The sequence below is a fragment of the Diceros bicornis genome, chromosome 7 (genome assembly GCF_020826845.1).
Source record: "Diceros bicornis minor isolate mBicDic1 chromosome 7, mDicBic1.mat.cur, whole genome shotgun sequence".
Taxonomy (NCBI): domain Eukaryota; kingdom Metazoa; phylum Chordata; class Mammalia; order Perissodactyla; family Rhinocerotidae; genus Diceros; species Diceros bicornis.
Window position 1 is genome coordinate 15827827 of NC_080746.1, and position 72089 is coordinate 15899915.

The 72089-nt window shown below is 40.1% G+C and overlaps 1 protein-coding gene and 1 long non-coding RNA gene across 4 annotated transcripts; one reads left to right on the forward strand and one right to left on the reverse strand.

Annotated features, from left to right (window-relative positions):
- Positions 1-24595: 24595 nt before the first annotated feature.
- On the forward strand, positions 24596-30655 carry LOC131408354 (uncharacterized). Of its 3 annotated transcripts, none has more exons than XR_009220759.1 (3): positions 24596-25205; positions 28135-28887; positions 29778-30655. It is a non-coding gene; the product is annotated as an uncharacterized LOC131408354 (long non-coding RNA). The 3 variants fall into 3 exon arrangements; XR_009220761.1 differs by having other exon boundaries at positions 29995-30655; XR_009220760.1 differs by having other exon boundaries at positions 28135-28252; positions 28772-30655.
- A 7745-nt stretch (positions 30656-38400) lies between these two features.
- SC5D (sterol-C5-desaturase) lies at positions 38401-44592 on the reverse strand. Its single transcript, XM_058544990.1, has 4 exons — positions 44375-44592; positions 43272-43404; positions 41358-41458; positions 38401-40999 (listed from the first exon to the last, which is right to left on the reverse strand). Exons 1-4 carry the CDS (start codon positions 44582-44584, stop codon positions 40544-40546), a joined length of 900 nt encoding a protein of 299 aa, XP_058400973.1. The 5' UTR covers positions 44585-44592; the 3' UTR covers positions 38401-40543.
- Between the last annotated feature and the right edge of the window lie 27497 nt (positions 44593-72089).

Consider the following 72089-nt stretch of genomic DNA (forward strand, 5'->3'; position numbering starts at 1 on the left):
ACCCGGGCTGCCAGCAGCGGAGCGCGCGCACTTAACCGCTAAGCCACGGGGCCGGCCCAATCAGCAGCTTTTTATTGAGCACCTATTATGTACCAGCTATGGTTCTAAATGTGGATATATATTTATAGTGAACAACACAGATTATGTCTTTATTTTTAAGCTTTTTTCTAGGACACTGCTGTCCAACAGAAATATAATGGTAGCCACATATGTAATTGCATTGTTTGAGTAGCCACATTATAAAAAGTAAAAGGAAATAGATGAAATTAATTTTAAGAATGTGTTGTATTTAACTCAATATATGCAAAATATTTTATTAATGAGGCATTTTATATCCTTGTTTTTATAGCAAGTCTTCAAGGTCCAGTGTGTATTTTTACACACAGTGTGTATTTTTACAGCACATCTCAGTTAGGACTAGCCACATTCAAGTGCTCAATAGCCACACATGGCTAGTGTCTACTGTGTTGACAGCACAAGTCTAGGGAGAGGAGAGAGATAATAAATAAGTAAACAAACAGATAAGATCATTTTAGATAGGGATCTGATCTAGGAAGAAAAGAAAATAAGATCAAGAGTGACTGGATGGGTTTTTTTTTTAATATTTATTTATTTATTTTTTCCCCCCAAAGCCCCAGTAGATAGTTGTATGTCATAGCTGCACATCCCTCTAGCTGCTGTATGTGGGACACGGCCTCAGCATGGCCGGAGAAGCGCTGCGTCGGTGCGCGCCCGGGATCTGAACCCTGGGCTCCAGCATCAGAGCGTGCACACTTAACCGCTAAGCCACGGGGCTGGCCCCTGGTTTTTTTTTAATAAAGTCTTTGAGAAGGTAATATTGAGATGAGATCTAATGGATGAGAAGGACCCTGCTATGCTAAAATGAGATGGAAGAGGGCTCCATTTCATGGGAATAGTGAAAGCCAAGTCCCTGCAGGTGGATGATTTTGGAGCATCCCAGGAACAGAGTGAAGGTTAGTGTGGCTGGATGTGTGCGGTGGACAGGGGGTGAAGGCGAGAGAGGTGGGATGGCAAGGGACCAGGAAGCAGAGAAAAGCAGGAGCCAGATCATGCAAATCCTTGTCGGCATTGGTTCTAGAAATGATGTTGGTTTTGTATGCCTTGTTTCTACGTGAAATCACACTTGTTTCTAGTAACCAATACATTCATTTTTTAAGTATTCACATCCATTTGTTTAATAATCAATTCTGGAAACTTGCTGGGGATTAATGTCTAGATTTTCAATGTGAAGTTTTCAAAAGCCACCCCTTTTCCCTTGTTGAAAGATGGGCATTGTCTTTTGGTGTATCTCCTATCTTCCATGATTTTTCGAAGATGACCTAGAGTGATGCTGAGTCCACGCCTGCAAGTTCCTGCAGTACTCAAGGGTGTAATCCTAACAGGCCTGGAGATGTGAACACATGTTCATTGAGTACATGATTTCTTTACTATGTCACACATCTTCTCTTTCATTTCTCTTTTTATAGTATTTGTACTATTCTTTTCAGTTTGAAGCTATCACTTGATGCAGAAGGCAGAAGTACAACAACAATTGAACTAATTTTGCTTTCTATTGGTTGTTAAAATTGTGCCATTTTACCTTCTTTTTTTGCTGTGAACATACCAATCATGGTTGGATTTTTTATATGAGTTTCAGCTCATATAGTGCATAGTTTTCTAAAATTGGTGTTCATATTACCGCTTTCTCTTTTGTGTTTACAACAATCAGTGGTGGTAATCACCTTCCTCCCAGATCCCCAAACATCAGGGCATTTTGACTCTTCAGTTTTCCTCATTTCCAACATTTGACCAGTTTTTATGTTAGTTAGGACCCTCAGTTGAAAGTTTTAGAAATACAGCTCGACTGATTTAAGCCAAAAGAAAATGAACTAGTTCATATGATTGGGAAGTTCACGATTTCAAGTTCAGTAAGATCTAAAGTCTCAAAGATGTTAACAGGACTCTGCCTCTGTCTTTTCACTTTGTTTTTCCTATTTGTTTTCATTCTCAGAAGGTTCTCTAGCTTGGCCACCCCAGCAGTGGGGGGGGGGGGGGCCAGGGAGTCTTTTTTCTAAAAGCACCAGCAAATTCAGTACTCAGGGGGACATGGTGTTCTCGTTGGCCAAGTTTGGGGTATGTGCCCCACTCAAGCGATATGGCCTGCAAATAATAAAGGTGGTTCCTCAAGGGAAGATGAATCAGAGTTCTGTCATGAGAAGAAGAGAGAATGGATATTAGGTAAGTGCGAAATTACAAATGATCCCTCCAGTCTCACGTCTTGCTGCTGCTCCCGTCATGGTGTTACTAGTGTTTGTTCTCTTTTCCTCCTTTCCTCTGCCTCTGCTTTAGCTGAGCTAAGCTAGACTTTTGCCTGGATTGTTGAAAAAGGCTCTTAACTAGTCTTACAGCTTCTGCTTTCTTCAGTACAGCTGTATCACACAATTCCATGGGCACAATTTGTATGAAAGTCTGTGTGAATACCCGGCGCAACTCCGTGGATCTGACTCTTCCCAACTCCGCTATCTCCTGTGTGATACCCCCAGAGTGACCAGGATGTGGCAGAGTCTGCAGAGGCCACCAGACCAGGGAGAAAGTCAGAAAGATCATCATTTAGAGGGGGCAGAGAGATACCATAGTTAAGAGGTGGGAACTGGATTTTGACAGGACAATGAGAAAAAATAGCTACATTGTATTGGACCATCCGATGTACGGAACACAAAGCAATACAAGAAATGTTCCCTAACCACAAAGAACTTGCAATATGGTAAAGGGAGACAACCTCACAAATATCTACGATATATACTAATATGTAGGAAGGGGTCCTGTCCATATTTCATAGGTTATTTGTGGTTGAAATGATGAAGGACAGCATCATAATAGAGGTGGCGTTTGAGCTAGCCCTTGAAAGATAACAAGGGTTCTGGCTAGGAGGAGGTGAGGAAGGGGTCACGCCTGGCAAAGTGAGTGGCTCAAGCAAAGACACGGTGAGTTTGATAGGAGGTCAGAGGAGGGTGAATTGCCCAGATTGGCTGTGTCCTGGGCAGCTGGAGACAGACTTGGAGACTGAGTTTAGGCTAGACTGTGGAGGGTGTTGAACGCACCGGGTTTGGGGGATTATGGAGATGTGTCATGTGCTAAAACAGAAGCACAACCTGGAGGACAAGCAGACATTTGCCTGGTTGTCTGTAGGGCCATTTGCCCTTTATATGCTTTTAAGAGAGTGAGAAGGAGAGTGGCCTGAGCTCTTGAGAGCCAGCATGGGGAGCCCATTTCCTGACTGCTGTGCAGCTGGCATTCTCCTGCCCTCTGCATGAGGGGGTGGCCTGCACCTTAGCAAACAGGACTCATGCCTCCAGAACACGGGTCCCAGAGCCGTCCTGATATTGAATCCTATTCCGGGTCCCATCTTTGCCCCCAGCCAGGCTGTGTTTATCCGGGATTTTGTGGTGTAACGGAGGCGGGTCTTGGAGCAGGCGGTGGAGACAGTGGCAGAGAGATAGCGTGGGCCCTATTGGCATGTTCCGCGTGTGGTGTAAAATCCCAGCTGGCCTGAAAGGTCGGCCAGGGGATCTCATTTGTGAGAATAGAAAGAAGCATGAGTTGCTAACTATTTTTCCTAATTCTTTCTCTCTCCCTTCTACCCCGGGACTGGGAGCTGGGTTACGCTTCTTGCCAGGAGCGTTCCTTCCTTGTCAACCGACTGCCTCTCTTTTTTCCCTTCTCGAAAGGGGAGATGAGTTTCTTGACTGTATTTCTGATAGCTTCTGAAAGGCCTTCAATTCTCTGCTGGCAGAGGCTGGCTTCAGTGTGACTTGTGCAATATGTGTGTCAGGACTCTGCCCCAAGGCGTCCTGGGAAACACACTTCAGCAAGGCAGGCCCTGCTGTCCCCTCCGGGTGCCTGGAACGGGGAAGCAAGGCTGGGTGAGTTAGACGACGTCTGTGCGAGGAGGACTGCATGGCCAATTTGGGTGGCTGCCCATTCCCGTGATTCCAGGCCGTCAGGATGAGGTCACAGGTGCCTCTTCTCTGATCTAGACCAGTTCAGAGAGTGCTGGGCACTGAACAGATGCCCAAATGTCCTGTGGCAAGGATTCATTTCTGTAAGGCTTTTTCCCACTCCCAGGCTGCATTCCAACAAGAGCCTACTTGTGCTTTTTCTCCTCATGTTCTATTGATGGTGGAAGGATTGGGAGTAGACCTTACTAAACCAAAATGCAGATGCCTCTCCCCCAGAGCATCAGAAGAACAGATACCAATCTGTTGCTTGGAAGTATTTCTGGACTTTGGTTGCAATATGCTAGAGAAACCCCCCTGATCTGTGTGAAGGAAGCCCACCATTGACCCTCTGTAAGAAGGAAGTACACACTGCAGGTTAAGAGAGCGTCTGTGAGAGTCAGACAGACCCAGGCAAAAATCCCAGCTCCCCCACCTGCCCATGAGACTGTGCAAGTCCCATTCAGAGCATCGGTTTGCACATCTGTTAGATAGGATACTGGCAGTGCTCACCTCACAGGGATGCTCACCTCACAGGGATGCTGGAAGGACTAACGAAGGTAATGCATGTGAAGGGTTTACACAGTGCTTGGTGCTTAGCAAGCACCTAATAGGTGGCAGGTACAGTTATTACTAAGGCAGTGGTTTTGCCTTTATTGTTTGGCACTGATTATCTAAAGGAGGGAGAATGGTCCCGAGGCAGGGCTCCGCATCCACCCAACTGCTGTTGCTCCCACAAACTGTCCGGGCAGCTGTTACAAAATAGCATTTACATGGGGCTAATTTAACACAATATTAATTGTAAGATGCAGCTGGGTCATCCCCAGGCTCCAGTGCCTTCCCGCTCACGTCTGGCACACTGCCCCAGAGAGACAGTCAGCTCTGTGACTTCCAGATCGACCTCAGGAGGGTGTTTGTGGCTCAGTGATCAAAGGGTTGTTAATTTTACACGCTTACCACATTAACACATGTTTTAAATAGTCTCATTAATTTTTCCGCTGATATCCAGCTTTGAAATTATTGCTCTGACTGCAGAGCCCCCACAGACATGAGCTCTCATTATTTTTAGGGATAATACCCCACACATCCATAAATCTAGGACAGCTACCATTTGGGATTTCTCTGCTGTTCATCTGGTCCATTAGATGGAGAAATGGTAAGTCAGAAACCACTACTTTGATGTTTGGTTGGGGTAAATGCAGGTAGGGCAAGTCAATTGCACAAATGCAGGAAGAAAGATGGGTGTGAAGGTGAAAAGAATTAGGTGCTACTGTGGACCACAAACTTGAGAGAAGTCAGCAGTGCAACTCAGTTCAAGTGACTGACGCTGATTATAGCAATTGTATGAGTGTCTGTCCCTTATGCTCAGTCTAGTTAACCTCTTAAAGAAGAAACATTAGACAAAATAGGGACTCAGCACATCTTACAAAATTTCAAAGGAGATTTTATTTAAGACCAGCCCCAGGGAATATCTTGACAACAACCCCTTTAGCAGTGAGTGCCAGAATGTTACATTTTTAATTTAATCTCTCTATCAGCCTCAGATCATTACTTCTCAGGGATTTCTTTTAAAATAAAAGTTAAAAATTACTTTATAAAACCTTGATTGTTGAAATACCTAGCTGTGTATGGTACTGTGCTGGGCCTCTTTCAAAGGAAAAAGGTGGTGGTCGGGGGCGCAAAGCACACACACAAGGAGATCGTCTGGTGCGCTCTCCTCTATCGGTGATCAGGTGGGCAGTGGCAGGGCTAGTGGTTAACGTTCTCCCTTGTGGCTTCCCCTTACCCCTGCTCTAGGGACATCCAGTCATCCGCGGGCACTCCCAGACCAGGTGTTTGTGATTCTTCCACCAGCCAAAGAGCAGCCCAGCTATGGCTGGGCAACCTGAAAAACGTTCATCTCCCTCTCTTTTGGGCTGGTGCCTGGAACAGTGACCAGCTCCTTCTGATGGAGCATGGGTGGGTGATGTGATGAGAGCTGAAGACACAGGACTGTTCATCAGAATCAGGAGATTGAAGGTCATGCCGCAACTTCACCACAGCTGTCCTCCATAGAAAGGAACCCTCGGCTAACCACGATCCATCCCGCAGGCAGATGGCTGTGCAAACTCGCTGTGTGTGTCTCAGCAGCAAACCCAGTAATAGTCAGCCTTAGTCGTGGGGCCCTCCAGCGAGCAGCCCCCGAGTTGCTGATGCAAAGCCAACACTAACCCCGTGTGTACAGACCCTCTGCAGAGGGGGTCTCCCACGCCAGGTATCACTTAACCCTCACAGCAATTCCATGAGGTAGATGGTATTATTCCTGCTTTACAGATGAGGAAACTGAGAGCTGGAGAGGTGAAGTGGGCTGTTGACTTGTGTCGACACACTAAGTTGCAGGATCAGGATTCAAGCCCAGATTCTCTCAGAAGCAACTCCAAATTTTCTAGGGAGACCCAGGCAGGATTTGACCAGTGGAGAAGAGGAGCTGGTGCCCACCCTGAAGACTCGCTGTTCGTTAGGAAGTAGGGCCACTGGCAGTTTTATTAACAACTGTCTGATATACTCTCGCCTTTGATATTTTTTTCTGACATCTTTAAGCATTTGGTCAAAGAGAGTCATTACTAACATTTGAATGTGGGATTTTTTTAGATAATATGTCTTAAAATATATCAATGTGTTTGATATATCCTTATCACGGAAAATTTAGAAATGTAAAAAAGTAAGAGAAGAAATTACCAGTCACTTGTAATGCTACCATCATTAGCATTCCTGTCTTTTTTCACTGTATGTGCATATAAACACATGACAAAATACAAATTAGACTATAAATAAAATTTTATTGACTCCCATTTTCCCTCTCAACCTTTTGTAATAAGCATTTCCCATATAATATTCTTTGAAAATAATATTTCAAAAGCTTTGAACAGGTTCTGGGAAATAGTAAATGCTCAACAAATAGCAGCTTTTACTATTTATTATACAATATTCCACTGGATGACTGGATTATAATTTATTTTACCTATCTGATTTGGATGAAAATTTAGGTTCTTACCTTTTCCCCTACTATTATAAACAATTATGCCAAGAACTTTTTGTATATAAAATTGTGTCTAAGTTTCTCATCAGTTTCTTAGGATAGGTTCCTGGTAAAGAATGACTGGATCAGAGCTTAGGCAATTTTTAACTTTTTATTTTAAATATATATTGCCAAATTGCTTTCCTGAAAGGAGTGTACCTGTTTAAATTCTAACAGTGGTGTGGGAGAGGGTCAGTTGCCTCTCACACTAAACTTGAGCGGTAGTTTGACTTTGGTGAACAGGGCTTTATTTAAAGAGCCTGAATGGACCCATGTGCTTCTCACCTGTGGGAAGACTCAGCAAGAAGGCAAGTTGGCCCTGAGTCAATGCCAGTGAGATCTGGGGATTTCCTCTTCAGGTAAATGGTTCCGAGCCATCACTTTTCTGCCCTAACCTGGCCCTTGTTATGTATCCCAGAGCACCCCTGTGCTTCTCTTTATGTGACGTTTGCCCCACTGGTAAGTCCTCATTTATCATCCATCCTCCCTGTTGGACTATAAGCTCCATGAGACCAGGTCTCTCATCACCATAAGGCCCAGCAGAGAGTCTGGTACCCGAAGGGCCCTCAGTGAGTATTTGTGATGGAAGAACTGCAGCTGTACACAAACATGCCCTCAATTCAGAGCTTTGAGCTGAATCATCCTCTCGTGGCTGTCTGTGTTTAAAAATGGAAGAGTATTTCTTATATATGATTAGACAAAGAGCAAGTTACAGAACATTGCATCCTTTATGATCCCAGTTTTGCAAGAGAGAGGGAGCAAGACAGAGAAAGAGGTAGGGAGAGACAGCGAGAGATGGAGAGCCCATCAGGTGGGGAGACCCAGAGCAAGACTAAACCTGGAAATGTTAATAGTGGTCATCACAGGGTGGTGATAAGTTTTTCTTTTTTGTGTTTGTCTGTATTTTCCAAAAATTTTATAATGTACATGAATAGGAAACATTTTTTAAAAAATTATCAGATCTCAAATACCTTGAAACCTGTGTAGTACTACAACAACTTGGCCAATGTCATCTTATTTACAGAGTCCCTTTCATCCACAAGAGCCCCCTTATTTATGTGCCCACTTTTCTTCCCAGGGCTGTAATTTTTATTTTAACTTAAAGGACCAGGGTGGAGAGGAGAAAGAAAAAGTCACAAAGCTCCCAGCAATCTAGAGGTTGATTTTCTCCAAGCCAGCACATCTCTTTGGGGAGGTGAGGAATGATCTTACTGAATGAAGAGGTGATCTAAGGTCGGCATTAAATAGATGTGTTGCTTTTCTCAGAGTCGGCTGAAAAGATCAAGTGACTTCCTCTACCGAGAAGTTCCAGTTGGATGATTGACAGAATTTCCTCACAGCTTCACAGGCTTCAGTTCTTAGTCCCCCAAGCACTGGCCTCATTGCCTTCTCTCCTCCCCAGGGAGCAGCAGTTAGAGGTCCCAGTCCCCAGGAGGAATGGCAGAGTTGCAGTTTACATGGCGAGAACGGGTACTGACGGGAAGTATGGGAGGGGAGGTGGGGGACCAGGAGACAGGAGAGGGCAGGAAGAAGCATCCAGAAAAGGGAGGGACCACAGCCTCTGTCCCTGAGGGGCTTATAATCTATGTGATACTTCTGTTACTGCTTGAAAATTTCCCTTCTCCCCTCTCTGCCCCAGTGATTGTAGGATCCTATGGCTAGAAATACATAGTCCCTGAAAAGACATAATCCCAGAATTTTCTGAACTCATGTAGAAGAAAATGTATAATTCTTTGCATCTGACTTGAGCTAGAACATGTGTTTCCCTTTTCACCTTAATTTCCAGGCGTTTGTGAATTAAACTCATCGCTTAAATGCAGCGACTATCTATTCCTGGATGCTTTTGCATACTACCCCTGCTCCCGGTGTATAATGTCTTATTCATTTAGTCCATCTTTATATGGTTTTGTATTGTAATTTGTCTCACAAATTATTGTACTCCAACTTAGATGACCTTTTGTGCTAAAGTGTGGCATATATTCATCCATTTATTCGTATATTCTCTGCACTGGGTAAAGGGTAAGCTGCTGTAACAAAAAGTATAGCCCTTTCCTTTCTTATGTACACTCCCAATGTGAGTGGCCCAGGCTGGCAGGTGAGCAGTGGCTCTGCCCCATGTGTTCCTCTGGGGAGCCAGGTTCCCCTGTCTTGCTGATCTGCCATCTAATAGGCTAATGTCATTGCATGATCAAAGCATGTGGCCATAAACACGTCTGTATTTCAGCTTGTGGGAAAGTGAGAGAGAGAGGAATTCCAGGGTAAATGGCTTATCTTTTTTTTTTTAATTAATGACTTTAATTTTTAGAGCAATTTTAGGTTCACAGCAAAATTGAGCAGAGAGTATAGAAATTTCCTATATACCCCCCATCCTCACACGTGCATAAACTTCCCTGCTATCAACATCCTACATCAGAGTGGTACATTTGTTACAATCCATGAACCTACATCAACACATCATTGTCACTGAGTCCATGGTTTACATTATGGTTCACTCTTGTGTTGCACATCCTATAGTTTTGGACAAATGTGTAATGACATGTGTCCACCATTGTAGAATCCTACATGATAATTGCACTGACCTAACAATACTCTGTGTGCTGCCTGGCAGCACCTCCTGGCAACCACTGATCTTTTTACTGTCTCCATACTGTTGCCTTTTCCAGATATCAAATAGTCGGAATCTACAGTATGCAGCCTTTTGACTTTTCACTATGTAGCCTTTTCAGATTGGCTTTTTCACTTACTGATATGTATTTAGGTTTCCTCCATGTCTTTTCATGTCTTGATAGCTCATTTCTTTCTAGTGCTGAGTAATATACAGTAATATACAATAAAATTGTCTGGATGTGTCACAGTTTATTTATCCACTCAACTACTGAAGGACATCTTTGTTGCTTTCAAGTTTTGGCAATTATGAATAAAGATGCTATAAACATCTATATGCAGGTTTTTGTGGGGACATATTTTTTTCAATTTTGTTTATCTTAAAAAAAAACCAGCTTCTAATTTTATTCATCTTTTCTACTGTCTTTTTAGTCTCTATTTTATTTATTTCCACTCTGATCTTTGTTATTTACTTCCTTTTTACTGACTTTAGCCTTATTTTATTCTTCTTTTCTAGTTCTTTGAGGTATAAAATTAGGTTATTTCAGAGCTTTCTTTTTTCCTGATGTAGGCATCTTTGTGAACTTCCCTCTTAGAACTGCTTTTGCTGCATCCCATAAGTTTTGCTATGTTGTAGTTCCATTTTCATTTCTCTCAAGATATTTTTTTATTTCTCTTTTGATTTCTTCTTTAACCCATTGGTTTTTCAGTAGCATGTTGTTTAATCTCCACATATTTGCGAATTTTCCAGTTTTCTTCTTGTCATTGATTTCTAGTTTCACACCATTGTGGTTGGCAAAGATGTTTGATATGATTTCAATCTTCTTAAATTTATTAAGACTTGTTTTGTGGCTTGATGTATGATCTATCCTGGAAATGCTTTATGTGATCTTGAGAAGAATGTATATTCTGCTGTAGGATGGAAAGTTTATGATCTAATGTGTAGTTTAAGTCCAATGTTTCCTTATTGATTTTCTGTATTGATCTTTTCAAAGAACCAGCTTTGGTTTGGTTGGTTTGGCTTTGTTAGTTTTCTATATTGATTTCTTGTTTTCAATTTCATTGATTTCTTCATTAATTTTTGTTATTTTCTTCTGTTTACTTAGAATTTAATTGCTCTTCTTTTTCTAGATTCCTAAGGTGAAAGCTTAGATTATTGATTTTAGATCTTTCTTCTTTTCTAATATATGCATTCAATGCTATAAATTTCCCTCTAAGCACTGCTTTCACTGCATCCCACAAATTTTGATAAGTTGTATTTTCATTTTCATTTAGTTGACAATATTTTAAAGTTTGTTTTGAGTTTTCTCTTTTGAGTCTTGTGTTACTTAGAAGTATATTGTCTCATCTCCAAATATTTTGGGATTTTCTAGCTATCTTTCCATTATTGATTTCTAGCTTAATTCCATTGTGGTCTGAAAGCAGACAGTGTATAATTTCTATTCTTTTAAATTTATTAACGTGTGTTTTGTTGCACACAGTGTGGTCTATCTTGGTGAATGTTCCATGTGAGCTTGAGTATGTGTAATCTGCTGTTCTTGGATGAAGTATTCTATAGATGTCAATTATATCCAGTTGATGGATGGTACTATTGTGTTCAACCATGTCTTTATTGATTTTCTGCCTGCTGGATGTGTCAGTTTATGATAGAGGGGTGTTAAAGTCTTCAACCATAATAGTGGATTCATCTATTTCTTCTTGCAATGCTATCAGTTTTTGCTTTACATATGCTGATGCTCTATTGTTAGGCACATACACATTAAGAATTGTTATGTCATCCTGGATTATTGACCCCTTTATCATTATATAATACCCTTCTTTATCTCTGATAACTCTCCTTCCTCTGAAATATGCTCTGTGTGGAATTAATATAGTTATATCCACTTTTTTTTGATAAGTGTTAGCATGGTATAACTTTGTCCATTCCTTTATCTTTAATCTATGTGTGTCTTTATATTTAAAGTAGGTTTCTTGTAGACAATAGATAGTTGAGTCTTGTTTTATGATCCATTCTGACAATCTATCTTCTAATTGGTGTATCTAGACCATTGATTTTAAGGTAATTATTGATATAGTTGGATTAATAACTAACACATTTGTTCCTGTTTTCTATTTGTTGTCCTTATTCTTTGTTCTTATTTTTGTCTTCCGTACTTTTTCTGCCTTTTGTGGTTTTGCATATTTTGTATTATTACATTTTTCTCTCCTTTCTTAGCATATCAATTATACTTCTATTTTTTTTTTACCCTGTTTTGGTGGTTGCACTAGAGTTGCACTATATGTTTACAACTAATACAAGTCCAGTTTCAAATAAAACTATGCTGCTTCATGGGTAGTGTAAGTACCTTATAATAACAAAATATTCCTAATTCCTCCCTCCTGGCCCTTGTATCATTGCTGTCATTTATTTCACTTATACACAAACATATATATATATATATATAATCTGATACATTGTTACTGTTATTTTTAACAAATTGTTATTTTATAGATCAATTAAGAATGAGAAAAACTAAAGCTTTTATTTTTCCTTCATTTATTCATCTTCTAATGGTCTTCCGTTTTTATGTAGATTTGAGTTTCTGATCTCTATCATTTTCCTTCTCTCTGAAGAACTGCTTTTATTATTTCTTGCAAGGTAGGCCCATTGGCAACAAATTCCCTCAATTTTGTTTTGTTAGAGAAAGTATTTAATTTTTCTTCACTTTTGCAGTGTAATTTTGCAAGGTATAGAATTCTAGGTTGGTGGGATTTTTTTCTCTCAACACTTTAAATATTTCATTCCTGTCTCTTCCTGCATGCAATATTTTTGAAAAGTCAGATGTAATTCTTATCTTTGCTCTTTCATACTAAAGTGTTGTTTTCCTCTGGCTTTTTTCAAGATTTTTTCTTTATCTTTGATTTTCTGAGATTTGAATATGATATGCCCAGGAGTAGTGGAGATTTTTTTGGCATTTACCCTGCTTGGTATTCTCTGAGCTCCCTGGATCTGTGGTTTGGTGTCTGATATTAATTTTGGGGGAAATTCTCAGTCATTATTGCTTCAAATGTTGCTTCTGTTCCTTGTTCTCTTTTTCTCCTTCTGGCATTCTCGTTATACATGTTACACTTTTCATGGTTGTTCCACTGTTCTCAGACATTCTGTTCAGTTTTTTTCTCTTTGCATCTCAGTTTTAGAAGTTTCTATTGTCATATTCTCAAGCTCAGAGATTCTTTCCTCAGCTGTCTCCAGTCTACTAATGAGCCCATCAAAGGCATTCTTCATTTCTGTTACAGTGTTTTTGATCTCTAGCATTTCTTTTTTATTCTTTCTTAGAATTTCCAACTCTCTGTTTAACATTATCCATCTGTCCTTACATGCTGTCTACTTTGTCCATAAAGCCCTTAGCATATTAATCATCTGTTACAAATTTCCTGGTCTAATAATTCCAACATTCCTGCTACATCTGATTTTGGTTCTGATGCTTTTTCAGTCTCTTCAGGCTGTATTTTTTTGCCTTTTAGTATGCCTTGTGATTTCTTGTTAAAAGGTAGACATGATGTACTTGGTAAAAGGAATTGTGGTAAATAGGCTTTTAGTGATGCGATGGTAAGGTGTGTGAGGAGGGGAAGCATTCTATAGTCCTATGATGAGGTCTCAGTCTTTTGGTGAGCCTGTGCCCCTGGACTGTGAACTTCACCAGTGCTTCTCAGGGTTTTTCCCTCTTTAGATGGGACAAGATGGCTAGAGGGGGCAGGGGTTGGGTATTTCCCTTCCCTTACATGGAATATAGAGCTGGATTGAAGTGGGGATTTCCCTTCCCCCAGTTAGATCAGGCTCTGATAAAACCTTGGCAGGTTAGATTCTCTCCTGAGACCAGGCCTTGTTAAGAGGAACAGAATGCTCTGGAATATTTCAAAATGGTTCCTTTTCCTTTCCTTTGCTGGAAGCATGAGGGGATTTTTCTTTCACATTCACTGTGAGGACCTGGTAGAGCTCCTGGAGGTAGAACTCATAAAAGTGTGGGGCTCCCCCATGACTGGATCTGGAGTTTTTACTTCTCAGACTTGTCCACACTGAGCTTCCAGCAATTCTCCAATTATAGTCAGGTTTTTCTGCCCTGCCACTGGTTCCCAAGGAGGTTTCTGCTCCAATAAGTTGTGATTCTCTCTATCTTCCTGTCTTTCTCTCCAATTTTGGGGACAGTGGTTTGCCCTGTGACCTCACTTCTCTGATGGATCGAAGAAGAGTTATTGATTTTCCAGTTTGTTCAGCTTTTTACTTGTCATTAGGATGGAGTGGTGACTTCCAAGCTCCTTCCGTGCTGGACCAGACAGATGCTTATTTTTTAAATTAGAAATGAACTGGAAGCTGTGCTCATCACTTCTGCTCACACCCTATTAGTCCAAATTTAGTCACAGAGCCACACCAAGCTGCAAGGGTGACTGGGAAATGTAATCAGGATTCCATCACTTTATAAAATATTTTTTGTTGCCTACTGTATGTCAGACACTGTTCTAGGCACTAGGGATACAGTAGTGAACAAAACAGACAAAAATCATTTTCCTCAGCAAGTTTATATTCTATTGGGGGTGAAAGGAGGTAAACATATGAACAAATAAAGAAATAACAAACAAATAAATAAATATACAAATTAATTATATGTTTTGTCAGATGGTAATATATGTGATGGAAGGAAACCAAAGAGAGGACAGGGGGATAGGGAGTGTGGAGAGTGAAGGTTTCCATTTAAAGTAGGATAGTTGGGGATGGCTCACTTAAAAGGTGACATTTGAGCACAGTCCTGATTGAGGTGTGGGAGTGATCTATGGCTATACTTGAGGTGAAGAATGTTCCAGGCATAGGGAGCAGTTGAGTCCAGAGGCTCTGAGGTTAGAGGACCTGCTAGAATGAGTGAGGAAGAGCAAGAGGATAGAGTGGAACAGAATGGATGAGTGAGGGTGAGGACTAATAGGAAATGAGGTGAATCTGTGCACTGCACTGTGTAGACAATGATCAAAACCTTATCAATTCATTTCAGAAGTAGTTATTGAGGACCCATTTTTCATTTATTTATTTATTCATTAAACAAATTTATTGAACTTCTATTATCTGCAGGCCCTATTCTATACATGGGCAGTATAAAAATAGGTAAGATAAAGACTTGCTGTAAGTCAATGAATAGGGATATGGCCTTGCCCACACAGAGCCTAGAGTCTCTCAGTTGAGAAAGATTATCTTTTAAAGTATAAAGGTTTATCCAGTGGGATGGTTAATTTTATGTGTCAATTTGGCCACAGGATACCCAGATATCTGGTTAAACATTATTTCTGGGTGTGTCTGTGAGGATTTTTCCGGAAGAGATTAGCATTTCAATCTGACTGAGTAAAGCAGATTGCCTTACCCAATATGGATGGGTGTCATCCAATCTCTCGAGGGCCTGGATAGAACGAAAATGTGGAGGAAGTGAGAGTTCTCCATCTTTGTCTGACTGCTTAGCTGGAACATCTGTCTTCAACTGCCCTTGGACTAGGACTTATACCGTCAGTGCTCCTGATTCTCAGGCCTTTAAACTTGGACTGCAATCACACCACCAGCTTTTCTGGGTCTCTAGCTTGCAGACAGTAGACTTCTCAGCCCCTGTAATTATGTGAGCCAATTCCTCATATTAAATCTCTTTGTATATGTCCTATTTGTTCTGTTTCCCTGGTGAACCCTGACTAGTATATCCAGAAATACAGAATCCTCTGTAGAATCCTGGAAATACAGAATCCCCATTTTGAGCTTCTTTTCTAGACCCTAAGTTCCTTGAGGGTGGAAATTGTACCTTTATTTATTGCTGAATTCATTCAACTAAACACTTTTTCAAATAAAATGTAATTTACTAATAAGAATAGCAATTAGATAATACCAGTTACCATTTATTTAGTGTGTATTCTATGCCAAGCAGGTGAGCTGGGTAATTTATTTCTCTTTTCTTATTTAATCATCATACCAAACTGGTAAAGAAGGTAGTAGTATCCTCATTTTACAGATTAGAAAACTGGGATTTGAAAGGACAAGTGATCTGAGTAAGGTCACACAGCTAATAAATGGTAGATATAGAATTAGAAACCAAATCTGCCTGACTCTAAGTCTTACTCTGTTTTGCTACCAATACCCTCGACATACAAAATGGATCTTTTAAAGGTCGTTTATCAAATGAAGAGGCTTCTCTACATGGTCTCAGCCCAGTGCATTGAGCATTTGTTAAGTATGTACCGTATACCGGTCAGTGTGCTGGGCATTAGGAATACAAAGTTGAATGGCATGATGTTTCCGTTAAGCAAAACAGGCGAATTAGTAGACATTCGCTTCACTCAGGTGAATGCTCTGAGGGAGACCTGTGAGCACAGAGGAGGGACACATCCTGGGAATTCACGGAGGGTTTCTGAAGGAGGTCTAATAAGACCTGAGTCTTGGAAGACGAGTAGAAGGTAGGTGGGTGGAAAATGAGGGGACAACATTCTAGGCGGTCAAAACAACATGAGAAAGGGCACACAGATATGAGGCAGCATGAAGGGGAGGCTCCTTCTCCATTGCTGTGGCTCATTTCCATATGGAGGGGGTTTCCCTATCATTTTCTGCCCTCTCCCTCTCCCTCTACTTCTCCTCGTGGGCAGTGGAGTGAATTCTGATTGGTCAACCTATGAAGAATAATTTGAGTGTGCCTGATTCAGCTCTCTTGTCTTCCTGATGGGAGTGAGCCGTGGACAGCAAGCACAGATTTGTCTCTTGGTAATGAAGAAGCCTCCTTGTCTGCAAATAGAAGCCACTTTCTCCAGTGTGGGCTTTATCAGTAATAAAGGGAGTATGTTGGCCTTTCATAAGAGGTCTTCTTGTCACAATATTTAGTTGATTCTAGACTCCAGCAAGGAAAAGAGGTTCTACGTCATGGGCCTTCTAGATCCCACATAAAGGGAATATAAGGTATGATGGGGGTGGAGGGCAGGAGATGAGGTTCAACAGATTTGGAAGAGCCAGGTCATGGAATGCCTTCAGCTTAAAGGCCATGTGTGGGATCCCTCTGAACTTGGTTTCAAGCTGGAGAGTAACCCACTCAGAATTGCATTCTACAGTTAGTCTCTCTGACAATAGTGTTGGGCATGGATGTTGGAGAGGATGACAGAACCAAGATCAAAGGCAGGGAGAACAATCTAGAAGTGTCTGCAGTCATGTCTATCAGGGAAGGTGAGGCTTGAGCTACTTCAGGGAAGAAAGCATAGAGGAGAGGCCTGATCCAGCAAATGGCTAGGAGACCATACAAATAAGATTTAATGATTGGCCAGTTGTGGTGGGATGAATTAGGGAGAATGATCTGGGATGACCCCAGTTTTCTGACTTCAGTAAAGGAGTAGATTATAATGTCAGTTACCAAGAGAGGAAACAAGAAAAAGATCCGATTTGTGGGAAGTGAGGCAATGATGCATTTAGTTTGGGCCACGTTGATTTTCATGTCCAGGATCTCCAGGTGAGATGTCTGGCAGACTATAGTTGGATAGGAGTCTCAAGTCCAGTGGTGATGTCAGTATTGGAGATTTAAATTTGGAAGCCATCAGCACAGGGAGGGGAGCATTAAAATCATGACTGTGCTGGATAGTGTAGGAAAATAAAACAGTGGGCCAGAAGGAAACCCTTTGGGGAATGCAAACATTTAAGAAGTTGGCAGAGGAGGAAGACCCTGTGAAATAGGACAAAAAGCAATCCTCAGAGATGTAGGAGGAGAATCAGGAGAGACGTCAAAGAAGTAGAGAATTTCAGGAAGAACTGAATGAGAAATAGAGTCAAACACAGTAGAAAAGCTCAATTAGACTGAGACTCAGAGTGTCCAGTGGCTTTGGCAATTTGGAGGTGATGCTTTTGAAAGCAGTGGGAGTTGAATGGTATGGTCAGAAGCCAGGTGGCAGTGGGTTGAGAATTGGGGAAGTGAAGACCCCAATTATAGGGGCTATTTTCAAGATGCTTGGCTGAGAAGTCAAGGGGAGGTCAAGAGAGACTTTTTCTTTAAAAGATGAATCTTGATGTATTTATAGGCTGAGGTCAATGAGCTAATAGAAAGCAAGAAAGTGAATTTATAAAAGAAAGGGAATTATGGATGGAGCAAGGTCCTGCAGGGGAAAGGAGATAATGAATGAAAAGCTGAGATAGGGGTAGGGAGGAGGATGTGTGTGTGGCAGTTATCTTGAACAGGAGAAAAGATGCCTTTTTTTCTGAGATCCTGAAAAAGAGAGAAGAGTGTTTATAAATGAGATAGGCACTGCTTTGTTGTTGATGTTGTTTCTGGTGGAGGCTGGAGGAAAGGAGGAAGCAGAAGTTCATGCCGTTGGCTTCCATTTTCTTGATGAAATAATAGGCCAGGCCATGTGCTGAGAGAGTGCTGGGGCTTGAGAAGAGAGTAAAGGTTTGGCATGAACAACAGGCAGGTGGGAGAGGAGACGCTAACCAAGGAAATGGTGATCTACACAGGAGTTGGCCTGGTTAGAGAAGAGAGAGATGAGAGAATCCTGAAGGCCAGGAGAAAATGGAGAGAGCACAGAACTCTGTGGTCTGTCAAACACTAGTGGTGGCAGTGAGGGCATGAGAGCAAGGGGGAGAGACGAGGTCATCAACAGAGAGTGGTATTTTTCAGTTACTCAGTTCTAAAACTATAACTAATATGTGAACAATTCTCTACCTTTCAGAAAATGTTTTTGCAGATATATTTCACTTGGTTTTCATAGCACCACTATGAGGCGTACGTTATTATTTTCCTATTCTGCAGATAGACAAAGTGAGACTCAGCAATAGTGAATTACTCAAAGTCTAACAAGTAGCAAAGGTAGAACCTCAAACTAGATATTTGGTCTCTAGGTTTCATAAGATATGATTTGATATTTAAAGACATTGATGATCCAAATCAGGAATAAAAATATACACCTTGGGTTGATTTTTCTGGGAGTAAGGATGAATCTTTTTTCTCTACATGTGACCCTAAGCACGGTGCAGCCAAATGGCTCACTGGCGTGATGCTTACATCAAGGTGAGTCTTGGCCTGGTTGATCTTTACCTGGCTGATCGTCTCACACAGCCCACATAGATCCACACACACCCTGTGCTAGTTCACACCTCCATGCTTCTGTAACTGCTGCCCTTCTGCCTAGAATAACTTCCCTGTGGTTGTCTCCTGGCTAACTCTCACATCTTTCAGAACTTCCCAACCACCTTCTTCCTGCAGGCTGAGCCAAATGCCCTATTTTGTGCTCGTACTAGCACCCTGGGCTCTTCCTTTATTCCATCGCATTGACATTGTTGTCTAAACACCTGTCTCCCTCGCTAGACTAACAGCTCCTTGGGGGCAGGAACTGTGTCTTATGTATCTTTGTATGTTCATACAAAGTACCCAGTACAGTGCTTGGTGCAAATATGGGTCAGTCACCTTCAAATAATGTAAATGAACCTGACACTTTGGCACAACTGTCAGTGGAAATCAACTAAGAGCATGAGTTAGTCCATCACCCAATCAGTCTTAACACAGCCTCATTGTTCTTTTGCTGAGATGATAAGATGTGGCAGAAGCATTGAGGGGCAGATAGTTAGCAAAGGCTTTCTTTCCTTCCTTCCCCTGAAACTTGGCTTCCTTTTCACCTTTAAAGGTCAAGTATTTCAATATATCCAGAAATACTTTCCCTCACCTCTACTCCTACTACTCAAAGCCAACATCATCTCTTCCTGGATTATTGCAATAGTCTCCTAACTGGTTTCCCTGGTTTCCAGCTCTAGCCTTCCCAGGGTACAGCCTATCCTCAACACGGCACCAGAGCCATCCCGTTACAATGTAGGTCAGACAAAGTCCCTCTGCTTTGTAACTTCCGATGGCTCCCATCTCACTCAATGTGAAAGCCAAAATCCTTTCAAATCCTTTCTACGCTCTACACGATGTGGGCCCTGTTAACCGTGACTCCACTTTCTGCTCGGCTACTTTGGTGTCCTCACTGTTTCATAAGGCACCAAGTCCACTCCCACCTCAGGACCTTGCATCAGCGCTCTCTTGCCTGGAATTGTCCTCTGCCAGATTTCATGATCGTCCTCTCCTTTCCTCCCTCAGCTCTTTTCCTCAGGAATGTCCTTGTCAGTGAGCCATCCTCCCTGCCCGTCCTATCAAACATTACAGCTTCCTACTCCTGCTCCTGATATTTCTTATCCCTCTCTCTGCTTTATTTTTCTACATGTCACTCAACGCCCACTAGAATACTGCTTGTTTTACTTACCCATCTTGTTTATTTTCTGCCTCCCCCAGTAGGGCGGCGATTTAGAACTGTTGGGTTCATTTCTGTATCATTCCCTCATACCCTGAACGGTGTCCGGCACTCAATGAATATTTATTGAAGAGTAAGTACTGATTCAAAGCTAACCTCTTATCTCCTGGTTAGAAATGGGATGATTCTGAAAGTTCTTTATCTGCATTAATTAGTTTTGTTTAATTAGAGCATATTCTTTTCAAAAGTAGAGACCTGGTTTATACTTCATGCCTGTTATTAATGCAAAGTGATGGCCCTCATAGCTCAACTGCTTCTGCCCTTCGTTGCATCCACCCCCTCCATGCTTGGATGGGCTTGTCCCTCCCAGACCACTGTGTTTTCCTTTATACTCCCTCTTCTCCTGCTTGTGCTTTGTCTCAGCAAAATCTCACCACTCCTGGAGAAATTCTTCCTTTCCACTGCTTCTGCTGGTTTAATCTTTGCTTTTAAGTCAGATATAAAGAGGTTGGGGTGGGAGTGGGGAATGTACTCAGACCATCATACATCATTTTATGGAAGAAAAAGCCTGACATTTTCATTGGCAAATAAATCCTGGAGCTCTGGAACTGGAAAGGACCTAAGAGGTCAGCTCATCCATCTTCACACCTCTGGGCAGTTCTGTATTGAAAAACCATCCCCCACACACAACTGTCTAGCTTTTTCTCTGACTATTCTCTAAGGAAGCTACTTCTCTGACCTCCTTTGATAAGACATTTTAGTTTCTTAGTGGAAAATATGAATTATTAGTAAAGCACTTGCAGTGCAATACAGTTATGAAATTGGGGCAGAAATGTATAATTCTGGAGTTTTAGGCAGGAGTCTGGGCTCCGAGGCTAGAAGAACCTGAGTTTGAATTTTGAATTGACCACTGACCAACTGGGTGACCTTGTGTAAGTTAACCTCTAAAAAAGAGCTAATGTTTTTCAAATCCTAGGACTTTATAAGCATGTGTGTGTGTGTAAATAACAAATGTATATACTCAACAAATATAAATGTACAAATATATCCTTAATAAACATTTCTTCTTTTCTTCCTTTCTTCTATTCCTCCCCTCGCCCCACCCAGATGCATTTCATGTTTAATAAACCATCTAAGTCTTCATTAGAGAATTTTCAAGCCCAAGAGAATCTTCCAGCTTGATAGTCCCCCAAACTTTTGTAAGGACTATGCCTAAATCATTCCTACTTGAACATAAATACAATCGACTTAGAGGATAGACAACGCAGGCTATGGAGACTGGATCTGAATCCCAGCTCTAAAACGTTTCAGCTGTGTGAATTTGGGCACTCCACTTCCTTTTTTTTTTTGTGAGGAGGATCAGCCCTGAGCTAACATCCATGCCAATCCTCCTCTTTTTGCTGAGGAAGACTGGCCCTGGGCTAACATCTGTGCCCATCTTCCTCCACTTTATATGGGACGCCGCCACAGCATGGCCTGACAAGTGGTGCATCGGTGCACACCGGGGATCCAAACCCGGGCCGCCAGCAGCGGAGTGCGCACTCAACCGCCTTGCCACGGGGCCAGCCCTGGGTACTTCACTTCTTATAGTCTTCATTTCCTCATCTGTAAAATGAGCATGAAGTATCTACTATTCCATGGAATTCTTGCAATGATTAAATGAGATTACGTGTGGAAAGAATTTAGCATAGTACCCTGAAACTTATGTGCTTAATACATGATAATGATGATAATCATAATAGCTAATATTTAATACATATTGCCCATTTAATATATATCAAGCATTAAGAAGTACTTTACATATATTAATTCATTTAATAGCAGATGGTGGAGGAGGTTGTTGCTCTCATTATCATTACCGTGATCATGTTTTAAAGACCCATGAAGGAAGGTGACTGAGTTCTGTCCTCTCAAAGGATCTTTTATTTGCTGTTAAAGTCAATGAGGTGCTTCTAAGTCGATGTGAGTGGTTGATGTTCGCTCTGCTAAAGAGAAGGGGTGAAAAGGGCTCAGAGAGAAATAAGTGGAAGGAGCAGTCAGTAAGAGGAGCGGGCCCACTCCCCTGAGTGTGGGGCTGTTCCCTACTGTGTAAATGCTGGGCACTGCCGTTCACATCTCTGGACGGAAACAGAGCAGGCTGCCCCTCTCCAGGGCAATTGGGGGGGTGGCGCAATGGGGGAGGCATAGAACTTTTGCGGTGATGTTGCTCAGTTTCTGTGGTTTGTGAGTCCACATCTCTTTGGATGAAGGAAGGGTGTATGATTTTAATCTGCAAAAAAAACAATAGCAGGTCAAACTGACCTAACCAAACAAGAAGCTTGATTTGAGCCTAACAATGGCATTATTAGTATTGTCACAGGGCTCCAAACACATTTTCAGTTGGCCTGTAGATAGTTCTGTTAAATTGTAAAAAAAATTTACAATGATTATTTTCAAACACATTAAAGAAAATTGAGCAAGAGAAAAGTTTGGAGACGACTGTATTACAATTTATCGTAAAAGAATTGTCCTGCAACATATTACAGGTGCCTCCAGCTGCTGAATATCCAGATGATTCCTGACACAAAGATGTCTGAAGAGTAATTGTTTTCTGTACTAAAAGGTGGAGATGGATCATTAAAAAAGAATAATGCAATTCCAGTTACCAATTCAGGTTACCGATCCTGAAATGTCCTTCCGTAAATTGCTATGCTGTATTGAAACTCCCAATTTGCTTTAATAACATATCAATTCTTAAATTATGAAATATATAAGTAGGTGCTTTCTGAGAGCATTTTGTATGGGCTCCTGAAATACTCAGGGAGGCAACAGGAGGAACAGGGTCACATTTCCTAGAAAATGCCTCTCTCACTCACTCCCCAAGCTGCTGACACAGTGGCCCTCTTTATTCCTCCAGCTCCTGACACCACACCCAGGACTTTCCAACCTCAGACCCTCCCACCTGTAGTTTCCTCTTTATGCCAGAATTTCTCCCTCTCCCTTCCCTTGGTTGTTGGCTTCTTATCCTTTAGGTTCTGAGTTAGATATCCCCCCTTAAGAGGCCTTCAGTGACCACGCTACCTAAAGCGGGTCCCCCACTACCCCTGTAGCTTGCAGTGTGCTGGTTGTTTCATGGGTCACACCAGCTTATTTAATTTGTTTTCTTGCCAATGGAATCTCCCCACTCGACTCTAAGCTTCATGAGGGCCGGTGGACAAGGTCCACACGTGTCTCATTTCTCATTACGGCCTTGGCATCTAGCACACAAGCTGTTACCTAGTAGAAGCCCAATAAATATTGGTTAAATGAGAGGAATGAAAGTTCAATATTTCCTTTCAATTTATCACATGCTTATGGAAAATATACTAGAGCATGAGTCCTTTCTCAGCTGTGTTCTTAGATCTATGTAGGAAATTCATGCAACTTCTTTAGCTGAAGGTGGGTGGCATTTGAACTTGGGTTAGTCAAGACCCAGAATAAGATTGTCAAAATGTATTACTTAAGTAAATACAGTCTGATTTAAGGCTCATCTCGATTTGAGTACAGGGTCAGAGTTCTTCTTACTATTTAAAAGAGAAATGAAAATGCCCTCGCCTTGGGCCCTTAGGATCTACAAAGGTATTATCTTATACAGCATGGGGACAAAAGATCATGGTCCCTTCCCTTACAAAACTGTGCAACGTAAAGATCAAATCTCAGACTCTTAATAACAGCTGGATTGAGAACCCACTGTCTGCCAGGTACTGTGATAATGCTGCAATAATACTTGGCATAATTATTCTCATTTTACTAATGAAGAAAATGAGGCCCAAAGAAATTAAACAACTTTCCCCTGTCTCCAAACTTAGCAAGTGGCAAAAGGCAGGATCCAAAGCCAGGTCTGTCTCATGGCAAAACTCGGATACTTAACCCTTATTACAAATAAACAGTCCAATCGTGACTAGCATTGTCTGAGCCTGCAATGTGCAGAACCAGGAATGGGCATCCTAGGAAACAAGAAAAAAGAGAGCTACTCAGGTGATTATCTTTCCCTGGAATACATCATCAAATCACACACAAAACATCCCTAAAATATACCAAGCAGGGGCAAGCCTGACCTTTCTGAGTAATTAACTACGTGAAGGACAGGAGAATGAGAGAACAGGAGTAGGCAGGGTTGATTGGAGAGCCTTTCTGGAAGATGAATGTAGTTCACTAGGTTTTAATGAGAGAGGAAGAGGGAGGGGGAAGGAGGCGTATGACCACGGCTTCCTTGGTGGTCACTCCTGACCCCTTCAACACCAATAGCTATATGATGTTTTGGTCCTGGCCTGCAAGAGCCAGAAAGGATGGGGGGAATGGTCAAAATATCACATGGGGCTGGCCCGGTGATGTACTGGTTGGGTTCGTGCACTCTGCTTTGGCAGCCAGCAGCTCATGGGTTCGTACCCCAGGCGCAGACCTGCGCACCGCTTATCAAGACATGCTGTGGCAGGCGTCCCACGTATAAAGTGGAGGAAGATTGGCACAGATGTTAGCCCAGGGCCAGTCTTCCTCAGCGAAAAGAGGAGGATTGGCAACGGATGTTAGCTCAGGGCTAATCTTCCTCACCAAAAAAAAAAAAAATCACATACCCTGGTACAGCCATTCTTGCCCTCTGGTGTTCAAAGTACCTATGAGCTGCTGCAAGGTTCCTGAGGAACCAGGCTGGTGCCTCTCAGGAAGGGAATACATGTTTGTTTCCTCTCCTGTTGTGAATAACTTGCTCCACTGTGACCAAGGGACATGGGACTGATGACAGTAGTTCTTGGCACTTTTGCTAGAGTAGGACCCATGCGCGTGTGGCTTCCAAGACTGCTGCACCAAATCTGAAGTCATTATAATTTATTTGGAATGGGGCAGGGGAGATTCTGTGCCCTTGTACACCTGTGGGTTTCAAGTTAACCTTCCAACCTTGCTGTAGAGGACAATTAACACGAGGGACTTTTGTAGAGGAGATGCCGAAGGAGCTAAAACCCGAAGGCGTATTATAATGATTACTTGGAGAATTTTCCTGTCTAGGTGCCTGGGTTGAAAATAGAGAAAATTGTAGGTTGAGTTATAACAAAGGGAACTTTGGTTCCTGCTGTTGAGGAGCCCTCCTAATGCTTTATAGGTCCATCCTCTTCTCAAAAATGATGCCACAGGAATGATCTCAGCTCCAGTTGGAAAGATTAATTCTTTATGGTTCAGAACACTGGATTCTGCATAATGATGTTAAGACAAGGAAGCAACAGATTTGTGCTGCCTTGCTGTGCCCTCATCCCTCCCCCAAGGTGGGCTCCAGATGAATAAAAGTATGATTCATTTATTTTGTCTAATTTCTTCAAACTTCATTGACTCTATTTGTGTGTATTCTTATTGTGCCATGCTGTGATTTTAGTATGCACTTAAAGCGGATATCAAAGAAAGGACTTGCTTATTGCCAGCATTTAATACGAATATCTAATTAAGTTCAGGTTATTGTGTTAATTATCATCCAGTTCTATAAAGTTTATTAAGCTATCTGATTTTAATATAATCCTCCTGCAATTAGTGATTATGTATTCATTCAACTGCTCAGAGAAAAAAACATTAAATCTGGATGCGTAAGGTGAATTGTTTCGATTCATCTAACCATTAGATTTGATCATAAAATGTTTATTAGAATAAGACATACAGTTTTAGTTTGAATTAATATCTTTAGTGCACCCACCATCAACTGTTACAAGCAGAATTTTCACAACGAGTCTCTTACTGTCTTGTATAGAGTCTACTCTGTCTTGACCATGAATTTGTCTGAATTTGGGTTTTGTGTGTGTGTGTGTGAGGAAGATTAGCCCTAAGCTAACATCTGATGCCAATCTTCCTCTTTTCTTTGCTGAGGGAGATTGGCCCTGGGCTAACATCTGTGCCCATCTTCCTCTACTTTGTATGGGACACTACCACAGCATGGCTTGATAAGCGGTGCGCAGGTCCGCGCCCAGGATCCGAAACTTCGAACCCCAGGCTGCCAAAGCCGAGCATGCGAACTTAACCGCTACACCACCAGGCCAACCCCCTGAATTTTTTTTTAAAATACAACATTTTAAGAATTTTCTCTCTCTCTCAACTTCACGAATTTTTTAAAAAAACTTCCTCTTTAATAAATATTTAAGCTTTCACAATGGGTGCATCAAAAAAGGTACCCCTTATTCCTTTTTCCCTCACAGAAAAAAATGAGAGTCACCAGACAGGAACACTCTCAAATTTTTGCCCCTAAATCCACAGACTTACCAGGGTCCATACCCATTCTCTCCTCCTTCCTTCCTGTGGCAGTGGAAGTGCGTTCTTCCTTCCATCCAAAGCGAATGTTCTATTTGTGCTCTGCATCTCAGCCTCTCCAGCCTTCTCAATAACCTCCCGCTGGACTTCCTTCAACTCCTTCCACCCAATCTGTCACTTCCTTCAGTACTTAAATATCCTCCAAACTTCTCAAATTAATAAAACACCCCGCACCTTGACCTAATCCCCTACCATCCACTACTGGCTCTATCTTCTCCCACATTTGCAGCTGTACTTGAAGAGCCATCTCCATTTCCTCACCACCATTCACTGTATGTCCCACTGAAGTCTATCTCCCGCTCCCAGCACTCTACCGAAACTTCTTGTGTCAAGCTCGCCTATGACCTCCCTGTGTAAGTGCACTAGATGCTCCTTGGTCCTTAGTTTGTTTGGCTACTTGGCAAAATTTGTCACCACTGACAATTTCCTCCCTTTTGCAGCAGTCTCTCACCTCAGTTCCTGGGAAGCAACATTCTCTTGTTAACTTCATTTCTCTGGCTCCTTCCATGTTTCTTTACTGGTTCCTCTTCTTCCGCTTAACTTTCAAATACTCTTTAGGATTCTCTCCTTGGCAATTTTCTCACTCAAGGCACACTCTCTGGACCATCTCTCTCATGGCTCTTATTAACATCTACACACTGCTAACTTCCAAATCTATATCCAGCATGTACAGCAGGCAGCATGATATTTTTCATACACAGATCTTATCCTGTCAGTTCACTGAATATGCTCTTCAGTGTCTTCCCATTGGTTATAGGATAAAACCAACCTCTTTGCCGGGCAAAAAAGCCACCCAGGATCTGGCCTTACCTCATACTCCAGCCGCAACCTCTTTCTGGTCTCCTCCTAGAATTCCACGTTCCAACCACGTTCACCTCCTTCGTGAAGGCCCTTCATGATCATTAATGGTCCATTCTCTTTCAACTCTCAACCTTCCTCCATCCAATTCTTTCTACCTGGAACCCTCTTCTACTGGCCCATCCACGTGTCACCTTCAGATCTGTAGTTAAGTGTTGCATTCTTTTGGGAGACTTTTCCTCACCCCCAGGCTAGGTCCTGCTGACTTATGATCCATAGCACTTCTGTACATTTCCCATGAAAATATTCACTATACGTGACTGATCTTCCTGTTCAATTGTTCACTGCTCCATCCCACCTCCTAGCTCAATCCCCAATATACTCTAGGTGCTCACAACCACTAGTTGAATGAACAAATTTACCTAAATGTTAATAACATTATCTGAACATTCATGTTTGAGAATTTTCACATCCCTTCAGGAAGGTGGTCTTTGCATGTTCTCCCACTTGCTAACCAACTGCTAATTCCAAACCACCCTGTTCATTCAAAACAATTAGGCTCTTTTATAAGATTGTGGAGGAAAAGGCTGCAACACCAAAAGACAGCTGTGTTGCTCTCCTGCTGTAGAGTACAGGGTGTGAGTGTAATTGAAGAGGTGTCTAACATCTGATTTAAATAACTCATGGTTTTTTTTTTGCCATTTAGACCTGCTGAGTAGTTTGCATATACACTCTGCAACCTGCTTTGTGTAATATGATTAATAGCTGATCGTGAAAATATTGTCCTTTAAACATTTAAAAAATATTTACTATACCCCTAACTGTGGCTTTATTAGCTCTTTGACCTATGTTTTTCCGAAGAAGGGGAAAACATCGTGATTTCTAATAGAAAAACAGAATTAGATATGCAGACATTAACTTCGTAGAAAAACTTTCAGGAGCATCCTAGTTTCACATAACTGAAAAAAATCTTTTTGTCTACCCCCTTCTGGGTAGGACACAGATGATGGGAATGGTGTCTTCCTGGAGCCTGGGGGATGTTGCATCTGTCTAAATCCTGCCCTACTGATTTGGTCCTGCCATTTTGTAAATATATTCACCTGATGTTTCCCCCCTCTACATCAGGACCCAAATACCGGGAAATCTCAACCTGAGACAAAATGTTTCATGAGAATCCACAGACGACATATACTGAACCGTCAGAATGTCGGGACTACTCTGATATCCTGCAGCATCGAGAGTGGTATGTTGTCCCAGGGAGAAGGGACGTGTGCACATGCACATGTTGGATTCTATGTGGGGGTTGTTGCTTTGTGTATTTTGTTGTTGTTGAGCCTAAAATAAATGGCTGGGAATGGAACACTGGAGCTTTAAAATCAGTTAAAGGAACATAGCAGGGAAGATGCATCATGCCAGGCTGGTGCAGGAGCGAGATTTTCTAAAGACAAGGGAGGGACTGGATGACCTTTCCAGAGCCCTCCAGTCTGAAGAGCTTATGATTCCACACACGTCCTCTGTCTAGACATGAAGTGTGGATGCTCCTGATGTAATTGCTGTAACACGAGACGAAGTATAAGTGCTCCATCTACAGTCTGATCCTAGAAACTACTCAGCCTCAGCCAGGAAAAACAAAACAAAATACAAATCGGGGAAAAAACCCTCTGATTTCAGAGTCTATAACAAAGAGAATTCCCCTGAAATTATACTTACTTTTAGTCCAGACTTTCAAAGCGACTGTAATTTTAATGTCTGTTTTGCACAGTTATCAGTATTCATTCATATATTTAATGTCGAACATGTAAGACGATTTCATGAGAAAAGGAAGAGAGAGAAGATTTGGCTCTTCCTTGGACAAGTGAGGAAAGAAGACCTGGAGAGGTGAGTTAGCTGTCCACGCTTATACAGTGACCCAAGGTGTTCCGACTGCCAATGAGACAGAGATGTGAGGATTTCTATACTTCTGAGACTGATCCAACACAGCAGTGCTGTCGGCAACCATTATATCTCAAAGTCTTTCTCCTTCCACTCACAGGTCCCAGTACGCACTCCTCTATATCAGGTTCCAGGCCACCTGGACGCGCTGGTCCCTCTTCTGGCCTCCTTACTTTCCTTACTTCTGTCCTTATAACCTTCCTCCCAATTCTGTAACGTTCCAGATCTTATCAGGCTCAGGTCACAGCAGCCCTGTTATTCTTTCTCAAACACACCAAACACCTGCCCTGAATGCTCTTCTCTCAGATACCCACCTGGCTGGCTCTTTCTTTTCATTCAGGTCTCTGCTCAAATGTCACCTCCTCAGAGAGGGCTTCCTAAGAACACTTCCCCATGAGTTCTTCATTCATTGTTTTTTTAGCATCAATTAAATATACTTTTAAGCTTTTATTTATTTTGAGATGTAATGCATATACTGAACAGTGCATGAAGCACAAAGGCCTCCTCAACTGCAGGCCTCCAGCTCCTGGGCCACTGTCACTGACGTGGACGTCTTCCTTACTGGACCCCACCTAATGGCTTCAGGACTGAATTATTGAGAAAGAGGAAGACAGGACGAGGAAGGGAGGAAGCTTCCACACCGCTCTGAGTCCTCGTTCTTGGTCCTAACCAAGTCGTAAGGTTGGGCCCAACATAGGGCTTTCTCCATCACTAAGCACCTAATTTCTAATGACTGCTCAAGCAGCTGGGAGCTTGGCATTCCTGTAGGAGTGGGACCTTCCTGGGCCAGCCCTTAATCCAGAAGTCTGATAAACAAATTCCTTAATTTCCTACAGGGTGGTTCTTTGAACAACAGAATTTTGTAAGGATTACCCATAACTACGCAGTAAGTGATTTCACGCTCATCAAGGGATCACTTTCTCCACAACTCCAGCATGCAAAGAAGTTTACAGTCAGAATTGCCCCACGTGATATCATTGGCATAGTTGCTTTAGAGGGAATTTGTACGCCTGCTTTACCGATGTTTTGTCTTTCTCTTAACCTTCTCAACAGAGTTATCATCCCAGCCTACAATCTCATTATGTGACATTGAATAATTCATTGTATCTCTTTGGACTTGTTTCTTCTTCTGCAAAGACAGAATTGAAGTTGTAATGTCTTCTATGGTCTAACATTTTGTGATTCCATACAAGGTTCTAGAAGAAGCGTTAAGATATTAGTCATTCACCTCTATGTGTGAATTAAGGAACTTTAACCTAGAGAAAGAGACTGATAGTAGGGAGAGTTGGACAGAGTTTTCAGACCTTCATCACCTGAGGGAAGTAAAAGAAATGGTAAAAGGGATTTGGTTAGCAGCTTTAGAATGAATAATAACAATGACAACCGCTTAGTGAGTGCTAGCCATCAGACACTGATCTAAGTGCTTTGCAAATGTTATGTCAGGTCATCCTTACATTACAGCAGTGTATCCTAGTGCATAACCAAAAGCTGTGAAATTAAACAGATCTGAGTTCAGATCCTCTCTTTGCCATATATTTTCTCCGTGATTTGGGGCAAATTACCTTAACCTTCACAGTCTCAATTGATTCATCTGTAAAGTATAAAATTTGCCCTTTAGGTTTTGGGGGAAGATTAAAGGAGAGAATGCATGTAAACGGCTCTGCACAAGGTATTGCACAAAATAGTGATTTAATAATGGCAGCTATTTACAATACCAGAAATGTTTAATCACTAAATTATAGATGAAAAAACATAAGCTCAGAGCCAGTATCTGAACCCATATTAGTTTTATGCCGCATCTCTTTCTGCTAAACACTGCGGCCCCCACACACTTTGCCTACTACACGGTTTTCTCTTCTATTGGCAAAGGGGGCTCAGCAGAATTTATGGGTTCGAGGTCCCCAGTTTCACCAAAATCCACCTATATACCTGCAATGTTGTGATTTATAATAAGAAATATATATTAGGTCTTCATGCCATTTCTGGCACAGAGTTCCTAAAATCATTGGAATTTCTTTAAGTGATAAAGGTGTCTTTTGCAACGTTAATGACATGACTTTTGGACGCTCCTAAGGATGACTCCTGGGTGCCAGGAGAACCACCCATGAATCAACGGAACTTTCAGTCCCACCCCCTGACTTCTGGGGAGATGGGAGGGGCTGGAGGTTGAATCAATACCAATGACCAATGATTTAATCATCATGGCTATGTAATGAAGCCTCCATAAAAACCCAAAAGGAGAGGGTTTGGAGAGTTTCCAGGTTGGGAAACCAGAACGCACCCACGTGCCACCATGCCAGACCCCAAACTGCACAAGGACAGAAGCTCCTTTGTTTGGGAGCTTGCCCCCTGTATTTCTTCATTTGGCTGTTGATTCGTATCCTTTAATATCCTTTGTAATAAACCAGTAATCTAGTGAGTAAATGGGTTTCTTGAGTTCTGTGAGCCACTCTAGCAAATTAATCAAACCCAAGGAGAGGGTTGTGGGAACCTCTGATTTATAGCCAGTCGGTCAGAAGTACAGGTAACAACCTGGAATTGCAACTGGCATCTTAAGTCTGCTCTAGCAAATTAATGGAACCCAGGGAGGGAGTCATGGGAACCTCAAATCTGTAGCCCATTGGTCAGAAGCACAAGTAACAACCTGGGCTTGTGATTGGCATCTGAAGTGGAGGGCATTCTTGTGTGACTGAGCCCTTAACCTGTGGAATCTGATGCTATCTCCAGGTAGATAGAGTCAGAATTGAGTTGAATTGTAGGACACCAAGCTAGTGTCAGAGAATTGCATGTTGGTGTGGGGAAACCACACACACACACACACACTCACACACACACACACACACACACACTGGAATTGGAGTGCAGAACCCCTTTAATATCCCTATCTCATTTTCAGAGTCCTACTTCTTCTCAATCAATGCTGTAACCTTAACATACAAAACTCATTAAGATTGGGAATTCAATTCGCTACCTACACAATTTAACCTTTAGGTGGATTTCAGAAATCTTGATCCTACTACTATAGGAGATAAATGTTTATTTTAGGACAATCATAGAAGCTTTTGGGTTCCTTAATTAAACCCTGAACTGGGAATTTAAAGTCATTAACTCATCATTTTCTTTGCCTAAGTTTCTCAGCACACTTAGAAGCAGTCAACCAACCCCATTATACTTCTTAATTTCCACTAAAATGTTCTATGCAACAAACACTTGGTCCTCCAAAGTCTTGCCTTCTATCGGCACTTGATTATAGGCATGTATGGCTGATTATTTAAGTAACTGTTTTGCTACTGCATATCATGGACTTCCAATATCCCCTTTAATATTGGGAAAAAGGTCATTAATGTCTTTAAATCTCATCAAATCAGAGAACCAATTGCACATAACACAAGACCAATTCAGAGAACTGATTCTTTAAGTTCTGACCACTAGAACCACTTTTAGTGCCAAATTCTTTAACAGCGTTCTGTCAGCGAAGCAAGGACTTGACCATAGGCAACTGTGAAAGCTGGTTACACAGTCTATATGAGGTGATTGTTTCTGCGGCTGTTGTTGGAATCTGAAGCCCACAGAGCAGGAAGTTAGGAAGAAAAGATGAATGTGAGGTGAGCGTGAGGGGGTGGCGAGGACAACCCAGAACTTGGAGGTTGAACTGGAATCATGACGGCAGACTGGCACCTTTGTCATTCTCTCACAACAACTTTGAGATGAAGGGCATAAGGACTGGAGCCCTTCATCACAGAGTTAAACACACCTCAGGCCCAGAATCTGGAGAAGCTGAAGATCGGAGAGGAGCTGCAGCTGCTGTGGGCCCGGATGCCGCCTCAGACCAACCGGGTGAGCCAGCAGATGTGACACGAGTGAACAGCAACAGTGTTTCATGAACTGATCCATCTTCCCAAGACTGAAAAGCTGAGATGGTTACTGTTCCACATTCTAAATTTCACAAGAAATAACTTGCTAAAGTAATTCTGAGAGACATAGTTTTGGCTCAGCTAAGTTGACACAATACAAGCTCACCATACCACTGGTCAAAGAAGAAATCTCATTGAAAATAGAAAAAACTTTGAACTGAATAATAATGAAAACACAACATATCAAGATTTGTGGGAGACAGCCACAGCAGGCCTTAGAGGGAATTTTGTGGCTTTCTTTCTTTCTTTCTTTCTTTCTTTTTTTGTGAAGACGATCAGCCCTGAGCTAACATCCGTGCTAATCCTCCTCTTTTTGCTGAGGAAGACTGGCTCTGAGCTAACATCTATTGCCAATCCTCCTCCTTTTTTTCCCCAAAGCCCCAGTAGATAGTTGTATGTCGTAGTTGCACATTCTTCTAGTTGCTGTATGTGGGACGCGGCCTCAGCATGCCCGAAGAAGTGGTGCGTTGGTGCGCGCCCGGGATCTGAACCCGGGCCGCCAGTAGCGGAGCTCGAGCACTTAACCGCTAAGCCACGGGGCTGGCCCGTGGCTTTAAATGTTTATATTTATAAAGGAAAAAATTAAATCAATGATCTGAGCCTTTACCTTAAGAAGTCCAGGGAAAAAAAGAGAGATTAACTTAAACCCAAAATAAATAGGAAGAAATAAAAAGAGGCAGAAACTAATGAAATTGAAGACAAGCAATAGAAAAAAAATCAACAAAGCAAAAAGTTAGTTCTTTAAAAAAGGATCAATAAAACAGATATTCTCTCAGCTAGATTGATCAAGGAAAAGAAGAAAACACAAATTATCAATATCAAGAATTAAAAAGGAAACATCACTACAGATCCCATAGGCATTGAAAGGGTAATAGGGGAATGTTACAAACAACTTTATGGCAACAAATTTGGTAACTTAAACGAAACAAACAAATTTCTTGAAAAACAGTGTTTCAAAACTGACAAAGGAAGAAATGAAAATATGAAAAGCCTTTTACATCTATTAAGAATTTGAATTTATTATCAAAAGCTTTCCCACAAAAAAAATTCCAGGCTTGCTTTCTTTGCCTATTCTTTCAGGATAGGCAAAGATTTCTTATGTGGGACATAAAATGCAATAATTATGAAAGATAAAAATTGATAAATTGGGGCCGGCCCCATGGCTTAGCGGTTAAGTACGTGCGCTCCGCTGCTGGTGGCCCGGGTTCGGATCCCGGGCGAGCACCGACACACCTCTTCTCCAGCCATGCTGAGGCCGCGTCCCACATGCAGCAACTAGAAGGATGTGCAGCTATGACATACAACTATCTACTGGGGCTTTGGGGGGAAAAATAAATAAATAAATCTTTAAAAAAAAAATTGATAAATTGGTCTTAATAAAAATTAAATAATTTTCCTTATCAAAAACATAATTAAGGAAATGAAAAGGCAAGCCACATATTGGAGTAAACATTTGTAATACATATATCTGACAAAAGATTTGTGCCAATATATCAAAGATTCCTATAAATCAATAATACAAAGAAAAATCGCCTGATTTTAAAAATGGCTAAAAGACTTGAACAGTTACTTCACAAAAGAAATATAAAACAGCCAAAAAGCACGAGAAAAGGTGCTTTACATCATTAGTCATAGGAAAGTGCAAATGAAGTCACGAGACTCGACTTTACACCCACTAGAATAGCTAAAAATAAACACTGACACCTGAAATTTATACAATGTTATAAACCAATGTTACTGCAATAAACAAAAAATTAAAAAAAAAAAAGGAAAAAATAAATAAATAAACACTGACAATACTAAGTGTTAGTGAGGATGTGGAGGAAATGGAATTCTCATCATTGGTAATGGGAATGTAAAATGTTTCAACTTTTGAAAACATTTTAACAGTTTCTTATAAAATTAAACATACACTTACCCTGGGACCTAGAAAATCTACTAATAGGTATTTGCCAAGGAGAAATGGAAACATAGATCCATACAAAAACTTGTACATGGATGTTTGTAGCAGCTTTATTGATAATCACGGCACACTAGAAATAATCCAAGTATCCATCAACAGATACACAGATAAACAAATTGTGATATACTACAATGGAATACTATTTGGCAATAAAGAGAAACAAACTACAGATACATGCAATAGCATGAATGAATCTCAAAACACGGTTAAGCTAAGAAATCTAAACATAAGAGTACATATATCTGATTTAATTCATATGAAATTCTAGAACAGGCAAAATTCATCTCCAGTGACAGACAGCAGATCAGTGGTTACCTAGGGCTGAGGAGATATTGCAAATGGAGATAAACTTTCAGGTGAAGAAAATGTTGTATATTTTGATTGGGGTGGTGATTACATGGTGTAGATATTTGTCTAAGCTCATTGAACTGTACAGTTAAAATGGGTACATTTTATTGTATGTAAATTATACCTCCATTAAGTTGATTAAAAGAAAAAAAATCCTAAGAAAGTAACAGACAAAAGTCCTTACAACAGTTGCTGTCAAATATTGGAATGTGCACTGATTTCTAGTTTACCATTTGTTTCTTTGTTGAGAATCACATGTCAGGGGGCCAAGTTTTCATCTAAGTAACCGGCTTAGTGAGCAAAATTATAATCTTAAAATAGAGGAAGATATAACAAAGTGATACAAGAAGTGAATAAAAGTCTATAGTATGAATATTTTAAAGTTGAGTGACTTTTGATATCATTATGCTATTTTGTGTTTAAGTATGTGTATACTTGAATCATGAATTGTCAAGGAGCTTAGAAAAATCGTGTCGAGTACACAAGTCTGCTGTTATGCGGGATGAATCAAATACATTAAATCTCTTGTCAAACGTTTAAGAAAAATATGATTAATCAAATACGTAAATGGTATTAATTGTTTAGGAGAATTTGGTGAAATTTATGAGTAAATTGTTAATCAAAGAAATGCAAATGTAATTTCCCTTATTTTTATACAAATTTTACTATACTTATATTTTAATAAGATCTCCAAGTTGAGCTTAGAGATTTAAGAAAAGTTGTTTTATTGTATTTTAATAAAGCAAATATTGATTAAAACAAGTGTTTATAGGTATTTTTCTTTTCATACCAAAATCCTGCTTTGACAGTAAAGCTCATTGACAATATGGTTCACACAACACTTCCGTCTTGCCTTTCTTAATAAATTCATCTTACTTTTCAGGGAACCTAAGTTTCTTCTACTTTACCTCAAAATCTTGTATACTAGCCTTATAGTTTATAGCAATGCATTTTAAAATAAAATTATTTAGCAACAAATAATTTAGATACCTTTCAACTCTTACAAAGAAAATTCACAGTAAATAATGTAGCAATTTTAATTTTACTTATATGATTTTCCTCTGTACCTCCTATCTCTAGTTCACCTCATGTCTTTCACCTCCAATTTTAAAGTATCTAGGCTTTTTGTCCCTTCAATTGATTTCTACTGAGGGTCTATCCTAGTGTAATGACAACAATCATTGAACCTGGAAAGAAGAGGCATTAAGCACAATTTACACGAATAATAGTCTCCACTCACATTTAATTGAGTGTTTCTAAACTTATTTAATCTCATTAGGTAAGCAGTATTTCATCAATTTACAGATGGAGAAAGCAAGGTCATGCAAACTGGAAGTGGTAGAGCCAGGACTCAAAACGGTTTAACTCCAAAGCTCTTAGCTTCCATAATTCCTCTGAGATGAATTACATTCCAGCTGAAGTTACAGATTATCCTCCTTGGTTTGTCATTTCTTGGGGTAATCAACCAATTTAATTTTGAGGATCTTTTTTTGTATCCAGAGCACTACGTTATGTAATAATAACTCGACACGGACTCATTCAACCCTCTAATCAGTATTCTGATTACTGATTCATGTACAGTCAGAATCCAGGGTACTGGTGGGTTTTGTTTGCTTCCAGTGGAAGGTATGACCTTGAATGAGAAAAAAAGCATACTGTCTAACCTCGATGTAGGGACCGTCTTTGATTCCTCTTTACTTCCCCTTTTGACTCCCCTAAGGCACTCAGCAAATGTCAGCTAATGAATAAATGAGAAACAAATTGTTGGCTAAAAAGACAGTGTTTAAGAGCCTGCAGACCGAATATTTGCACCTAGCGCAGTGTTTTGTACCTAGTAAGGGTTCATTAAATATTTATTGAAGAGAATGACATTTCCACCATTTCTTTAATTCATTTAGCAAAGTATTTATCAAACTTCAACCATGTCTTGGGCATTCTGTAAGGACATGTGGTTTAATACAACAATGATGCACATAGGGTCTCTGCTTTGAAGGAGACTGGGGTCTAGAATAAATAGGGTGCATATAACAATGAGAGATGACAGAAATCAGCAAGTACTGATATACTTGTATATACTGTATATATATATATACAGTATATACTGTATATACTGATATACAGCATATACTGATATAAGTATATACTGATATATACTTCACCGTCAGTGAAGTGTTTCTGAGCTTGAAGAAGTTAGGAAGACAAAGAAAGGAAGTTCTTTTCCCCATAAGTTGGTTTGTTTCTGTGAATATCTTTTTTCATGCTCTCCTTGGCAATCTATCTCATGGCCTCCAGATTTTTCTTCTATCTGAGTTAATCCCAAATCTCTCTGTTTTGATTTGTCTCCCTACTTTCCATCTTCCTCCAGACATCATCTCTATACAAATCATCTACCTGCACTGTAAGCTCCACGTATCAAAAACTGAACTCATAATTCTCTCCCAAATCTGTCCCTGACTTGAAGACAGGAGGAAAAGGCAACACAATACAGGGCAATGAGAAATAGGAGATCACAGCATTCAGACACAGGGAGACAGGGACAGAGACCTGAGGGAGGAAGACAAGGATTCAGTAAAGGTCTCTGAGGTTTTGTAATGTGTTCTTGTACCACCTCCATCCATTTTCCAATTTCTATCATAAAAGTGGAAAATGTAATCTTGATTTTCCCTTTCTGTCCTATAGCTATAAAAGGTTTCAAAGTCAAAAGAAAGTCTTTCACTTGATATTCCTATAGGAAGGAATTTAGATCCTCACTTCCATGAATATTCTCTGAATCCCTCTAATGGAGCATAGGAAAATGCGGTGGTAGTGTACAAAAAATGTTAGGACTACTTAACATAATTCTGCTTAATAAGAGTAGAATTTAAGAAAAAGCGGGGGAGGGCAAAGAATAGTTTGATTGTTCCTAACACCTTTGAGGACGCTTCCCTCTCCCCATAAATTATGTCCTTTCTTTTCTATTAGCTACACAGTAATAAGAATCTGGGGGCCGGCCCGGTGGCGCAAGCGGTTAAGTGCGCACGCTCCGCTGCGGCGGCCCGGGGTTCGCTGGTTCGGATCCCGGGCACGCACCGACGCACTGCTTGGCAAGCCATGCTGTGGCGGCGTCCCATATAAAATGGAGGAAGATGGGCACAGATGTTAGCCCAGGGCCGTCTTCCTCAGCAAAAAAAAAAAAGAGGAGGATTGGCGGATGTTAGCACAGGGCTGATCTCCTCACAAAAAAAAAAAAAAAAGAATCTGGAAGAACCTTTAACCCTCATAATGGAATTAAAGACACTAATGGAGTTATGGAATTAAGGACACTGAGACAACCAGTGCATGGATAACTTGAAACACTTTTGAGCTCATTCATCTCTTTAATATCTTTATTGGGACCCTCAAAAAGAGGTGAATAAACTTACGGGTATGGCAAATTGGCTAACCGTTCAACAAACCAGTTACCCCGTCCACCCAGGAACACAGTTAGGCACACTTCCTAGAATCTCTTCCAGCTAGACGGGCCATAGGACTGAGGGTGGGCCACAGGAACAAGGGCAAGGGATATGCACCACTTCCAGGCCAGACCATAAAAATTCTCCATGTGTCCTTTACCCTCTTTACCTATGTGTTCCTTCAATGAAGACTTTGCAGATGGGAGAGAGGCAGAGCCCCAAGATGAACGGAGCCTAGGTCTCAGAACGACTGTGGAAAGCTGCCCACTGACCAGAAACACCCACACTGGACTTTCTATGAGAGAAATAACCTTGGAAAAGTTACATAACTGCTCCCAGTTTCCTCACATCAAGGACTTGCAAACAGGGCCTGGTCAAACGTAAAGGCTCAATAAACATGAGCTGTCATTATTACTAGGAAACAAAGTTTACTTCTCCTTAATTTCCTTCTTTTTCTGGGGCAAAGTGGAGTGCTGGGGACGGAGTGGGGTGGAGAATTAGTGAAAAGCACTCAGCTGCATTTACCAGTTACAAATTACTAATTGGTACACTGGTATATTGAGGTAAGATAATTCTGTAACAGTAACTCAGATAACGCTGTAACAGTAACTCAAAGAGAAAAAACATTTTCATCTGGATCCCAAGCATTACATTTTGTGACTGATCTCTTCCTAAAACACTCAAATCTAATAAAGATGGGAGACATAAAAAGAATGTGATAGCCCTTTCTCTCTTTTTCCCTTGACATTGAGCATCTGGGGACATTCTAAAACAATTTTGACAATCCATATCATTTCTGATTTCAAATTGACACAGAATTTGTACAAAGAATACTTTGTGCTGTTACAATACTTAACTGATACAGTTTAATAATAGTCATAATCAACTTTTATTGATTTTATATAAATAGCTTATAGAATGCCTTCGCAAATCATGTTTTTCTGATATATTTATGTTACAACATACAACATTTCTTTATGAAAGTATTTGTTAAATCTTTTTGCAGAGGAAGCAGGGAAAAGTGAGGGGAGAAGAGGGAGAATAAGATCTCAAAACTAATCTTCAGTGACAGACCTAAATATTTGGCAATTATTTCCTTTTATAGGAAATTATAGGTTTGTAACTTTGAAACATATCAAAAGTGCAGTGCATCAATTTAATTAAAAAATCAGTAGCGTCAAATATATTATTTGGACATCAAATTTGCTTTCTAACTATATTCAGATTCACATATTTTTACTTATTAAATAATCATTTTAAATAATAACGATCAAAATCTTTACTTGAATAATCCCAGATAAATGAATGTCAATTATTTTTTTAAATTTCAATTTATGTATTCATCAGTAAAATGTAACATCAGTAAAATGTAACAATGTCCCCAGAGAAAAAGCTTCCTATGCATAGGAAGATGATAATCTTATTATATCTGCTATTAATTAGGTCACTTAGCCACTAATACATCAGAATTTTTTCTCACACTGATGTTTCCACTTGAACAAATCACACTAACACTGAAGACTTAACCATTCCTGAAACAAGGAACCATCTTTATATTAGTATTTCTTTGTTATGGTGCTTAGTCTTGGTATCATTAAGCACAACGAATTTTTCTTAATGAATATGGTGGATTAAGGCAAAAGGACATAACCTAGTCCCCTCAATAATGTATTCTCTTTCTTTCTAAAAATTGTTGTTGAGGCTATACAAATTACAGATTTGCTGGCTAGAAAGACACAAGTTGTCCCTTAGACTAACACCTAGTATTTTAAGCATGAGGTTAAAACCCTGGCGTTCACAGCATCTTCCCTGGATCTACCATTATGATCATTCCTCAGCAGGACCCACAATGCTGATTTTCAAATGATACCATTTACTCGCTATGTCTCTCAGTTGTATATAGATTATTTCTCCTTATTAAAAATATTTAATAATTGGGCAATAATCTACTCAGTCTTTGTAAACTCTCCATTGGATAATTTTTCATTTTTACGACCATTTCCTGCATGCCCATTGCACTTTTCTTCTGTCATCTTCTTCACATAACTAAGTGGTCCCTTCCCTTCAAAGGAGGAAGGATTTTTGAATGAGCCTCCAATTCTATCCCACAATGTGAAATACTGTCCATAGTTATAGTCAAAATACATGTGGTGGTCTGTATGATGAGCTGAGCCATTAATAAATGGCCTTAAGAATTGGGGGACACGAAAATCACCATCATGAATGGAAATTGTCCAGATATTGACCAAGACGTACAAGCCTAAATAAACCACCTTGTGTAAAGGAAAGACGAAAGGGTATATATGGTAAGGTAGACTCTGAAGGAAGCCATCCACAGGGTGAAAAGCATGACTTGCAAATGGAGTAGGAATCTTCCAGACATGATGAGGTTTGTGTATGCGCTACAGAAGAAAAAGACACTATTAGCACCACAAACTTTACCTAGAGCAACATTCAACTTAGGTTTTCATACCCATGTTGTGGAAACGAGCTAACTAAAAAAATCTCTTTGAAATTAGCATAATCTCTTTATAAAATAGCCCTCTCTTTACCCCTAAACAGTAAAATTTTAACACAACCCCTCCAGACCCATAAAGGAGGATAAAAACAAAATATACCTGGTATCTCATAGCCATGACTATGGCTACTTAGGTATTTAATAGAGTTAGAGGAAATTCTTGGAAATAGAGAACAGAATTTATAATCACACACTACTGAAATGGTTAATATTTTTTCTCTTTCCCCTACAAATGACTCTACCTTATAAACAAGTCTATGATGAAGGCCTCTGTGAATCCAGTAGATCAGCATGTCAGTGAAAAAGAGGAAGGACAGTACACTAACAATGAGGTGAAACCAGCCTAGAAAAGACAACAGGTATAGCAGAATCAAGATTTGGCTTCCAGGATCAACATTTACTTTTTGTTTGTTTGTTTGTTTGTGAGGAAGATTGGCTAACATCCATGCCAATCCTCCTCTTTTTGCTGAGGAAGACCGGCTCTGAGCTAACATCTATTGCCAATCCTCCTCCTTTTTTCCCCCAAAGCCCCAGTAGATAGTTGCATGTCATAGTTGCACATCCTTCTAGTTGCTGTTAACATTTACTTTTTACACATGTAAGTGCAACATTTGATCCTACACTCAAACACTATAAACTATCTGTTTTGGCTCATTCAATATGTTATAAATTAATCTCCCTTGACTGTCTAGAATCTGCTCATTTCCACATTTCCCTCACACAAAACTTGAAGTGTACCACTTAAAATATGTCTTAAACTATGAAGATATTTACGAAACAGAAAACAGATACTCCCGAGGCATCTTTATTATTTGAATCTCTGAGAATAATGCTATTTAATCATTTTCCTTCATATTAATCTTCTTAAACTTCTCTTTATACATTATCTCCCTGCTTAGAATTTTATTTTCCACTAAATATCTTAAGCCTAGCATTTACTCCATAGCCCAACCCTTTCTGATCTTTCCAACCTTATCTGTTCTTGTACTAACCAGGCTGGTTTACTCAACATCCTCCTCACATCTTGAAAATCTTATCTCTGTACCTTTGCTCATACTGTTCCACGTATCTAGAACGCCCTTCCCTTTCCCCTTTTATTTTTTACTCATAATCTTATCCACTTTCCCAGGCCTAACCAATTCATCACCCTAGTGTATAATTTTTGTTCCCTCCATTAAATAACTAAATAACCTCTTACTTAGAGAGCAGGGGTGCTGGTGCCAGCAAGCTGGGTTCTGGTCCCAGAGCCATCACTTAATTTGTTGAGTGACCTAGGCAAGTTACTGAAAGTCTGTACATTTAATTTACTCACCTATAAAAAGAGCATAATAATAGTACCTGCCTCATAGAATTGGTGTAGCAAAAATGGATTGATACATGGGAAAAGCTTTGAACTGTAGCTGGTACACATTAACACTCAATAAATGTTAACTACTATTCTTACTTTCTAATACTAGACACTGGAAATGCATCTTGATCAGATAACTTCAGAATTCCACAAAAATTTAGTTTAGTCACTGCAGGACTGTTTTAGTAGAAAAAAAGGAATAATCTAAAGGTCTAAAAATTAGAGCTCATTTAAATAAACTATGGATATCTATACAATGAGATATTATAACTAATATACTATAATAATGTCAATATTTATTGACATGAAAATATGGGTATATACATTGCTAAGAGAGAAACGACACCAGAGCCAATCCAGTAATGTATCATTAGGTTTCATTTTTGTAATGTAAATAATGAAGTATACAGGCATAGAGAAGTGGCAGGATATACATTAGAAGATGTACAGTTTCTAGGTAGGAAGATAACTGATTTTTAAAAATCTGTATTTTCTGATTTTCTATAATTATCATTTACTAGTTGAGTGATTTTTTTCAGAAGTTTGATTTAATAAACATAATGGGAAACCAATTCGAGGGCCTATCTCTGATCCCTCCAGTCTTCCCCCTGCACTATTTCCTCTACAACAAAGACTTTAAAATCGATAGATAAAACTAAAGAAATGCACATATGTGGCAAGACATGAATACATAAAAGTAGAACATTAAGAACAACTGAACAATTTGCAATTATTTTAAAAGAAACACAGGCAGACTTGGTTCTTTCGACAAACCAATCTGTCCCTGATATTCATATTATTTACTCACCATTTGGAAACTCTCCTATGTCATCATATAATTTGCTGTACCCTTTCAGCTCTAGCAGGAATAATGAAATAGTGGGAACACTTATCCATGGCAATGACTGGAGAGTAAACATAATCTCTCGATAGACTTGATTCTGAAAATGAAATTTCCAATACTTAAAAATCACAAAATCTCTATTAAATAAAACTAGCATAAAATTGTTTTGAATTGGATTTTAAAAATCTTTTTTACATGAAGGAGCTTACCTCCAAACTGTTTCTATTAAAATTTTAATATATGGGAAGGGGTATGTAAGAAAAACATTCCTTTTGTACCGAGCAAATGCAATAAATATTTTAAATTCTGAAACTTTGTCTCCTTCCCACAAAATCTGTATTCTAAATTTCTTTTACAGAATAATCACTTCTTTCATAATTAACTTCTTCCATCTCCAACCCTCTCTTTTTTTCAATCTTTGAAGTAATTGACAAATACAAATAAGTTAAATAGAAAAATGATTGTAAAAAAACCTAAAACTACTAAGTTCAAAACTTCCATCTAGTCTGGGCCGGCCCCGTGGCTTAGCGGTTAAGTGTGAGCGCTCCGCTACTGGCGGCCTGGGGTCGGATCCCGGGCGCGCACCCACGCACCGCTTCTCCGGCCATGCTGAGGCCGCGTCCCACATACAGCAACTAGAAGGATGTGCAGCTATGACATACAACTATCTACTGGGGCTTTGGGGGAAAAAAAAGAAATAAAATTATAAAAAAAAACAAAAACTTCCATCTAGTCAAAGAAAAATATACATAGATAACATATTTCAGTTTGTGAAAGTCAAACATTACAATAATTACACAAATGTGTGAATTTATTTATTCATCACTATTAGCAAAAAAATTCTTGTCCATGTTTTTAGCAAGATACAGACTTACAGTTTAAAAAAATGTTGGATTCATTTATTTGTTTAAATTAAGAATAGCCCTATCAAAAACATCTAATCCATTTTGTGCTGGTTTCAAAAGCTTTATGTAATGGTTAAAACCAGTTTAATCTGAAAAATCTCACAAATATATCATACTGTTATTTTTACTGTAAGGTACAAAATAGGTAAGAAAATCACTTACCTTTAAAAACTGTGGATGTTTCATTAACGAATGATCAAAGATAAAATAATAGCTCAGTGTCGCAAAGACGAAATAAAGGATGAAAGCACCAACATTTGTCACAAGCAGGAGACTGATAGTTTGTCGGAAGATGTCCTCCTCTGGCCACGTGGCTGGATATACGTATGGTGTGAAAAAATAATAATCTGCAGCACTGAGAACAAGATCCATCTTAGCCCCTAAAAGACAAAAATGTGCAACAATTATTTACCCACATTGACATTTCTCAAAGCAAAAATTTTTCAGAAAAACTAGTCATGCATCGCTAGGCGATTTCGTTGCTGCGTGAACATCATAGAGTGTACTGAAGGGGAACACAATTTGCCACCCCAAAATGTGTCTCTTTAACGTGAAGATTATTTCAGACTTATTATTTTTAAAAAACAAAAGACTCAGAAAGTTTTTCTTGTTACCTCCCCCTTAGCTACCTAAGGAAAAAAACCTGTCCCAGGAGGTGAGCTACCAACTTAGCATAAGGTGAGCATAAGGTGAACTAGGAGGTAGACAGGGAGGAACCTAGAAAAGCCTGTTTGTTGGGCTCTCCTCTGTGTTCTTCTGTTTCTGCATGGCCAAATAAACACTTGCTTTCCTTTTCATCTACCTGTGAATTGCCTTCTTTCCCTATGAAGTCACTGACTCTTCCCACCCCCAACATCTTCTTTTGTCTTTAGCTGAGGATGGTATTATTTATTTATTTTTTCCCCAAAGCCCCAGTAGATAGTTGTATGTCATAGCTGCACATCCTTCTAGTTGCTGTATGTGGGACTCGGCCTCAGCATGGCTGGAGAAGCAGTGCGTCAGTGCACACCCGGGATCCGAACCCGGGCTGCCAGCAGCAGAGTGCATGCACTTAACTGCTAAGCCACGGGGCCGGCCCTGAGGATGGTATTTAAGGTGAGGGCTTTGGCCCTTTTGGTGATTTACTCGGTTTTCCTGGGTTTCTCCCATGTACACACGTTATTAAATTTTTGTTTGTTTTTCTCCTGTTAATCTGTCTCATGTCCATTTAATTCTTAGACCAGCCAGAAGAAACTAGGAGAGAGGAAAATTTCTTCCTCCCCTATAGTATTTACACAACCCTAGATGGTACAGCCTACCATGCACCCAGGCTATATGGTACTAATATTATGAGACCACCATTGTATATGCGATTTGTCATTTTCCATTGTCGTTACGTGGCGCGTGGCTGTATATGAAGCTCCTGCTTTAATAAGCCATGTAATACAAGTCTGCTGCTACCAGAATGCCCTTGTGGGAGATCAAGATTTGGCCGCTCTGAAATATATCTCTTTACCTTGATTGTTTTCTCTGATGGACATTTGACTTCCCCCACTAACTGCCTAATGAATTTGACATAGTAACTCCTTCCTGGAACAGATCTTCTATCTGATGGCTGTAATATAATGTAAAATAGATGTTACAATAGAAAAGGCACCAACAAGCCCATCTTATCGGAAGTTCTGTCTCTCTGGCCACATTCTCTGGATGGCCCTGCAAGGATCTGCCAGACAAACATTTACATTTATAAGGGAAATCTCCATTTGTAAAGGTATCTCCCTCTCTGTATTGAGAAGGGGGGAGGCGAGCTCATTTCTAGAAACTTATCAATGTGCAAGGTGAGGCCTTAAATCTGCATAATAACCTTACTCTTGTTTTCTGTGCTTTAGTGGTAATCTCCTGTAACTGACTCCCCCCCCACCCCCAACATCCTCCTTTGTCATTGGCTGAACATGGTATTTAAGACAAGAATTTCTGCTATTGTGTTGAGAAACGCAGTGTCCCTGCTTTCTCCCATGTATACATGTTAATAAACTTGGTACTATTTTCTCCTGCTAACCTGTCTTGTTAATTATTTGGCCAGCCATAAGAACCTTAAGGGAAAGGGCAGAGGGGGATTCTCCCTCTTCCCCCAACACCCTAAATGCCATCTTTAGAGCCAGATTGGACCTTAAATATCATCCCTAGTCCAATCTCGTCTTATTATACACGGGGACACCAAAACTCAGTTAGAGACACTGAGGCCCAGGAAGTTTTTTCTCTAAGGTCATCAAGCTGATAAGTGGCATAAGTCCAGATCTAATTCTGTCTTAGTGTTCTTTTCTACTATGTCCTATGGCATATGGCAAGTCGTAAAGATGTGGAACACAGAGCACTAGGTACTCAGGCAAATGTTTTACTCCTTCGGCTACAAGTTTCAGTGGCATCTCTCTCCTAAAACGACTCATATTTCAGAGATTTTTGCTTCAGTGCTGAGACTTAAGATGAATTTCCTAAAAGGTGTCTATGCTGTGACCACAACCAGAGGAGTCAGGGACTATCTGTTCTTGTGACAGAATGAAAGGCCACTCCCATTGACAGAACAACGGGAGACGTACTCCTGGCGTTAAGAACTAGAATACATATATTCCTCACCCCCTAATCAATACAGTAGATCAGGGGCTGGCAAACTGTGGCCCACGGGCCAAACCTGGAGCCCGTTTCTGTAAAAAGCTTTATTGGAACACAGCCACGTCTCCATGTTTATATGTTGTTTATGGCTGCGTCCCTACTACAAAGACAGGGTTGAGTCATTGCGACAGACAGCACGGCCCACAAAGCCTAAGATATTTACGATCTGGCCCTTTAAAGGAAAAGTTGGCCAACTCCTGCTCTCGATGCTTCAATTTTCACAGACATTTCAGTCATCTCAGTAAACACTTAAGTCTATTCTATATTCATGATCCTGTCATATAGTTCAGCAACATTACGGTCAGCATTTGTGAGCCGACCACTGAATCGATCATTTATGATCCACTCCCTCATTCTTCATTGCTCTATTTGTAGAAGAAAATGTGTCCAGCATTCTAATACATCTCTCATTGATAAGTAAAACTTCTGAACAATAGCAACAAAAAAACCAGTCTGGAAACTGCCTACTCAAATTAGATTTCAGGTCCTCAAATTGGCTTTATCAGCTACATATAAATACTATGTAAATAAACATCCATTTATGAAATAAAATACCCTGTAGAGGGCCAGCCCAGTGGTGCAAGCGGTTAAGCGCGCGTGCTCCGCTGCGGCGGCCCGGGGTTCGCCAGTTCGGATCCCAGCGGCGCAATGACGCACCACTTGGCAGGCCATGCTGCGGTGGCATCCCATATAAAGTAGAGGAAGATGGGCACAGATGTTAGCCCAGGGCCAGTCTTCCTCAGCAAAAAAGAGGAGGATTGGCATTGGATGTTAGCTCAGGGCTGGTCTTCCTCACAAAAAAATAAAAAATAAATACAATAAAATAGCCCGTAGAAAAGAAAAAATATATATTTATTTACTTATTTGTAGCCTATTTCCTTAAGATAAGCCTTGAGAATGAAGTTTTTCAGGGAATGGCCAGAGAGGTCAAATAGTGACAATTTTCTGGGTTGGGGCTTTTAGGGGAACTGCAAATCTGTTCTGTCCCTTCCAAGGTTGTTAGGAAGTTCCAGTAGATGCAAGCCTGCTAGTTTTCAAGGCTACCACGGAGTTGGGAAAGGGGGTGGAAACAGGGCCAGTTAAAATGCCACAAAGCTTGCTCTTCTTACTGAGATTCAACCACTTTTCTAGAACAAATATTTCTGGGAGTGTTGTAAACTTTTCATTTCTAGAGTTCTAAAAAAGCTGATTTTGACAACTTTTGTCAGCGTTTTGTTTCTTTTATTGAGAAGCAGATTTTCAGAGGCTCTGACTTTGCTATTCTGGAAGTCACCACCGCCTCCTTTTTCATCGTACAGGTCTACCGTTCTTTCTTAAAACATTTGGCGTCAAATGTATTTTTGAATCCAGAATTTCTAGATTTTTCAAAGGTCATATCATTACCCTATTAAATACATTAATATTTGCCTAGAAGATGTATGAAATTCACATTAAGTGGGATAAATACATACTGTAAATAGTATTACAGTTCATTTGTATGGTAATAATTTATGTAGTAATAAACTGATAAATGAAAAATAGTCGAATTGGTGCAGACTATAAATACTTTACTATTTCTATTTTTAAAGGAAAATATTCAGTAAACTTTCAAATACATACTAAAGTTAAATATCTGTGTATATATGTATTTACATACGTGCAATACTCATTACGTCTATTTGCTTGAGGATCTTAGACAGAAGGGTCCCTCAGGTTGCAATTAGACATTGATGATGGGGTAGGATCAGGATTCTCAAGTGATGAAGCAACACTACCCAAGACGGCCTTTTGAAAAGATTTCTACCAATGTCTGTCTTATTAACATGTTTCTGCCTATGCAATTGCTTACCATAATGCCTTCAGCAGTTTTTCCTTTTGCGCTCACAATGTAGTCACTGTTGTCACCATCATTAATGTATCATGACTATCTTCATGCTTAAGTGTGTTTAACCACCTTTTAGCAATTTCCTCGTCACCCACAGAATGCATAATACAAGCATCATGATCAATGTTCACCATTTATTCAACTTTAGCTTCTCCTGACTTATTTATGGTTTTGGCTGTTAAAATATATGGTGTAATTAAAGAAGTCAGGTATCATCTTCTCATTGGTGATGTAAAATCCTTCAAAATCTTTATCTCCAGGTTTATTTTCAAATTTCATTGTCAGCTAAAATGTTAAGCGTTTATTAATGCTGATTTATCAGTACCATTTCATGCATTGGCGATTTTGAAAACAAGATCTTTATGAGGGAAGTCTTAAGGGAAGTTCTGATTTCTAGGCCTCTGTTAACTACTGTAGACAGTACAAAAACTTGCTTTTCCCAAGTGTAACACTCCTTGGTGAAAAACATATTCCAGTCACCGTGGGGGGAAAGTAAATGCTAAAAACATTACTTTTAACAAACAGTTGAGGGGAATGCATAAAAGAGTTGTCTAGGAACAATTAAAAATCTTCAATTGTCTTTCAGCCTGCCCACCAGCATAGGGTCACTGAACCAGCCTAAAGATCTTTGCATAAAGATGCCCAGGAATTTTGTGAGGCTCATTCAAACACTATAGATGATGGCTTTTTCTAATCGCTGCCAACTTGAACTTTTACCTGTCTGGAGCACTGGCACCTTCCAGCAAAGGCAACTTTTACTTAGTATTAAAATCTGGTGCTTCTCCTGCAGTATAATGTTTTCCAGGAATGAAAAGCAAGTACAGAACTATTTCATCACCGTTGCGAATTTATTCAGCTCTGAGGTTTTCATCGATATTATCTTAGCAAATTCATCAGGGTAATGTTTAGCTGCTTCATGATCAGCAGAATAATTTTCACCATACTTTTAGATATTTTCACCATACTGCTTCCTAAATTTCTGAATCCTCCCTTCTTAACACTAACATTCATCTTCAGCAGTAGTTCACGATATATTCTAGCTTGTTTCATGAGCAACAAAGCAACCAGTGGCATTTATTTACTTCCTTATCAAATTCACTTAATCAAAACACGGTTAGGATCTTTACTTTCTGCCCCATGCAATGGTTTCCTGCTTTTCGTTAGCTCTCGATCCCCACTGCCAGTGCAAAGCTTCAGCAATCTGTCTTCCTGTGCTTTAAGTCACATATGGTGGTACTTACCATGCTGTCTTCTCCTGTAGGCTGCCTCACAGACACGCCACGCACAAGCTCCAGGATAACGCCCTGTTCTGTGCTTTACTAAAGGCAGAAGCTTCCATTCATTCTGTTATTCATAGGGCTACCCTTAACTATTTTGTTTTTATATTTTCACATGCAATTAAACCCAAAGTAACAAAACAGTACCAGCAAACAGCAGAGGCAAGAGTACCCGGCAGGTGCACCAAGACACAACAGGCACCTCAGTCAGTTGGAGTCAGACTTTGCCGTCAAATGAGTTTGAATGTCAAACTTTAAAAAACCAAAAACTTTTGAGGGGCCAACCTGGTGGCATAGTGGTTAGGTTCATGCACTCTGCTTTGATGGCCCGGGGTTCACAGGTTCAGATCCTGGGTGCGGACCTACGCACCGCTCCTCAAGCCATGCTGTGGTGGCATCCCACATATAAAGTAGAGGAAGATGGGCACGGAGGTTAGTCCAGGGCCAATCTTTCTCAGCAAAAAGAGGAGGCTTGGCAACAGATGTCAGCTCAGGCCTAATCTTCCTCACCAAAAAATAAAAAAAAAATTTTTGGTTTCAGGGCTTTCCAGACTTTGAAACTGTAGCTAGGGACTGTGCACGTACGCTCCTTTGTGTGATTTCACTGTTGTTTATTTAACCCACAAATAGATAATTGAATAGATACTAATCTTTTGCTATTATAAAAAGTGCTATTAATTAATCCAGTATTGGATAAACTTCTACAAGAAGAGCTAGGTCAAAGATTAACTGCACTGGTTACCTTTGGTAGATGTTGTTAAATTGCTCTCCATAGGATCTGCACAACTTTGCAAGTCCACAGCAATGTAGGATACTGCCTATTTCCCTGCAACCTTACCAACAGAGAATATCATCAAGCTTTCAAATATCTGTTAATCTAATAGCAAAGAAATGATATCTCAGTGTATATTTAATTTACGTTTATCTTATTATGAGTGAGGTTGAGCATCATTTCACATATTCAGAATTACTTATATTTTTCCTGTGAATTATCTGTGTGTATCCTTTGCCCATTTCCCACTGAGTTTTTAGTATCTTAAAATCAAATTCTAGAAGCTCCTTATTAATTAGGACATTTAGCCCCTTGTTTGTGATATGAGTTGCAAGCATTTTTTCTCACTTTATCACGGAAAGAAAATTTTAATTAATTAATGCCAAATGCCAGATACTGACATATATCCTTCATCATATATTATTAATTCATTCAAATAACAATTAAGTATCAAGCACTACACTAGGTAATGAGCATACAAAGATTAAAAAGATATAGTCTAAATCCATCTTAAAGGTAAGGCAACTACAGAAACAAAAAATTACATCCATATGACCAGCACTATCATAAAGGCATCTATACAAATTCCATGCAATTAGAAAAGACAGCACAACTAGCTCAGCTTACAGTAGAAGGCTTCACAGTGAAAACATTTGATTTGGGCTTTGAAGGCCATTAACCGAAAGAAAAGGTTAGGGATAGCCACTTCAAATAGAAAGAACAACTGTGAAAGCACGACAAGGACACGGCCCATTCATGGCTCACTGGGTGTGGCTGGTGGGTGCCGAACAGTGTGACAGGGGTGAAGCAGAAGGAAAAAAATGTTCCAGGGTGAATCTGGTAAAAGGAAATTGGTGTGAGACCGTGAAGGGATCTGCTTGCCTTGCTAAGGAATCTGGACTTTCCCTCATTCACCATGGGGAGACACTACAGATTTTTGAGCAGGAAACAGGAATAATCAGACCCTTATTTAATAAAAACCATTGTTAGGAACATGGAGTACTGATGAGAAGCAGGGAGACCAGCATGGTTGCTCCTGTGGTAGACTAATCCAGAGAAGGCGACAGCCTGACCTGAGGCAGAAGCTGTGGGAATAGACACACTCATTGGAGATCTAACAAGCAAAAAAAAAACTCACATGACTTGAAAACTGATTTGATACTGGAATGTGAAAGAGGAAGAAACCTAAGCTGACTGCAAGATTTTAGCTTGCCTGAGTGGATGGTGATGTCATTATAAACGAAATAGGAATCTTGGGAGAAGTAGGATATATGGGTGTGATGGGATAGGGGGTGCGTGAGGAACGGGGGGTCCAGCTTGGGTCTTAAATCTAATTACCTGTGACTCATCGGGTGCCTAGACTTAAGCAATTGGCAACATACAAACACGAATCTGACGTTCAAAAGTGAGCCCTGTAGTCACTGAAGTTGAAGCCTAAGAGGTAGAGACCGTCAAAGGAGACAGTGTAGCAGGGGGAGTACACTGAGTGAGTGATACCCGGAAACATCAACATTTGAGAAGAACCTAACAATTGAAAAGGATATTGCGACACCACTAAAGGTCAGTAAGAGTTGACGGACTAATCTGCGTGCTACTCGCACTGCCACATAGCCCTGATCCAATTACAGTACCTGGTAGGGCACGCTGCAGCGGAAAAGAACTCCAGTGTTAACCACGAATCCTTAACATCAGATGGAAGCAAAAACTTTAACAAGATCTCAGTCCTTTAAAAAACTCTTTAATTTTGCTTTTACTGAAGATCATGCTAATTGTGTTAATTTGTATATTTCCTGTCCAAAACTGCTGTAACAGTAAACCAATGCCTGGGAGGGAGGAGGAAAAGCACCTCGGTCCATCTACAGGCCGTTTAGATATGTGAAATTCAACCCATTTTAAGTGTTTTTAGAATTGTGGTTTCAATTAATTCTACTTGTTGAGTGTAGTAATTAGGTATTCATGAACATATTGCTGTAATTTCTGACATCTCACATAAAATCTTCTGAAATCAACGATGTGATCGAAAAACTGCAATTCAATTTTGAAGTTTATATTCAAACCCACACCTGTAAAATGGAGATAACGTATCTACGTTATAGAATTTGTATAAGACTCAGAGACTAACTACATAATCTTTCGGCACCATCTGACACACGGAAGGTAGTCAATAAATAGGAGATATTATTATCACTGTTAAGGGAGCCAAAGCTGAGGGAGAAAAAGGTGCCATTTGATGTTTCTTTGAAAAATAATGGATAATAGCTACTACTAATATTTACTATATACTAGGTACTGTAAATATTAACTAATTTAACCCCTTGCAGGAAACCCCAAGAGTTAGGTACTAGTGTTATTCTTTTTTTACAGATGAAGAAAATGGGCACAAAAAATTCAAGTAACTTGCCAAGGTCATCCAGTAAATAAATGCTGGGTCTGGGATTCAGACACATGTGGTTGGGTTCCAAAGTCCATGAACCTGAACCGATTTCCACTGCCTCTTCACCACTATCTCAACTCTTCAGCTCTCTAATTTTTCAAATTCTCAGTGACTCTACAAGCTCACATCATCTTGCATATCATTTTAAGGGGCTGAAGTCAGGGCCTCCACAGACCCTAAGTTAAGCACCTCTGACTGAAATAGAAGCTTATATTAAATATTATTTTACCTTTGCAGAAACAAAGAAAGTTTTTCTTAAAACACAGTTACCAATAAAACACAATTAGGCTTGGAATGACAGAGTCTACTATTACTTTTTTGCTTTACTTTAAAAGTATAGATAATAATAGCTAACATTTATTGAGAACCAGGTATTATTTAAAGTACTTTTTATGTATTATGTCGCTTAATTCTCACAACCCTATGAGGTAGGTACTTCCGTAACCCCCATTTTATAGATAGGGAAACTGAGGTCAGGAGTATTTAAATAACTTGCTCAGTAACAAGTAACAGCTGAGATGTATATTCCAGAGCCTGTTCTCTTAGCTACTACATTATATTATTTCTCAAGGTGTTACATACGCAAATGGAAAATTCCGAGTATCTCATGTTAATTACATTACATAATGAATGAAAAAGCACTCTGTAAACGATCAAGGTCATGTATTTATTATTTTTTAGGTGCTTATCACTACAGATTTAAAAAAAAAAAAGAAATGATGGTGATAAAAAGACAAGCAACCTACTAGGTTTTGGCTAAATATACGTGGCTACCACAAACTTTCCAGTTTGGAAACTATCTACCAAGGTCATGTTTTCTTCTCCTATACCATCTCCAAATTTACTCTGCTATTACATAGGGAAGGTAGTAGACATGATTTTTCCTTTTACAATGCTAAAGTAATAGATTCCCTTCTCTTCTAGTCTTCTCCAACAGTGGATTGTTGTCCCTCTATCCTAATTACGTTGCACAACTGGGGCTTGCACAACAATGGTAAAGAGGTCACAGATAACGACCAGTTCTTCAGTCTAATTCCTTTATCCTTCAAAAAAATAAAATCTGTAGCAAAGTAAAGCATTAGTGTTCAGTGGACCTCCCTGGGATAAGAGATCCGCAACAGCAAACACCAGATACTTCCTTTTCTTCACGCCCATCCGTGTGTCTGTTTCTTTCACGTCCAGGCCTCCTCGGTGCCCTGAAATACCTCCTCTAGCCGGGCAGAGACCCTCAACCAGAGGTCTCCGGCCGCAACCCTCCTGTCTCCAGGACCGCCCAGCGTCCGTCCCCTGCGCCCCGCACTCGCCATCGCAGCCCTCGTCCCAGTTTTCGGGTTGCCCAGCTACCTGCCAGTCTCTGCTACGGTCAGCGCAGGAGTCCTCGGGTCAGTTGCCTTCTTATGACCCCTGCTCCTGCCCACCATCTACGAGGCATTCAATAAACGCCTGCGGCATGTTGGCCAAGAAAGATCCAGGCGCACTCTCAACTTCCCCACCTGGGCCCCAAACTGCTGATTTCTCTCCATCACGTTTTCTCCCTTTCCCTTCCCGCCCTGCTCTGGTGCCTTCTGCCTCCTTTCCCCGCCCTCCTGCCATCCCTACCTAGAAGACGGTCCGCCGCCGATCCAACCGCTGCCGGGTCCGAGGCTGCCCGGGCGGGTCCGCAGCCGCTGTCAAGTAGAGGGCGCTGCCTGGAGGGGCGGAGCTAAACCCCACGCTCAGAGCGGCAGGAGCCGCCCACCAATCAGGGGCCGGCAGCATAAGCTGATATGACGGTGGATCGCGCGACTCGGCGGCGCACGGCTCTCGGCGGTCACGTGACGCCGCGAGCTCGGGGCTCCTCCCCTGGCTGTTTGGCCTCCTGTGGGAAGGGAGGGCGGAAACCTGATTCAGGTCCTGAGGCACCGGAGTGTCAGGGTTTTGTTTCTTTGCTTCTTAACTGGCGCTGACTTCTGCAGCTCAGTCTTGTACGAAGCAGGTTTACTGTATTTGTGGAAACATTCCAAGACATGATGCTCTACCTTGAGGGAAATAGATGACACTTCCTTTGAAGTGAATGTCGGAGGCATCTTCCCACTCAAGTGAAGGAGCCTCAAATATGTCAGACAATTGCTAATATTTCTCTCCCGAGTCTGACCTTGCACATAGCCTTGAATGGCCAGAATCTGGCTGAACCAGTTTACGTGGGTACTTAAGCGACAGAAACCCTTTCACGGTGCAAGTGAAGCAAATCTATGCAGACCAAACGGGAATATCTGTAGATTGGTTTGTGTGCCAGTGTGTAGTTTTTATTTTTGTGGTTGTTAGCTTTTCTAAACATGAATTGCAGTGGTCACACTTGTAAATCAACCTTCCTGGGAGCCTCGGTGTGGTGGCTGTCAGAGCCCAACCAGCAGCCTCAGCATCATCTGAGAATTTACCGGAAATGCAAAAATTTTGGGAGCCACCCTAGACCTGCTGGATAGCAAAGTCTGGCAGGGCTCCAGGAATCTGTGTTTTAACAAACCTGGAGTGAGTCTAATGTTTGTTCAAGTTTGGGAACCACTGCTCTGGTGAACTTGACCAATCAGAAGAAAATCTGACGATGGTTCAATTTTGCTCCCTCCAGAGTGATAAGGAGACGAAAATACTGGACAGTGCGAGGTGACTAAGTTTGACAAAGATCATTTCTATTTCCTTGTAGAACCATCAGAAGTGCTACAATGTAAGGAGAGAAATTATTAGACTCTAATCATTAAAACCTTCTATATGAGTATTGTTTTAAATATCTGTGGCTTGCCTCCTGCTTTCTTTCTTTTTTTGTTAACAAAAAAATGTTAATTTCAGGTGTACAGCGTAATGACTCGGTATTTGTATGTATTGTGAAATTGCCTCCTGCTTTCTAAATCACATTTCTTCTCCTTTGTTTGCTTTCCTATTGTTCTTATTTCATCCTTTCAGTTTTGAGATTAAGATTGTTACATTCGGGCCAGCCCCGTGGCTTAGCGGGTAAGTGTGCGTGCTCCGCTACTGGAGGCCTGGGTTTGGATCCAGGGCGTGCACCAATGCACCACTTGTCCGGCCATGCTGAGGCCGTGTCCCACATAGAGCAACTAGAAGGATGTGCAACTATGACATACAACTATCTACTGGGGCTTTGGGGAGAAAAAGGGAACCAAAAAAAGGAGGAGGATTGGCAATAGATGTTAGCTCAGAGCTGGTCTTTCTCAGCAAAAAGAGGAGGATTGACATGGATGTTAGCTCAGGGCTGATCTTCCTCACAAAAAAAAAAAAAAGAACAGACTTCTCTTGAAGTCTTGATTAGGAAATCTGACATTGAAATTATAAGTAAACTTCAAATATAATATCTTGAATAGCTGGAATTTTATCCTTGACTACATACTAGTGGTCTTTTGGCACTTAGAGGTTCCCAAGGTTTGAAAATGTGCAACTTGCTCCTGGCAACCGAAAATAGAAATAAATTAATCCCAAGAGAACAATCTTTTTAAATTTTAATTAATTTTAAATATATTAATAGAGTATCCTAGGATGCAGCTTTTCCATATGCTTTCTCTGTCCAGGAATAATGTTCAGGATAATTTATTTATTCATTATTTGCAAAGTTCTATAAGCTACAATGCCTGCCTACATGTCTGGTTGGGACATAAACATGTAAACAAGCCAGTCAATCATTTATTCAATAGATATGGAATAGCTGATAAGTGCCAGGCCCTGTTCTATGCACGTGAGATAAATTGGTGATCAAGAGAAATAAAGTCCCTGCCTCATGAAGGTTATACACTAGTGGAGGAGATGGAAAACAAACCAATAAATAGATAGGTAATATAATGTCAGTGATCAATGCTATGAAGCAAACAAAACAAAAAGAGTAATGTGATCAAAATTGATGAGGGCTGTTCCTTTGGACAGCACGGTCAGCTTCTCTGAGTGGGGGAACATTTGACCTGAGTGGAGTGAGGGGGCCTCATTTACTTAGAAGATTCTAAACTGAGATTTAGAGTCTGAATGTTTTTGATGAATTGGTAGGGCCACTGGTTCACAAACATCTATTTGCATGAATTAATTTTTTAGGGGGAAAAGAATATTCAAGAAAAAGGTAGGTGCACAAATGTCCAAAAGAAGATCATAGGAAGAGAAGGTATTTATTCCTCACCCTGGCCCCATGGATTAGGTTTCAAGTTAGAGTATGGCACTTAACATTTTAGGGATCAGAGATCCCTCTGAAAATTAGATGAAAGCTCTGGTCTCTGTCCCTGGAAAAGTTCACATGTGCATACAGCAGAAGCTCTTCCTAACCACTATCCACTTAACTAGTGTTCTCAATTCCCTTTCTGAAGTACCCCAACTAATCCCTGCAAAATACTGAAGACTCACAGCGAGCAGCCTTCTTCCCTTTGGTTCACCTGTGCATATCTGCTTTCACCAGTTGAGTGGAATGCTTACAAAGAGTCAATTGTGTTTGTTTCCAATCTATTTATTTCCCTTGTATTCTTCAAACTTATGTAATTAAATTACTTAAGTTGGTAAAATTTGAGTCTGCAAAGAAAAAGAGTTATTGTTTCTATGAAAACCAAGAAGAATGCTTTGGAAAGACCAGATAAAGATGAGTGCTAATAAAAATAGCCATTGAATTAAGTGTAGGCAAGGTGGTTATAAAAGACTAGAGAAATTTTTAAAAGCCCAAAATCTAGTAGGATTCTACATTTAATTTGCTTTGCAAGGGTCTTTAATTGTTTCCACTTTGAACAAAATAAAACTGAAAATCCAACACAAAGCACTAGAGGTGTAGTTTATGTAAGAAAGACTACCCAGAGCTCCACTCAGAGGAACCATACCCAAAGGAAAGGCTTAATGACTGGGGAATAAATATTTAGGGAAAAATAACATTCTTAAGGTACACATATTGATAAGGATGTAAGTTAGACTTCATGTGACAGAGACTCAAAATAATAGGAGTTTACTGCAAAAAGTTTATTTTTCTTTTGTATAAAAGTGTTAATTGGGGCTGGCCCAGTGGCACCAGTGGTTAAGTGTGCGTGCTCTGCTGCAGCGGCCCAGGGTTAGCCAGTTCAGATTCTGGGCATGCACCGACGCACCGCTTGGCAAGCCATGCTGTGGCGGCATCCCATATAAAGTGGAGGAAGATGGGCACAGACGTTAGCCCAGGGCCAGTCTTCCTCAGCTAAAAAAAAAAAAGAGGAGGATTGGCAGATGTTAGCACAGGGCTGATCTTCTTCACACACACACACAAAAAAGTGTTAATTAGAGCCAGCCCCGGTGGCCTAGAGGTTAGGTTCAGCGTGCTCCAGTTTGGTGGCCCAGGTTCGGTTCCTGGGCTCAGACCTACACCACTCATCTGTCAGTGGCCGTGCTGTAGCGAGTGGCTCACATACAAAAAGAGGAAGATTGGCAGCAGAAGTTAGCTCAGGGAAAATCATCCTCAGCAAAAAAAAAAAAAAAAAAAAATGTTAATTAGCATAGTTGTCAGTGATAAACTCCAACATTATAAAGACTCAGATAAGTAGAAATTTATTTCTCGCATAACAGTTCAAATGGATGATTCTGGTCAATGGGCAGCCCTGTTCCACATAGTAATTCAAGGATCCAGTCTTTTCCATCCAGCTCCACCATTTTCATAATCTTTTGTGCCTTAACTAGAGAAATAGGGAAGAGGGTGTAGAGTATGCATGCTTTTTTTTAGCCTTGATCTGAAAACTTTTTTAAAGCCTTGGTCTGGAAATTCCACACATCCCCTCTCACAAGCTATTGGCTGCAACTCAGTCACATGGCCACATCTAACTATCAGGGAGGCTGAGAAATGTGATCTTTATTCTGGTAGTCTATTCATATAGCCAAAACCAGAGTTTCTATTACTGTAATAGTTGTCTATTGCTTTGCAACAAATTACCCCAAAACGTAGTGCCTTGAAACAATAAGCATTTACTTCACAGTTTCTGTAGATCAGGAATCTGAATGCAACTTAGCTGGGTCCTCTGGCTCTGGATCTCTCAGAAGGCTGGAGTCATCTCAAGGTTTTATTTGGGGAAGGTCACCTCCAAGGCTGTCAGCAGCCTCAGAAGATCTGCTTGCACGCTCACTCACACGGCCATTGGCAGCCATCAAATCCTCCTTGGCTATTGCCAGTGAAATTGGTTTCTTGCCATGCGGCCCTCTCCACAGGGCAGCTCACAACGTGGCGGCTGGCTTCCCTCACTGTTGTGAGGGAGGAAGTAAGAGAATGAGCAAGAAAGAAGCCAGAATCTTTTTTGTAATCTAATCTCAGAAGTGACGTTCCATCACTGTTGCTGTATTCTGTTTGTTAGAAGCAAGATACTAGGTCTAGCCTACACTGAAGGGGAGGGGATTACACAAGGGCGTGAACACCCGGAGGCGGGGATACTACATTGCGTAGTATTTTAGAGGCTATCACAATTACTCTATGAGAGAAGGGAAAAGTATATACTGGGAAACAATGAGTAACCTCTCCCATGGTATTTATGTTTCATTTTTTGGTGATTCCTCACTTTAATAAACTTTTGCAATTAGCCAACCACTCCCAAATATGTTGGATAACAGTAATAGCTAACATTTAACAAGTGTCAGGCACTATCTAAGTGCTTTATGTGTTATTAACTCCTTAAATCCTTACACCAACCCTTTGAGGTAGGTGTTGTTATTTTTGTCCATTTTACAAACAAAGAAATCGAAGCACAGAACATTTAAATAACTTGGCCAAGGGCATGCAATTTGTAAGAGGTAGACGAAGAATTCTGAGTTTTTCCTATCTGGCTAGGGGGTAAATTGGCCCTGTGTGAGTGTTGGGCCCTGTTCCCTCTAATCCTCTTGGATGGTCTATTCCCCCAGGCCTTGTGTAGCTTCCTTGATTGCATGTGCTGATTAAGGAGGACCTTCTACAGATCTCCGGGATTCTCTCTCTGTGCAGCTTTCTCCTCTCTGGTACTCTGTCCAATGGACTCTAGCTGCCTTGGTCTCTCCATGCTCTCAGCTCTGTCTCATCAGTTCAGGGAGTCTACTGGGCTCCGTCTTAGTTCTCTGTCCCAGTCCTGCACCCTACAAACTCTCTCAGGGCGGTAAACTGTGGCGATCCTTGGCTCATTCGTTTCCCATTTCTCAGCATCACTGTCCTTCATTGCCTGACGTCCAGGGTCTTGAAAGCCATTCTTTGATGTATTTTGTTTTAGGCAGGTGGGTCAATCTGGTCCCTCTTATTCCATCTTAAAAACAAAAGTCAGAGCCAGCCCTGATGGCCTACTGGTTAAAGTTCGGTGCTCCTGCTTCGGCGGCCTGGGTTCATTCCCTGGTCACGGAACCACACCGCCTGTCTGTCAGTTGCCATGCTGTGGCGGTGGCTCACATAGAAGAACTAGAAGGACTTACAACTAGGAAATACAACCATGCACTGGGGCTGTGGGGAGAAAAAAAAAGAGGAAGATTGGCAACAGATGTTAGCTCAGGGTGACTCTTTCCCCGCAAAAAAAAAAAAAAAGCAAAAGTCAGAACTCAGATTCTAAGCACTTTCTTATACCATTTTCTACAGCATGTAAAAAAGTGCATAAATTTTTTGAGAAATTTGTGGCCATCCTTATTGCCATCCACAGGACCATGATCCCATATTATGAGTTTGCAGGCACAAACTGAAGGAGAAGTTTTCATAAAGACCTCTGTGAATTACAGAAGCAGTGCTGCTTCTGGACCAGGTGACAAAATGAGCTACCCAGCAAGTAGAGAGGCAGTCTTCTCATTTCTTCATGGAACACAGCCTGACTACAGTGCAGTGAGGACTGAAAGGCATGCTATACCGGTTTTTAAAAATTTACTCTATTTTTATCAAAGATGCAGATGTATATCATTTAAAAATACAAATAATATGTAATAGCTTATAAAGAAAAAAAAAAAAAAGCAATACCCACCTCCTAATCCTGCCCTGCCCAGATAACTACCTTTACAGTTCTAGCTGTACATTCTGCCATTTACCTCTGTTAAAACAAACAACAAAAAATAATCATGCTTGCTGTGTCATTTGACTATCTCTATGCTTTTTCACTTTGGAGTGCTGGGGTTAGGACTCTAGACTACAAACAATGCTTTTACAGAAAGCTGGTGATGTGACTCCCTTGGAAGGATTCCACAGAAACAGCAGAACATGGGATCAGTCACGTACACATATGAGGCACACTCCTAAGTTTCCAGAAATAACTAAGGGAGACTTTGTGTGAGACCTACGGGTAAAGGAGCACCTGAGATGTGAAGCTATGAATGTTGATGTGTTGTCATTCATAACCATGGACTGGTGGATCCTGAGGAAATTGGAGTTATAAATACAAAATATGTGCTAAAATAGAATAGGAGCACAGAGAAGTTATTGACTTACTCTGTCTAAGGGAGTGAAAGCTCACAGCTTAAGCGAACACTTGAAGGAGAAACAGGAGCTCACAGTGTCAGGTGACAGATAAGACTAGAGGGTGAGGGGAATTGCCTCTGCAATGGGACAAAATGAAAGAGTACAGCATGTTCTGGAATGTGAAAATGGAACTATAAAGATAAAGTTGAGAATCATTTTATAAACGAGGCGTAAGGAGCATGGATTGATGAATGATTTCTATTTGTAGGAATTCTTTGAGGCCTGGGATGAATTTCTCCGTGGGGGGATTTAATTTGCTTCTGCCAGGCTTCTGGGGATTCTACTAATCCAAAATCACTCTAATTTAAATGCTCGTTTTGAGGTTTTTAATACCACCAAGATGACAGGAATTTAGCCTGAAGGCTGGCTTCCAGTTCTAAACTCTTGTCAGTGATTTCCTTCTTTTGCTCAGCACCAATGTTTGAATTTGTTGATTTACTTTTGTAGTCCCCTGGGGTGGGGGGCGGGGTGATGGTGGAAATTTTTTAGTGAAAAAGTTTATTCCGATGTCTAGGTCACCAAATAATCAGAAACAGAATGAAAAATCTTCTCATGGAAGAGGCTAGCATTTTATTTACTGGCATCTTATCTGCTGAGAAAACTATTTCCAAGTTTCTTTGCTTTATAAAATTTTGAGTAAAGGAAAGAACATGGAAACGGCTGGGTCAAATGACAGAGAGCTGGACTTTTTTCCAAACATCTTTTATCTGCTCACTGCTTTGCTTGTCACCGTTGGACTTTAAATGCCAGAGTTAATCTTTAGTCTAGTGGCAAGAACAATAGTTTTGAAGAATTGGGTCCACTGCCAGCATTTGTTACATATAAAGTTTGTAACTTTCTGGAATTCGTTCCTCTTCATAGAACTTTAGTTGCCTCCTCTGTAAAAATAGAACAATAATACATACTGTATGTTTTCTATGGTGGCTGTAATAAAGTACCACAAACTGGGTGGCTTAAAACAACAGAAATTTATTGTCTGACAGTTCTGGAGGCTAAAAGTCCAAAATCAAGGTGTCAGGAGGGCCATGCTCCCTCTGAAAACTTTAGGGAAGAACCCTTCCTAACCTCTTCCAGATTCCAGTGGTGGCCATCCATCCTTGGCATTCCTTGGCTCACAGCTGCCTCACTCCAACCTCCGCCTCTGCTGCTACATAGCATTCTATGTGCATCTGTTCAAATTTCCCTCTTCTTATTAAGGACATCGGTCATATGGGATTCAGGGCCCACCCTACTCTAGTGTGACCTCATTTTAACAAATTATATCTAATTTAACTAATACTATATCTAATTTAACTAATTATATCTAATTTAACTAATTATATCTACAGCAACCCTGTTTCCAAATAAGATCACATTCTGAGGTACTAGGACCTAGGACTCTAACATATCTTTTCATAGAACTCAGTTCAACTTATAACACCTACCTTCCAGGTCACTCCCTTCTCTGTGTTCCTCAAAACATATCTTACATACCTTAGTTATAGCACTTATCATCCTTTTAAATAAACTATTATTGACAGATAACATACATATAGATAAAAACATACAAATCATAAATGTAGATCTTGAAGAATGATCACAAAATTAACGCACATGTTACCATCACCCAGATAAAAATAGAACATTACCAGCACTCCAGAACCCTCCTCATGTCCTCTCCTAGTCACTATCTTTCCTAAACAAAGATGATCGCTATCCTGGAGACTTCTAATATCATAGATTTGTTTTGCCTGTTTTGAAGTTTATATGATTAGAATGTTTTGGTTTGTGTTTTTTTGTCTTTTGTGTCATTTGTTTGACATTATGTTTGTGAGTTAATGCATATTGTCACATGCAGTTCATTTATTTTCATTGCTGCATAATATTCATTTATATGACTGTATCATGCTTATTTATCCATTACGCCATTGATAGACATTTAGATTGTTTTCAGTTTGCGCTCTTACAAATAATGCTGTAAAGGACTTTCCTACATACATTCTTGGTACATATAAACATATGTTTCTCTTTTGTGTATATCTAGGAGTGGAATAGCTGGATCTTAGCTTTTACATGTGTTCAGCTCGAGTACATACTGTCAAACAATTTTTCAAAACATTTGTATGAATTTACATTTCCTCCAGCAGTATACATTTGCCTATCCTTATGCCAAAGACACTCGCAACATACGAAAGTTTCAGTCACTCCAGATTCTCTTGTAGTACCTACTGCTGGTTATTATCAGTCTTTAAATTAATAGCTATTTTTGTAAGTATGTAATGGTATCTTATACAGATATTGGTTTTAATTTAAACCACCTCATTGACTAATGAGTTTGAACATGTTTTCATGTTTATTGTCCATTTGAATATTTACTTTGTTGATGTGCCCATTCTGACATGTTACCCACTATATTTGCCTACTGAATTGTTTTACATTAAAAAAGTTACTTTGTAGGCATTCTTTATATATTCTGGAAATATTATTTGTCAATTGTATGTATTGTAGATATCTTCTCCCAAACTTGAATTTTCTTTGTCTTTTTTTTTTTAAGTTTTTTTTTCCAAACAGTTTTATTTATTTATTTTTTATTTTTTTGTGAGGAAGATCAGCCCTGAGCTAACATCCATGCTAATCCTCCTCTTTTTGCTGAGGAGGACCAGCTCTGAGCTAACATCTATTGCCAATCCTCCTCCTTTTTTTTTTTTTTCTTTCCCCCAACGCCCCAGTAGATAGTTGTATGTCATAGTTGCACATCCTTCTAGTTGCCGTATGTGGGACACCGCCTCAGCATGGCTGGAGAAGCGGTGCGTCGGTGCGCGCCCAGGATCCGAACCCGGGCTGCCAGTAGCGGAGCGTGCGCACTTAACCACTAAGCCATGGGGCCAGCCCGAATTTTCTTTGTCTTAATGGCATCTTTTGATATACATCTTTTGTTAGATTTGTTCCTAGGTATTTGATGACTTTTATGCTATTTCAAATGATGTGATTCTTAATTTTAATGTAGTAAGATTATCAACCTTTTTTTATATTTGATGTTCTTTGGATCCTATTTAAGAAATCTTTGCTTACCCCAAAGTCACACAGACATTCTATATTATCTTCTAAAGCTGTCTTACTTTTTGCATTTAGATCTATAATCCACCTAAAATTGATTTTTATGTACAATGTGAGGTAAGGATCAAGATTCATTGTCTTCCTTCATGGCTATCCAATTCACCCAACACCATTTACTGAAAAAATGTCTGTTATTCATTGCCCTGCATGAATGTTGACAGCCCACTTGTCAACAATCCAAGTATCCTTACATATGAAGTCCATTTCTGGACTCTAATTTGTTTATTTGCTTTTTCTAACTATTCTTGCTCTGATACAACATTGTCTTCATTCCTGAAGGTTTATAATAAGACTTGATATCTGGTAGTATACACCATCCAACTTTGTTCTTCTCTTTAAAGATCATCTTGGCTATTCTGACCTTTTGTATTCCCATATAAATTTTATAATCAGATTGTCAATTTTCACAAAAAAATCCTCCTGGTGTTTTGATTGTGATAATCTTGGTTCTACAGGTTGATATGAGGTGACCTGGTACTTTTACAACATTGAGTCTTCCAACTCACAAATATGGCATCTTCCTCCATTTTTTTAGGTATCCTTTAATTTCTTTCAATCATGCTTAATAATTTTTTTTGTGTGTAGAAATCTTGTACAGTTTTCGTTAGACTCCTTCTAGATATTTGATGTTTTGAAGCTGTTTAAATTTATTTTTTGCTTTTTTTAAGACTTTATGTTTTTAGAGAAGTTTTAGATTTACAGCAAAATTAAAAGGACGATACAGAGGTTTCCCTTATGCACCCTGCCCCAAGCATACGTAGCCTCCCTCATTTTCAACCTCCCCCACCAGAGTGGTACATTTGTTACAATTGGTGAAGCTACATTGACACATGATAATCACTCAAAGTCCATAGTTTACATTAGGGTTCACTCTTGGTGTTGTACATTCTATGGGTTTGGATAAATGTATAATGACATGTGTCCATGATTATAGTGTCATACAGAGTGTTTTCACTGCCCCCAAAATACTCTGTGCTCCATCTTTTTTTTTTCTTTTTTTTATAATTTTATTTATTTTTTCCCTCAAAGCCCCAGTAGATAGTTGTATGTCATAGCTGCACATCCCTCTAGTTGCTGTACGTGGGATGCAGCCTCAGCATGGCCGGAGAAGCGGTGCGTCGGCATGGGCCCAGGATCCAAACCCAGGTTGCCAGTAGTGGAGTGCGCGCACTTAACCACTAAGCCATGGGGCTGGCCCCCTGTGCTCCATCTATGCATCCCTTTCTACCCTATCCACCCCCCAACTCCTGGCAACCACTGATCTTTTTAGTCTCTCCATAGTTTTGCCTTTTCCAAAATATCATATAGTTGGAATCATACAGCATGGAGCCTTTTCAGATTGACTTCTTTCACTAAACAGTATGCATTTTAGGTTCCTCCATGTCTATTCACGGCTTGATAGCTCATTTCTTTTTGGCCGAATAATATTCCAATGTCTGGCTGTACCACAGGTTATTTATCCACTCACAAACTGAAGGACATCTTGGTTGCTTCCAAATTTTGTCATTTATGAATAAAGTTTCTATTAACATCTGTGTACAGGTTTTTGTGTGGATATAAGTTTTCAACTCCTTTGGACAAATATCAAGGAATGAATTGTATTATTTTAAAATTTTCATTTTCAAATTGGTAGTTGGTATATAGAAATACAATTTATTTTTGTATACTGATCTTACCTCCAGCAATCTTGCTAAATTTGTTCATTAATTCTAAGAGTATTCTGGAGACCTATTGGCTTTTCCATATGCAGTCTTGTCATACATAAATAATAATATTCATATTTCCAATCCACTCATTTCTTATCTTTCCTTATTACACTGGTTGGGGCCTCTGGTACAATATTGAATAAAATTGTTGATAGTGGGTATCTCTGTCTAATTCCTGATCCCAAGAGTTAAACGTTCAGGCTTTTGGTTCAAATGCCATATTTGCTATAGTTTTTTGTAGATACCCAGGATCAGATTAAGGAAGCTTCTATTTCTGATTTGCTAAGAGATTCTATTATGAAATGATTTTGAAAATTTTATCAAATCCCTTTTTGCATCTATTGAGATGACCACATGATTTTTCTCCTTTGTTCTTTTAATGTAGTGAATTTCCATTTATTCCATTTTAAGTATGAAACCAACTTTGCATTCTTGGAATAAACCTGACTGGTCTTGATATAATCGTTTATTTCTGGTTAGGATCATTTTGCTAATATTTGTTTAGGATTTTTGCATCTATATATTTGGGTGAGGTTGTAATTTTTCTTTCTTAGAATGTCTTTGACAGATTTGAGTATGAAGCTTGTGCTGGCCTCATAAAATGAGTTGAAAAATATTCCCTCTTTGACTAGTCTTTGAAAAGTTTGTGTAAGATTGGTGTTTCTTTCTTAAATAGTTGGAAGACTTCACTGGTGAAGCCCTCTGTGTCTGGAGTTTTGGTGGGAAGATTTTTTGTTTAACTTTTTGTTTTGGAATATTTTTAGACCCATGGAAAATTTGCAAAAAGAGTGCAGAGAGTTTCTGTATACCAATAGTTCTTAACTGGGAGGCAATTTTGACTCCCAGGGAACATTTGAAAATATCTGGAGACATTTTCCTTTGTCACATCACAGCTGGGAGGAGGTGGTGCTAATGGCATCTAGTGGGTAGAGGCCAGGGATTCTGCTAAATCTCCTACAATGCACAAGACTCCCCCACAGCAAAGAATTATGCAGCCCGCTATGCCGATAGTGTTGACGTTGAGAAACCCTGAATGAAGTCATTAATCTCAGCTCTTCAGACCCATATTCCAGGTATAAAAACTAGACAGCAAGCTTGTATTACAAAAATTGAACTGAAAATTAAATCATTTCAGTCAGCTATTATGATTGCTAAGCATCGTGGATGTTTTCTTGCATACATCTGTCATAGTTTATTCAGGAAAACACAAACTATTCTAGGTATTTTAATAATAAGGACTTTAGCGCAATGAATTAATGCTGATAAAATCATTGAAAGGGGAGGGGGAGTGGAAGTCAAGGGAGAGCTGGTCCTGCCTTTCAGAAACTCAGGAAGTGGAGGGTCGTGATAACAGTTGCCGGTGATCTCAGCTGCCTGCAGCGTGGAATTGAGTGATTTGTAGAAGTTCATCCAAAATCTATTGGAAACTTCACATCTGCCTTTTGCTAATACATCTTCCTTGAAAGGAGAAATAATGGTTTATACTTCTATCTTCCAAATTTCCGTAAATTGGAGCCGTATTGACAAGGGATTCACGGAAATGTAGTTACTGTGCTTCCAGTCCCTTAATGAAGAAAGGATAGGAAGGGGTGGGGATAGGGCTGAGTTAGCAACAGACAATATGGCACAGTCCAACCACTGGTTACTCAACATTCATTCGTACAACCCCTTCTGCCCATATTTATCTTCCAAACAAAAGCAATAGCAAAACCATCCCATTTCTGCCTAATATAATGCAGCTAACCCTTGTTCAAGCGATGACATCCACCTTCTCCCAAAAAAAAGAGACTCAAAATCCCATCAGTGACTGTAGCTATATCTGGGTAATGATCATTCTTTCTCTAGTACAGTTACAATCATCCTTTTATATCGTGTAACCTAAAATTAAATTTTTAATATTCACTATTATGACATATAGAATAGGAAAAGGGAGAGAAAAAAATATATTCTGGCTATGGGAGAAATAGTATTAAAAATTGTTGCTGGTTTGGTACAGCTACTGCATTTTGCATGAGAGCACTTCAGCCCTTCAAGATGTCATCACTGAATTGAATCTATTCAGCTGTAATTGAATCTTCAACAGGCTATTCCACTGTTCTAGCCGGCTGCATTGTGGTGATGAAATACATGGCAAAATAAGTGAATTCTATGGGCATGATCCATTGTCTCACGAGTTCTACTGTAAAATGAATTAATTGTCAGAAGTTACTTTGTGTGAGATACCACAATGGTAAATCGTCCTCTGTAAGTTTGTGCGTGGCGCTGCTGGCAGAAGCACTATGGCCAGGGAAGGCATACCTCTACCCAGTGCAAGTGTCTATTCTAGTGAAATCAAGTTGCTGCCCCTTCCATGATGAAAGGGATCCAAGAAAATCAACCTGTTACCCTGTGGATGACTGTTCCCACACAGGAATTTTGCCGAGTTAGAAACTCAGCATTTTATTATCTATTAAGAATTGACCTTCAGCACTGGCTTAGCTAGATTAGACCTAGTGAGGAACACCCATGTTGATGATCCCAGGCAAAACCTCAGCCTGTGCCATCATGCATACTTTACTTGAACTTCTTGAGCAAATACTTGGATGGCCGTGGAAAGAGGCTGACTAATGACCTACAAAATAGGACATTTGATGAACTAATTATTGAAAGTTGCTTCAGCAATGAATGATCTATGAATTCATATGATATTCAAATATCCTCATACACTGTGTCTATTCTGAGAAGCTTATCCCTAGACCTCCTTAGAGCAGGGAATAGCAAACCGTGGCTCATGTGTTAATTACCTGTTTTTGTAAATGAAGTTTTATCAGAATACAACCATGCCCATTTTTTTTACATATTGCTTATATCTGCTTTTGCGCTACAACAACAGTGTTGAGCAATTGTGACAGAAACTATATGGCCTGCAAGCCTAGAATGTTTACTATGTGGCTCTTTAAGAAAAAAAAAAAAGCCAACCTTTGCCCTAGATTATGATGGGATATAACTCTAGTTAAATAACTAGAAACAATGAGAGATGGTGGGGGTATATTTGAGGAGAATCACAACCTGCTTTACGTGAGAAAATCACGGGGTCTTCAAGCTTCTGAGGTTGACCTCGGATGGGAAGGAGGGCTTCCTCTGGAAGCAAGGAATTTAGATGTTCAATTTCTGAGTCTTTGGATGACAAATGTCATCTTTTCAATATTCAAGATCCCACTCTTTTTCAATCAATGACCTAATTTTTACATAAGAAACTCAACAAGGCTGTGACCACAATATATCATAATTCTGCAATCCTCGGTATCACGATTTAGATCTGTTTCTTCTATTTTTGGATATATCAACCTCTGAGACTACAAGAGATCACAGACTTTTTCAAGGAACTCCTAGAAGTTCTCTGGTTCTCTAACGGTACATTGACTCAAGATTTTAAAGCCCTGAATTTGTCATTTGACTTCTGTGAGATCTCCAATATAGTCTGAAGCAGCTAGCCCCCTTACAGTTATTGTAGTCCTCATTTCCACCTTAAAGTTCTATTGCTTCAACTATGGGTAATGATTTTTAAGTAATTAGTCTTCACTGAATGCCATGGATTACTAGTGTTTTGTTTTCTGCTAGTGAGGTCATCACTGATTATAGATGTAACTGAGTAAGAAAACCAATTCTAGGTGATCTTCAGTTCTTGAGGATCTGTTCTCTGGAACCAATAATGACATACAATTCTTTATTAGTCAGGGTTCAGATACTAAATCAGAAACCAGATATTTAGCAAGAAGGGATTTAAAATATGTATTTAGATGCTTAAAAAATTATAGGAAGACCTGGAGGCAGTGAAGGTCAGGGAGAATTGCTCTGAGCTTCCAGAAAAGTAAAGAATGTAGTATCACAGGAAGCTGCCATAGATGATATCAGCTATCCCCAGCACTGAAGCAGATAATTCACTGAAACATCCTGGAAGCTGCTACAAACCTTGTATCCGCCCTCTGCCAACAAGTCTACCTGCCAGTTCTTCCACAGCTCTTCCATTCTTCAAATGTCAAACAGTTGCCTTTCATTTGTAAAACCTCCTTGGCAAGAGATTCTTGGAAATGTAATGCATACGCTTCCAAATGGTGAAGGAAAAGTTATGATTCCTCCATCAATAAAGCACATTCAACTGCTGGGAATATTAAGAGGCAACAATGAGAAGAAAGCTTCTAATCATTCTCACAAACCTTTCAGCTGAGCACATAAAAGGATGAAGGAAATATTTCTCAAGTTGACGACAGACTATCTAGCACACTGTATAAACAAATATTTCCCAAAATATTCCATGGGATACTGGTCCTATGATGTGATTTGTCAATAAAGGATTCTACAGCCAAAAATATTTGAGAAAATCTGAGAAATCTAACCCATTCCTAGAGAATTACAGTATGTATAGTTATCTTAAAGAGTCTGAGAAAACCTGCAATAAAGAAACCATCATTTTTCTTAAGCCAGCATTCCCCAACATTGTTAACTACTCTGGTTTTCCCCCTAGTATCTGAAGAACATTCTGAAGAACACACTTAGGGAAAGGCCAACAATGAATCATTTCTTGGTTAGTTTTGTGGGATTGTGTTAGGTCACAATTGACTAGGAGTGTTATAAAGAGTCAAATTAGAAATAGCAAATACAAAAATCCTAAACTAACATATTTGAAACAGACTGAAGCAACATTGAAGTCATCCAGTGGAAAGAAGTTATTCATATTGCAACAATTTGTATACATGAAGTAATATAATGGGGTTCTATCATGAAACTAAATCGTATCCAGGGCTAGTTTTCTAACGTGTGCCTGTCTGCCTGCAAGCAAAAGTTGAAGGAGCTTTTTTCATTACATTCTCCCAGGCATGAGAAACATAGTAGCACACTGCATTGGCATTCTATAGACAAAGCATGTCATATCAAACTATGAGATTATCTGAAAAGTGTTCCTCCTGGAACTCTTTCTGAATATGTACTTTGTTCTCCTAATCTGGGAGTGGACACTCATTCAAGTTTCATAACTTGCTATCAAAAAGTCATAGCTAATACAGAATCAATTCTTGAAATGGGCTGTTGAAAACGACTTTAAAATATAGAACTGACTCTAAGTGAAAGACACCAGACACACAACATGTCACATATTGTAGATTTCATTTACATGAAATATCCAGAATAGGTAAATCCACAGAGACAAAGCAGGTTAGAGGTTGCCACGGGCTGCATGGATGGAGTAATAGAGAATGATTGCTTACTGGATATGAGGTTTCCCTTCGGGACGACGAAATGTTTTGGAACTAGATAAAAGTAATGGTTGCACAACACTGGGAATGTAGTAAATGTCACTGAATTGTACACTATAAAATGATTAATCTTATGTGATATGAATTTTACCTCAACTTTTAAAAAAGAAAAACTTAAAACTGATTAAGTCGCAGTGGGATAGGAGGAATGCAAGGAAGGACCCTCCCTCTTAGGTGGGAAAACTAGCAGAGCTTGTTATATGCCCAAAAGAAGTTGGTTAAAACATTGTCTATTTTCTTGGTCATCCTAGACAGAGAATCCACCAAGCTGGAGCAGTTGGTGCTATGATAGCAAAAGAACATGGTGTTGGAATACTAACTCTTTCTTTCAGGCTATAGTGAAAAGTCAAGAAGAGACATACAAGACAG

What these genes read in the sequence shown, in the direction of transcription:
- SC5D (XM_058544990.1), bottom strand. Translation starts at nt 44,584, where the DNA reads ATGGATCTTGTTCTCAGTGCTGCAGATTATTATTTTTTCACACCATAC. An exon ending in CATAGGAGAGTTTCCAAATG is followed by an intron (nt 41,459 to 43,271) that starts GTGAGTAAATAA and finishes TGTCTTTTCTAG; the next exon opens with GCTGGTTTCACCTCATTGTT. An exon ending in ATCATAGACTTGTTTATAAG is followed by an intron (nt 41,000 to 41,357) that starts GTAGAGTCATTT and finishes TTTCTTCTGTAG; the next exon opens with CGCATACACAAACCTCATCA.